At 40.3% G+C, this 72,089-nt stretch overlaps 3 protein-coding genes across 3 annotated transcripts; all 3 read left to right on the plus strand.

Annotated features, from left to right (window-relative positions):
* Positions 1 to 3,907: 3,907 nt before the first annotated feature.
* Positions 3,908 to 29,541, plus strand: LOC137274418 (ATP-dependent DNA helicase Q5-like). Its single transcript, XM_067807590.1, has 12 exons — positions 3,908 to 4,082; positions 7,002 to 7,660; positions 7,957 to 8,174; positions 8,638 to 8,800; positions 10,400 to 10,482; positions 11,046 to 11,267; positions 13,229 to 13,352; positions 17,594 to 17,698; positions 18,251 to 19,063; positions 20,476 to 20,709; positions 21,294 to 21,366; positions 26,334 to 29,541. Exons 1-12 carry the CDS (start codon positions 3,965 to 3,967, stop codon positions 26,420 to 26,422), a joined length of 2,901 nt encoding a protein of 966 aa, XP_067663691.1. The 5' UTR covers positions 3,908 to 3,964; the 3' UTR covers positions 26,423 to 29,541.
* Positions 29,542 to 46,988: 17,447 nt separating this feature from the next.
* On the plus strand, positions 46,989 to 47,513 carry LOC137272047 (uncharacterized PPE family protein PPE24-like). Its single transcript, XM_067804418.1, has one exon. The coding sequence runs from the start codon at positions 46,989 to 46,991 to the stop codon at positions 47,511 to 47,513; it is 525 nt and encodes a 174-aa protein (XP_067660519.1).
* A 10,413-nt stretch (positions 47,514 to 57,926) lies between these two features.
* LOC137272927 (uncharacterized) lies at positions 57,927 to 59,927 on the plus strand. The gene has a single exon (XM_067805350.1). The coding sequence runs from the start codon at positions 58,693 to 58,695 to the stop codon at positions 59,188 to 59,190; it is 498 nt and encodes a 165-aa protein (XP_067661451.1). The 5' UTR covers positions 57,927 to 58,692; the 3' UTR covers positions 59,191 to 59,927.
* Positions 59,928 to 72,089: the final 12,162 nt, after the last annotated feature.

Here is a 72,089-nt window from a genome sequence, read left to right on the forward strand (position 1 = left end):
AAATTACATGCAATAAAACCATTTGTTGGTTACACCTACTTGGGTTGTCAATCCAGATTTGAAGAGGTCATTATACGACGATGTCGTATTGGCCACACTAGGTACACGCATGAATATCTTTTGAAAGGTGAGGATCCTGCGTTCTGCATCCCTTGTGATGAAATCATCACGGTCAAGCATATCTTGCTTGACTGTGTTGAATATTCCATCACAAGGGACAATTATTTTAAATCAAGAACTATGAAGGACCTTTTTAGTAACGTACGTTCTCATTTAATTATTGCATTTTTAAAAGAATTGAATTTATTGACTGACATATAAATAAATAAATAAGTATTTTATGATTGAAAGTTGAATTAGCAGCTAAGATTGTTAGTGGCTGTATCCTCGAAGGGGGTTGAAGTACCGTAAAATTATTGTCCTCCTGAGAGGGTACGTAAGTCCCAAAACGGTTTAAGTCAGATTTAATCTTCCACTTCTTTAATCGTAGAATATGTGTCATTTTAATTTGTGGCTAATCTTGCATACAGTCGCCAACAGTTGAGGGGATGGTGTAAATCCAGCCAGGGACCATGCAGGTAGCAGAGGTACTGTAAGTCCCCATGGTCCCTGGTATGGTGATCTACCCTCTGTTGTTGGCGATCTATAGCCTGTTTTAATGTTGTACTGTCCAAATAGTGATACTATCATTTTTTAAAGTTTCTACGCTAGTTTAAATACTAACTGTGATAGTCTAGTGGTTTTACTGTCCTTCGTAGACAGGGTCTTCATAATATCGATATATATTCTTTTTTGTCATGTATGTTCTCGTCACGATATGGCTGCAATATTGCCGATGTGACGTTAAATATTAACTCACTCACTCATTGGCATGTCATCGTATCCCAATTGCGTAGATCGATGCTCATGATGTTGATCACTGGATTGTCTAGTCCAGACTCGATTGGTTACAGACCACCACCATATAGCTTGAGTATTGCTGGGCACAGCGTTAAGAAACAAACAAACCGAACCCTTCTGTTGTTTTATGGGCCATGCATTCAAATAATAAGGTCTTACCAGGCATGGACGTAGCTATCATTATTTACATAAGACCAGACTTACACGTGATTATTGCCTTAAAGTTGGACAAGCCCCCTACACTATCAATATATAAAACTTTGGAACCTATCGGACTAACACTAAAAAATAGGCTTGCTACGCGTCTAACGGGAACGGTTCATAACCTATCTCTTTAAGGCAGTCCAGTCACTGATGCAGGGATATTCTTCAGATAGTTCCGCTGTCCTAGAGACAAACTATGGAAAATCCCTGTCACTGATATCTGTATGCATGCATACACAGACTGAGTTTATATAACACACAGTGATAATTTGTTAATTTGATAATATTATGTTAAATCAACAAACAAGAGTTTAGTTATGTTTCACTTGGATCATACCACCAACATTCGTAACTGGATCGCTCTCTTGACCACATGGACTCTTTTCTGTTTTAAGAGGCATTTATTCCAAAAATGAATTCCTTCGTGTGTTAGACACAGGACCAATCATGCAACAGGGTTTAGTTAAAACCGACGCCACATACTTGTGGTTGGGTAGCCTGGTGATAAAAGCATTTGCTCATTGAAGGCCTGGGTTCAGTTCTCCAATACCAGATGCATATATACTCTTGTTATACGGGTCTCCAAATTAGAAGTCACTGTACTGTGCCAGGATAAACTCCTAGAAATACATGGGTTCGATTCCCCATATGCCTTTAATATGTGAACCCCATTTCTGGTGACCTCCCCTCCACCTCACTTACTTTTAACCGCAATGTGGTAAGCAGTTGAAAGGATACATTTTATGTCCGTTTCTTGAAATTGTTGCAAACGTTTGTGTCTTTATTTTCCAGTTTATTACACACACAAATAAAACAATAAAAATATTGCCCCTCTACTTATTTAACACAAGTGACACAGGAGTCAATGATAATTAGCGGTAATTTGATGAGTCAACAGCAGCGAGAGTGATGAAACTGCATCCTCGATATGTCAAGGGTCTACGTTCCGAAAAGTCTCCACTATACCCGACCGACCCGTAGATGCGTCCAGGGTATAGTGGAGACTTTTCGGAACGTATACCCTGGACATATCGAGTATGATGAAACTGATGATAATACACTTTCCCAAGTTAGAGAGGCTATGGAGTTGAATTTAAAGTTTTGTGACTTAACTTTATCCCCGTCTTTAAACATTTACGAACTGAGTGCAAGGGGCCAAAACCTGTTTACGGAGACGTCATATACTGCATAGTTTCGTCACACGAAAGGGGGCGGAGCAAGCATTATCCAGTGAGAATCAGTGGGGCGAAATCATGTAGCAGGTTACATGTGCACACCCAAGAGACCGCCGCAAAGCCGTGGTAAAACTGAGATTAAACTCAATGAAACAGAAATCAGACCTTTTGGAAACATATGATACTCGTTTTGCGTGATCTTTTTTTATATCGGCATTTACCACCATTGTGTACCGGAACAATTATTCATTTAAACGGTTTACATACGCGTCACAACTTCAAAATAAAATAAATTACACTAATTAACACCGTCTATTAAATCAATATTATTTTCTGACATATCCATGTTCAAAAAGTTATTGTGTTGTTACTGATATAACCTGTTTTTGTACATGTCTTCATGTGTTCTGAAAACTGTTGATGATTTTGCAACCACTGAGACGAAAACCGAAATGATTTAGGTGTTTTGCTTTATGATCCAACAAATTGTGGAATCCATTTACAGGTGCAAATACCTACCAGGGTATATATTAAAATTACAGCCAACCACTTTTTATAAGTGATAAGTGAGTGAGTGAGTTTACTTTTACATCAATATGGCAGCTATCTGTAAAAAAATCGAGTCTGGACCAGACAATCCAGTGATCAACAGCATCAGCATCGGTCTACGCAATTGAGATTCCTCTTATTTGCATTGGCTGCTGAAGATCAGTTCTAACCCGGATCTTCACTGGTGTTCATAAATAATGATATTTATTTGTGGTACTGAAGCGCTAAAGTTACCAATTCACGAGACCCGGAGCTAGGTCAGTCTAGGAGTTGGTTTGTGAGCACACTCCATAATGTAACAGTTTGTAATGAACTCTGTGCACAACTGCCTGGGAAATGCACTTTGTTTGGGAGATAACTCATTTGTTGAATAATACTATGCTCACCCTCCACGCTCATAGCCAATGTTACCGCACTAGGCATTAACTGAGAGGAATCAGCTATTATGAGGCTGTCCCTTTTAGGGAAGCAGGATTAGGGGTCCAGGGGATCGCAAATATATACAGATTATCTATAGCACGCTGATTCGGTATTAAGGCAGCACTTTTATTTTCTGTGTTTTTCATCGCTCGTCCAGAGCAGCAACACCTCACAAACCGATGTCCACCACATATAGATGAAATGGAATTTAATTCAATGACTGACGTACAGGGAGCCTATACATGTTGTAGAGTATCCCCGATATTGATTGTTGTTGCAGAAGATGGCGCGAAATGGCTGTTCCTCTTGGTCATTTCACGAAATGACCTATTTCACAACCTGACAGTGACATATATAGGAAAAAACCCAAACACCTGACGAGGACAGTGTGTTCTAACGTATTTACTACATCCATGGAAGCAATAAAATTAAAATACCCTGATATCACGAAGGCAGGAGGCAGCATGTCAAATAAAACAGCATGCAAATAATTATTTAAAGTATATAATCAAAGAGTAATAAATCATAAGAAAATTCATTCAGAACACTTAAAAATGAAACCGGAAATAGTTTTGAACATGAAGTTCTTTTCGCTTTTTTAACGGCGTACATGTGAGCATAGTCAAGGGGGAGATAATAAAGTAATTCTTGCGAGAAGAAGGCGGAGAAACGCCACATGTCAGTGGATTGTTTTGGTCAATGTTTCCTTCGGTAAAATGTCATCTAACTCCAAACTTCTGGAGGACAGAGTCTACGCAACGTTGAAAACTGTCTTCGGGCATGGCGAATTCAAAAGTCAGCTACAAAAACAGGCTATCCTTGGCATCGTAGGAGGTTTGTTAGACATGCTATCGCTCCTATTCCGGACCAGAGGTCTCATTTTCAGAGCAAAAACAAATAGAGCTGACTTTGCAATGAACAGGATTTACAGTGTGTGCGTGTATTTTGCACATATGCTATTGATGATTTTGTTGTTGTTTTGTGGATTTTATGTGCAATGTCAACGACCACTTTTCTAGTTTGTGTGCGTGAATGGTCTTGCATAGACAGATGAGTTTTCCTTGCTGTAGGCCTTACCATTACACGGATGTGGTGATGTGTTATCGTGCCACATTGATTTCAGTTACTATAGACTTAAGATGACATTTTCTGATAATACGTACGGACTACGAGACAGACATTTTCCATCTATACTTGAGAAAGTGGAATATTCAGGCACAGATCCACGTTTAATACAATGGAACTAAACGCTGTTATATACAAATGCTCTTGTCTGCTTTTATCATGTTTGTGATCAGACATTTAGAAATTGATAGCATTAACACCAGACTGTATGTTTCAAACGTCATATTTTCGAAGGGTATTGCATGTTCTTGCTCTAAAGAAATGTATTTTCCAACACAGTCATTGTAAGTCACTGGTTTGTTTTCAAGATACAGTAGCATTCTAGAACATGTATCAGTATAGACATGAGATGTCTTACAGTTATTCCATTCTATCACCCAGATACATTATCTTTTGTAGATAAATATTATTTCTGCTATTAGATAGGATAGTCTTATTTACGGGACTAAATGCCAGTCTACAGTTGTCAGTCATGGGGCTTACTTGAGAGTGGGGCCAAACAAAAATATTAAATGAATTGAATATTTTGAATCTGAAAGAGTTCCTTTCATCATGATAATGTGGAATGGAAAGTGAATAAGAATTACATTTGGGGAAAAAGAAGAAATATGATAGTTGTCATAAGGAAATTCTTTTCATAGTTCACATGTGTTAGATTGTCAGCAACCTGTGCATGTGTGTAATTTTATATATCTTTGGGGAAGCTTGGTGACAAGGTTAACAGTGTAGGTACATTTGCTGGAGGTGTGAAATGTTGCTCATATAGTCAATTATTTCTTCATCTGACCCACACTTTATTATTATAACTATCTAGTAATACGCCTTAGTTGAATCATGGAGCACCTGGAATATTGTTGACTACACTAAACAGATCAAACTCCTTGCATCAGGCTAGCTATTCTCGAAATGTTCAAAGCGTAACTAGCATTACAAACTTCTTATGCCCATTCTTAACACATTGGCTACAATCAAAGTTAAGAATTCTTAGGGCTATGATCGCTTTGAGAATAAGGTCCCTGGACATTAACGTGGAGGCTTGATCCTTGCTTTCATATTTGGAATGACTACACTGAGGATGGTCAGTTTGTAATTTGTGATGCAGAACTGTAACAATCCATGACTTTTTTTTCTGTACATGATGATTCTTTTTATGACAGTATAAGCATACTGGTGTAAGGATATACTTCAATACATGTAGTTTAATTCTGTGGCAATTCAAAACCAGAGCCTGCTGGTGAGGAGCACTTGGTAAACCTGTTTAGAGAAGAGGAAATGCTTTCTAATATTTGATGGTAGCTTTATAATGAACATGCTTATAACAAACTACTTTGTTTTGTCCCAATTGCTCTATTTTTAATTTAAGATTGGTAGAATGAATTACAGATATAGAACACTAAAATGAGAAGTTCCTATGGGTTTGTTGTCATGGTTACAGCTGTTGTATACAGTACTTGGCATAAATATTAAAATTGTTCTCAATCAGATGTTGGATTTACTGGTTTCATTATCTATGTCTTTATACTGCTAAAGAGATAGTTATTACCCATTGTTTTCTAGGAACTGTGTTCAGGCAATACGTATTCAATAGGGGTTGCCATGGTTACAGTAATTCACTTGGCTTATTATTTACTGATGGCCATAATATTGCTGTGTCACACCATTGACTGAACCAGCCACATCCAATTAGTTGTTTATTGTCATGATAATGATCATCATCATGATCAGGATAATATCTAGTTTCTTTACTTCCCTTACTGTCTCTGTGGTGTTAGCCAGGTGCCCAGAAAATGGAAAGTTGCTTGTAACTCCTAGATGGTATTTATTGTTACTGTGCTTGGTGAACTGTTCAGCACATGGTCAATATGTGAACTGGTAGATCAGTCCACCAGTATGTCATGTCTTTGCATGCATCAGTATGATACAAAATTTACTTTTACCATGGGACTAGTTAAAGAACTTATTCCTTGTTTAAATTAATGACGTCCCTAACTTATACATTTTGATGGTCAGATAACTATAATTAGTTTTCAGAGTTTTCAGATTAAGAATAGCTGTTAGGAACAGTTGTCTACTGCTAGCTTCTTGCAGCCCTGAAATATTTATATGGAAAAAAGTTTCCAGTCATTTTGATGTGAATATGTGTATCATGACCTATGTATCATTATACGTAGCACGTGATGACCTAAATGTATCTTACATTATCCTTTGTTTGTGAATGGTATCAATGTTAAACTGCAAAGTGGTCTAGGACTAAAACCTTGCATTAGTCTGTACTAGTAAGAACAGCACTTAGGTGTGGAAGCTCTTCACAGTATGAACCTCAGAGAACAATTATTGAATGAAATGTTAGAACCTGTTTTACTTCTGACTGTTATCTTTTCAACTTAAATGTTGATTGTCATTTTAAATATTTTTTGTCATTTACCGTTTCACAAAGCTCTCATAAGCCTAAGATCATGTAACTTTTCTCATTGCATTCGTACCTCCTATACTGCTAAGATAGGAAGTACGAATGCTTCAAGAAAAGTTACGAGATCCTAGGTTTATGAGTGAGTGTTTTGTTAAATAAGGCCCTGCTTCACTTCAGCTGTTCATCTTTCCAAATTTAATGTTAACTGTTATTTCCAGGTCGCAGCGATGCCTTTGTCTCCATGCCAACAGGAGCTGGGAAATCCCTCTGTTACCAGCTTCCTGCAGTTATCGCGGATGGGGTGTCACTGATTGTCTCCCCTTTGATAGCTCTCATGCAGGATCAGCTTGACCATCTGCAGTCACTCAAAGTCATGGCCAACACGCTCAATTCCAAAATGACCACGAAAGAACGCACCAGAGTGCTAGCTGACCTGCACTCAACAAGGCCAAAGATAAAACTGCTCTACATTACACCCGAACAGGCTGCAACAGATCACTTTAAATCTCTGGTTGAATCTCTGGCCAACCGCAATCTCATTGGCTATTTTGTTGTTGATGAAGCTCACTGTGTCTCGCAGTGGGGTCATGACTTTCGTCCAGACTACCTGAAGCTTGGAACTCTTCGCTACAAGATGCCCTCTGTGCCTTGTATTGCATTGACTGCTACAGCTACAGGTCAAGTTGTGGAGGACATCATGAAACAGCTGAAGATGAAAAAGAATGTGCAGAAGTTTAAGTCATGTAGTTTTAGGGAGAACCTGTTTTATGAGATATGTTTGAAAGAGATTTTACCAGATGCTTATGAAGATCTTGCTGTTTTTGTGAGGAAACACCTGGGATATGATCCAGACACTGAAGAGACAGTAGAAGACTGGGTAGGTTGACAGTGAAGGAGTTGTGAGTCAGATGGGTTAAGTACTGATTTGAACGATTTGCAGATTGATGCTCATGTTGTTAGTCACTGGATTGTCTGGTCCAGATTCTATTATTTACAGACCGCCGCCATATAGCTGGAATATTGCTGAGTGCGGCGTAAAAATAAACTCAGTCTCTCACTCACTCAAAACTGGGTATTAGACATAATTAGTAATAAACTTCTGCCATTTAGGTGAAATATTGATGGGTGTGACATTAATGAACAAAGAAATAAAGTGTCAAACTTTTGTTCCAGACTGACTTTGGATGTGGGATCGTCTACAGTCGTACGAGGAATGGATGTGAAGAGATTGCCTATCAGTTGTCTCGTAAGGGTATTCCAACCAAGGCATACCATGCGGGTCTGAAGCAGTCTGAGAGAGAGGCGGTGCAGACTGACTGGATGGAGGGCAGGGTGCCTGTTATTGTCGCCACCATCAGCTTCGGGATGGGTGTTGATAAGAGAAATGTCAGGTCGGTCTTAGGGACAGAGGGCAGTGGGGTAACCTAGTGGTTAGAAGGTGCTCCTTGGAAGAGGGTATTCCTGAGGTTGATAACTTGTGCCCAGTTCATTTATATTTTGAATAAAGTGAGTTTAAAGTTTAAAAGCATGGTTAAAGTGTTTTGCTTGTCCTGATTCTGATTGTTCATGGGTACAATTTGTAAAGACTGTTTTCTTATGTCCCCTGCTGTGATATTGCTGGAATACTGTAGCATAAAAGCACCATAGAACCTCACTCACTCTAGTTCACTGAATTGGGGATGAAGTCAGACTGGCATCCCATCAACATGCATTTAATCTGATGACAATGGGTGCACTAAAACTGTCATGATTCTTTGCAAGTATCATTGAATATGACCACAGTTTGAACTCTAGTACTTCTTATCAATTCTAAATGTTTCCTCAGTTATGTGTGAATGTGGTGTGTGAATTCAGGTTCGTTGCTCACTGGACGTTGCCCACCTCCATGGCTGGATACTACCAGGAATCTGGCCGTGCAGGCAGAGACGGCAAGCCGTCTGTGTGTCGACTGTATTACTCACGAGAAGAGAGGGATAGAGTAGCCTTCCTTATCAAGACAGATACTAACAGACCATCTGTAAGTTTGGGTTGGAATTAAAATTCATGATTCTGTTAGGTCCCAAGAACCTGTAAGAGGGGCAGCGAAAGATCAATGTTAGAATTGATCCTCAGTAACCCATGCTGGCAACTAACGCGATGGGCTGTTCAGGCTCGCTGACTTGGTTGTCACATGTCATGATATCCCAGTTGCATACATTGATGTTCATGTTGTTGATCACCGGTGTGTCATGTCCAGACTTGATATTTTCACATACCGCTGCCATATAGCTGGAATATCGCTGAGTGTGATATTAATCAACAGATAAACAACCCAAACAGTCATGTTGTTGATCACCGGTGTGTCATGTCCAGACTTGATATTTTCACATACCGCTGCCATATAGCTGGAATATCGCTGAGTGTGATATTAATCAACAGATAAACAACCCAAACAGTCATGTTGTTGATCACCGGTGTGTCATGTCCAGACTTGATATTTTCACATACCGCTGCCATATAGCTGGAATATCGCTGAGTGTGATATTAATCAACAGATAAACAACCCAAACAGTCATGTTGTTGATCACCGGTGTGTCATGTCCAGACTTGATTTTTTCACATACCGCTGCCATATAGCTGGAATATCGCTGAGTGTGATATTAATCAACAGATAAACAACCCAAACAGTCATGTTGTTGATCACCGGTGTGTCATGTCCAGACTTGATATTTTCACATACCGCTGCCATATAGCTGGAATATCGCTGAGTGTGATATTAATCAACAGATAAACAACCCAAACAGTCATGTTGTTGATCACCGGTGTGTCATGTCCAGACTTGATATTTTCACATACCGCTGCCATATAGCTGGAATATCGCTGAGTGTGATATTAATCAACAGATAAACAACCCAAACAGTCATGTTGTTGATCACCGGTGTGTCATGTCCAGACTTGATATTTTCACATACCGCTGCCATATAGCTGGAATATCGCTGAGTGTGATATTAATCAACAGATAAACAACCCAAACAGTCATGTTGTTGATCACCGGTGTGTCATGTCCAGACTTGATTTTTTCACATACCGCTGCCATATAGCTGGAATATCGCTGAGTGTGATATTAATCAACAGATAAACAACCCAAACAGTCATGTTGTTGATCACCGGTGTGTCATGTCCAGACTTGATATTTTCACATACCGCTGCCATATAGCTGGAATATCGCTGAGTGTGATATTAATCAACAGATAAACAACCCAAACAGTCATGTTGTTGATCACCGGTGTGTCATGTCCAGACTTGATTTTTTCACATACCGCTGCCATATAGCTGGAATATCGCTGAGTGTGATATTAATCAACAGATAAACAACCCAAACAGTCATGTTGTTGATCACCGGTGTGTCATGTCCAGACTTGATATTTTCACATACCGCTGCCATATAGCTGGAATATCGCTGAGTGTGATATTAATCAACAGATAAACAACCCAAACAGTCATGTTGACTCTTTGACTTTCATGTTGAGATGAGAACAGTGTTTAACATATGTTCCATGTTTTGTTGTATGTAATTAAAACCATGCATTGTTTAATTGAATTTCTAGTGTATCCTGAAACACTTTATTCACTTCAGAAAAAGAAAGACACAGCTATACTCCGAGCCAAGTCTGCCAATGCTGGGTTTGATGCACTTGTCAGGTTTGCTGAGGAACTGAAGTAAGTTATGGCTGTAATAAAGTTTATTAATGTACTATATATGTAATATATTTGTGTGCAAGTTTATTTGTTTGTCTATATTGATGTCTGCATTTCGGATATCTTTTTGATGACATTGACTCGTGTTGACATAGTCCAGTGGCTAAAGAGTTTGCTTGCCACACCAAAGGTCTGGGTTCTGTTGGCCGCATGGCTACTGCGTGTAGGGCCCTGCTATTGCTTCCCTCACATCAATGTTTTGAAATATATGCAGCATAAAAACGTATTCATTTTCTCACTTTCCGTGAATAATTGTCAGCATAATTTGTTGGAGAATAGAAATGATTATTGTAAATTGTGTCTGTAATAAGGTGTTGGTTTATTTGTCACAATTTGTATGTTCAGTGATTTTTTTTTATACATGTAAAATTAAATGTTTGCCTTCTTTGTAACAAATCTCAGATTAACTCTAATCCTATTTTACCCTGTAAATATTTGGATATTGCTAAGGAGATCCTGAAAAACATGAGTTGACCTTGTGTTCTTTTTCAAAACTTACTCTTCAACCTCCTTGACTGTTCCAGATGTAGACATGCAAGTATTGCAGCATACTTTGAAGATGAGAAACCCAAGTGTAATGGGTGCTGTGATGTGTGCAGTGACCCGAAGTTGGTAGAACTGACCATGCTCAATCTGCAGCGAGGGACTTACGCCAGTGTCAACAAGGTTGTGGGGAAAGGTGGCATCTACTTCATGGATGAAGACAACACTGATTTGTATGGAGGAGGCAGAAGAGGAGCCAAGAAGTAAGTTCATGGAAATGTGAAAATGACTCTCTGGAATCTGGGTGAATCAGATTTCTTGCAGCTTCTGATAACTGAGTTTGAATCCTTGTTCCCTATTGATATAACAAATACGGGCAGCAAAGTCTTGATTCATGCAATTTCCAAGTCTCATGCTGGGATTCAAACCATAGACCTTTTGATCTGCCTTGTCCGCATGACCAAAGAGGTTAATCCCATCAGAAAGCTGACAAGGAAAGGATGCCATATGTGGGATGACTCCACATTGTTTCCAAATACTTGAAGTCAAAGTAATCTTGTTGGAAGATATGTGAGAATGTGCTGGTAAATATACACTGGATAATCAAAAGAGTTACCTCCCTCTCCTAACAAAACACTCCAAAATGGATGTGGTGGTAATCGTATGATCAGGAGTATAATAATGTAAGTCACTGGAATGTTGAAGGTGAAACTCATTATCATCATCAGTATATGTAACATTCAATAATACATGTAACTCATTAACTCTCAAACACAATTCTTAAGTCACTGATACTTCCAAAACTCAACCACCTGTTCTCTTCACTCCCAAATCCACCTGACAGTGTTATTGACAAATTTAAAAAAAAATGTTTTAATTTTATTTGGGGTAATAAACCTGATAAGATAAAACGATCTCAAATCATTTGTGATAAAGCCGATGGGGGAATAAAATGCCCTAATATAAGAGAGACTATATACTCTCAGAAGCTAGGTATGTTACGACGAGCCTTTAGTACTAACGCTAAATGGACTCGCATGTTTTTCCTAAATACTCCCGGCGTCAAAAATAATAGTATATATGATATCTTGAGTAAACAACAATATGTACGCCTCGTTTCCAACATAAATAATCCGTTTTACAAAGATTTAATACAAGGATGGTGGTTGTTCATAGAGGGCCTGAACAAAACTACTTTAACTAATACTGACATTATGTCTGAACCTGTCTGGTTTAACGATATCATACATGTAGGAAATAACGCGATCTTTATAGAAAAATTGTACAAAGTAGGTGTAAAATATATAAACGATTTTATCGATGAAAAGGGACAATTTTACTCTTATGGAGACTTTTGTAAGCTAAACTCCATCTCCATAAACTACTTAGATTATATGGGCATTATACAATCTATTAAACAATACTGTAGGAAACAAAATATTACAAAAATACACAAAATTGCATATCCTTTACTACCATTTCATATTGCTCATTTATTAAAAACCCAGAAAGGCTCACAATACTTCTACAAAATTCTGATAAAAAAGTATCAATGCAAAAACCAAAATTTTGCCAAATGGGAACATATATTATCCCATAATATCAATGACAGAGAGCGCACAAGCTATAACTTGTTAGTTTTTCAATGCACTGATTCTACTAAGTTCCAATGGTTTCAGTATCAGATTTTACACAATATTCTACCTACAAATTCTCGCCTCTATAAAATGGGATACGTTGAAAGTGATTTATGCAGCTATTGTTCATCAGAAAAGGAATCTATAGTCCATTTGTTTTGGGAATGCCAATACATACATTCCCTTTGGAATGATTTGAAAAGGTGGCTGCTAACAGAAGCTCAGATAAATATAAATATATCAAAAGAAATGGTTTTCCTTGGCTATACCGAAAGAAATAATAACCCACTTAACATTATCACACTAATAACTAAGCACTGCATATTCACCAGGAGATTACAAAAGAAAGCGCCAAAATTCAAAGAAATCCAAAGGGAGCCAATAGATTATTATAGACTAACTAAATATGCAGCCTCCATAAATTCAAACATCGACAGATTTTATAAATATTGGTCGAGTTGTCATTTGCTTTTTAGTTAGTTCTCATGAATTGTAAATGAGTATGCGTGACTGTAAAAATGCAACAAAAATAAAGAAATTATAAAAAAAAATTAACTTTCTATGTTTCTTATGGTTTGTGTATTCAGAGAGTCGGATGATTATGCCCGTGGCTTCAGTGATGACGAAGGTCCTGATACAGAGGCACAGGAACTGAAAGAGAAGCAGCAGCGGACACGAATGATCATGAAGGAGTTTAAGAAGCGACGAGGGGTGAGAGGAAATCAGCGTGAATGAGAGTCTATTGTTGATCAAAATATAGACCCATGTTGCTGAGTATGACATGGTTGCCACTATAAATAACATAGTTAAAAACTGGTAAAACCATTGTTTCTTGGTTTATAGTTTATGTTTCTGCATGAATGGTGTTTTGTTTAAAGACACTGTATCACATGACACTTCCCTAAAAATGAAAGTATTTCTCATAATAATACTAACTTTCAGCATGCATTGATGCTCTGGTATAAATTGTTACAGACCACAAATGTTTGCTATTTCTTAGCTTAAATAACATTGTTTTAGAATATGAGTACCACTATTGCTCAGTTTAACAACATTCTAAATTGTCTAAATATCATTGACTAGTACGCGATCTCGCTAGTTACCATACAGTGGCATGTTATCGACTGTAGACCTTGCACAATAAACGTTATGACAACGTCTGCCGAGTTGTCTGGTATGTGACATGGTGTCAGAAGTCGGCAATTATAACTTTCATACTAACAGTTTGAAGTTTGACGACCCAGAAAAAGGAGTCAAAACGGCAAGTTTTTATGAACTGTTATGCTCATAATTCAGACTGGCACAGGGGCAGATAAATCACTTTTGCCATGTCAAACTGATGTTGAAATGGGCCTAAAATTTCCACTAGTGAAGACTGACAAATGCTTCAAAAGTTACACACTGCATTCACTTGAAGTTGAAGGTAAGGTTACCTTGCCTGTTGTGTACAAGGACAAACTGTGAATGTTCCATTTTATGTCATTCACCTGGATCAGAAACCACTATTGTCAGATGTCTGTGAAGAGCTAGGTTTGATTCAGAGAACCTATGTTGTCACTCAAGAGATTGACAAGTATCCCGAGTTGAAGTCTACCACAGGTACTCTTCCAGGAACCTATCACCTGAAGATTGGTCCTACTGTACCCCGTGTAGTACATGGACAGAGACAGTAACCAAAGGCCTTAGTGGAGAAAATCACGTCCAAGTTACATGAAATGGAAGCGAATGGACAAATAGCCAGAGTAACAGAGCCAACTGATTGGGTCAGCTCTATGGTCACAGTGGTCAAGGGTGACAAAGTGAGGATATGCCTTGACCCTAAGGACTTCAATGTGGCAATACGCAGAGAACACTATCCAATACCCACAGTAGAGGAAGTAGTGTCATCTTTTCCTGAAGCCAGGATGTTCTCTGTTCTTGATGCAAAGTCAGGATTTCTCCAGATTTGTCTTGACTATGAGTCCAGTCTCATAACCACATTCAACAGCCCTATCGGATGATTTAGATAGCTCAGATTGCCATTCGGAATCAAATCAGCACCTGAAATATTTCTGCATATTATGGATACTATGCTGGACGGAATTGCAGGCGCAAGGGCTATCATGGATGACATTTTGATTGGTGGAAAGACTGAGTCAGATCATGATTGGATCATGAAAGAAGTCGCCAATTGTGCAGCTGGCTTCAATCTGAAGATGAACTTTGAAAAGTGCCAAGCAAAACAGACCAGAGTGAAATATGCTGGTCATATTGCTATGCAAGATGGCTTGGAGCCTGATCCAAGTAAAGTGAGGGCTCTAAAAGAGATGTCTGTTCCAGAGTCAAAAGGTGACATGAGACGTTTCCTTGGAATGACTCAGTACCTGGGAAAGTTCCTGCCTAGTCTCAGCGATGAAGATGCACCGCTATGTGAGGTCATCAAGAATGAAGTTGACTTCTTTTGGTTGGTTTGGGAAAAGTCACAACAGAAATCCTTTGAAAAACTCAAAGAACAGTGTAGTTCAGCTCCAGTGTTAGCTAGATTTGACCACAAGAAACCAGTTGTGATCCAGTGTGATGCCAGTAGCTATGCGGTGGGAACAGTACTCCTGCAAGATGGGCATCCAGTAGCTTTCTCCTCAAGGGCACTCACCGACACAGAAAAACGCTATGCCCAAATTGAAAAGGAGATGCTTGCAATCGTTCACAGCTGCAGAAAATTCCATTACTACATCTTTGGCCGCCCAGTATCTGTAGAGACTGATCACAAGCCGCTACAGGCGATTTTCAGTAAGCCACTACTTGCTGCGCCAATGAGACTACAGTCCATGTTGCTGAAGCTGCAGTCTTATGATCTGAATGTAATCTATAGACCTGGAAACGAAATTCCTGTTGGTGACGCTTTGAGCCGCGCAAACCTACCAGACCAGGAAGTTGACATTCAGCCAATATTAGTCAATATGGTTGACTGCATTGCAGTTGCGCCGACAAGGTATCAACAGTTTCAGAAGTGTACAGCTGATGAGTCAAACGAACTTCACTCAATCATTCAGAAAGGTTGGCCAGACACTAGGTATGAAGTACCTCATTGCCTAAGAGAGTACAGGAACCAGAGAGATGAACTCTCCATATCGGACGGAATTGTATACAAAGGTATGCGCATTATTGTTCCTCCCAGCATGAGAGCTGATATGATGAAGCAAATCCATGTTTCCCACCTTGGCATCAACAAGTGCAAACAACGAGCTCGAGAAGCTTTGTTTTGGCCTGGAATGACTGCCCAAATAGAGAGTCTAGTCAAAGACTGTGTGAAGTGTAATGAGTTCCAGAACAAACAGAAGTCAGAGACATTGATGCCAAGTAAAACCCCGCCTATCCATGGTGTGAAATCGCAAGTGACATCTTTGACTTTGAAGGCAACCATACCTTCTTACAGTGGATTACTTCTCACGATTCATTGAAGTTGACAGACTTGCAGATATGAGCTGCAGAACTGCCACAGAAACTCTCAAAAGTCAGATCTGCAGACATGGAATTCCTGAGAAGTTGAGGTGTGATAATGGTCCTCAATTCTCCTCCAGAGAATTTGCTCAGTTTAGTGAAGACTATAATATTCAACACGTGACGTCTTCACCCAACTACCCCCAGTCAAATGGTGAAGATGAACGAGCGATCCAGACAGTGAAGAGACTTTGGAAGAAATCAAGTGATAAGCAACTTGTTCTCCTAGACTATCGCTTGACACCACTGGAGTCATGTGGACTCTCACCTGCTCAACTGTCTATGGGAAGACGACCCAGGAACAAGATACCTGTGTCCAGAGAACTACTGCTACCAAAAGCCTGTGACAGGGAGGATGTCACTCTTTGTCTGAACGGGGAGAAGGAGAGACAAAAGTGGTATCACAATCAGAAGGCAAGTTTTGATCTCAAAGCTCTCTCTCCATTGATACCGTTAGAATGGCTCCTCTACCAGGTACCAACAAGTGGCTTCCAGCTAAAGTTGTTGCTCATCATGCCTCTCCACGATCGTAGAGCACAACAACCGGAAGTACAGAAGAAACAGGAGTCATCTGAGACCCTCAACTGAGACAGCTCATACACAGGGCACCAAGATCTGTAGACCCCCTCACTCAAGAGCTCCTACCTCCACCCAGTGCTCGGAGAGACTTTAATGTACATGTGTCTCCTGCAAAGAATCCTGTGACAACACAGACATGTCGGACTGATGTGTCAGATCAGACATATATTAAAACCCCACTCAAGTCCCCAGAGACTGTGCCAGTAGTAGTCACTAGGAGTGGTAGAGTCAGCAAACCGCCAAATTGTTTGGTCTTGTGAATTCTTTGATTGACTGACTCATTGTTGTAACTTCTTGTTAAAGTAACATTTACAGTTGAGAAACTGATTTTTTAATTTGTGTATGCCATAGGTGTCAAAGGAAAGTGACTCTTATATAGCATCTCAGGAAAGACTCTAAATGCCTAAGTTTATTTTGAGTATTCCAGTCAGAGTTTAATGATGTTTTAGACATTTGCATGCAAGTTATGCTCTTAAGTTATGATGTCTATACGCTTTATCAGCTCCAAAGATGTAATGTATGTTATTGACTAGTACGCGATCTCACCAGTTACCTTACAGTGCCATGTTATCAACTGTAGACCTTGCACAATAAACGTAATGACAACATCTGCCGAGTTGTCTGGTATGTGACAGAGTGTAAATAACATTGTTGCAGAGTGTAAATAATATTGTTGCAAAGTATAATTAATATTGTTGCACAGTATAAATAATATTTCTGCACAGTATGGTAATGTTGTGGCTGAATTTGAATACTGTTGTTAAGCATTAATACTATTACAACATATGATGAATGTTGTTGATGCTAAATTTGCATACTCTTTGTTCACATCATGAGCTTCATTGATGTGACTGATGGCAAGAATGCATAAAATATTGCTTTTCTTAAAACAGGATGGTGAGCCAAGCAATCGTCCAGAGAATGATTTCATAGCCCCAACACTTGACTGTCCGCTCAGAGATGCATCAAGTCAAAAGATTCCTAAACTCACAGTGAAGGTTGGTTCAACTCAGCACCAAACATTAGTCAAAACGAAAGACTTGGTTTGTAAAGTATTCCCTGTTTATGGTAGATGTTTTGTAATAGTATTTGAATCTTGGAACAACCTTCTTAGTGTATTATGTTGAACTTTGTGATAAGGACAAAGATCATTGACTTTCCATACTGTTCATTTCAAGTAATAGTTAATTGATTTACATAAAACGTCTAATACTTTCTGTTGAGAATTAAGTGTTACCATATTAATATTTCACTTGTCAGAGGGGTACTTAGGGGTACATAAGTTATGACAAGGGGATGATGAAGATTTTAAGGAGGGGTCACCCATTTGTTCTGGGGAGGTAGAGGTGTCATCAGTTTTGTGCATATATACTGGGAGGTGTACTGAGAGGGAGTGTCAGCAATTTATATTGTTAATGTTAAAAAATATTGAAAATTATGCTTGAAAAATATGACAAGTACCAGAATCTTTTCTTTACTGAGAAAGTGTAATCCTTAAGGTAACAAATGTTACTTTGTTTATTTTATTTTTAATTTCAATATTCTTTCAGATTCGAGAACACTGCTTCCAGATGTTGGAAAGTGCTTTGTATGAAAACTATATTAATTATTATGAAAATGATGATGATCAGATCAGTGCAAGGGACTATGTGCCACGTTGTTGTGCCCTTGACCTCGAATTCCAAACATTCCAATCCAATAAAATAGCAAATGTGTACAAGGCAGGGGTTATGAGAGTGGTGTCTGAAATTAAGAAATGTACAAAAGACAAGAAAATCCACTTTTCTCTGGAATCTAATTCTAAGTCAAGTACAAGTGGCAAGCCTGGATCTCCAGCCAGTAGTCCAGGTGCTGACACAACAAACCCATCTCTCCCCTCAGGAACAAAGGTGCATAAAAACATTGACACTGGAGCTTCACGTCTTAGTGCTTCATCTGCATTTGTAACTGCATCCTCGTTACTTGCATCACGTGAACGCAATTCCGATTCTGTGCCTTCGTCAACATGTAGCCTTCCATCGGAGCATCTCATCGGAGAAAATGTAGTAGACAGTACACAGGATCCTGAGCTTCAGAAGAACATTCGAAAAAATTTGACTTACAAGAAACTATTTTCGAATCAGGAAAGTTGTTCGTCAGGTTCTGATGAAAGTGAAGCAAAATTTGACATTGTTTGTTCCACAACTGCCATGAGGGACAAAGTGGTGCCTAAAATTACATACTTTTTTGAAAGTCAATCATTTAAGAGTAAACAGGATGAAAGTGTCAGCAGTCTTAGTGACAGTTGGACAGTGTCAAGTGTCCTGGACACTGTGGGAGGTGTGAAAAAGTCTGAAATTAGCAACAAGAAGCGACATAAAGAGGTATGTTGTCAGGGTTACAGTTTGTATTATATAGCTACTGTTTCAGTGATGAATTTGGCACAGGTTTTACAGTATGTCCTATTTACTGAGATGATGATAAGGTATATGAAACTGTTCAGGAATAGAAATTACATGGAAATTTGATCTTACATCCTCACTTCAGAGTGACCTTGCTATGGTAATATTTTAACACGAACGTATGGGTGAGAATTGGTCTTCTGGAAACTGTTGGAAAAGATGACGAGCAGGATCGGATGGTCATACTCATTGCCTTTTTAGATGGACGTCATCATAACCCATGATGCTCAAACAACAAACAATAAGACCTACAGACCCATGCCAACTATTTTTGGACACTTGATGTAATTCTTATAGATGTAAATGTGACTTAGTTTAGCATAAATACATTTCATTGATTTAATTTACATAAGGTCAGAGTCGAATTTTGTACATTTGTGAGGATCATCTTACCTACGATCATATAATTTCTGTTTAATTTTCCGTCACTTATCTATTGAATGGCAATAAGTTAATCAACATATGTACAGTGCCATGAACTTTAACATAGTGACCTCTGGAACTGAGCATTGTGGAAACATACGTAAGTTGGTAAAGGTGTTGTCATTAGTTAAATATTGGTCGGAAAATTGATCTGAAATTATGTGCACAGAGCAGAGATGATTTCACACTGGCCTGTCAAATTGTACAAAGATCCATCTTGAACTCACTTCATGAAAATTATTTATGCTACTCTGAAATAACGTGCAAGTCTAAGGAAATTACATCAAGTGTCCAAGTATAACTGTCATGAGTCTGTCTATCATGAAAACCCCTTTAAGGGGTTTGATGGATAGTTTCGGAAGTGATAAACTCCTTATAAACTTAATAATGCAGCAGTGAACATCCATATTTCATTCTTTAACGTTAAGATAATTGATACAGTAGTAAGGTCCATGCATTTCCTGTTTTATGGGTAATGGAAATAGAGATTACTGCATGATCACAACATCATAGAACCAGAGACCATGTAATAGACTATTGTCTAATGTATATGATGCTTGTTCCTGTGTCTCCTGTTGTACATTGCCATGATTTATGCATAGTGTAATAGTAATGAGAGACTTTCTCTGACTTCATGTCACTTCCTCTGATGTAGTAGAGATGGTGGGTTAGCTTAGTGGCTAAGTGTTTGCTCGTCATGGCAAAAACACCTGGGTTCAATTCCCCATATTGGTACGACGTGTTAAGCCCATTTCTGGTGTCCCCTGCCATGATATTGCTGGAATATTGCCAGAAACAGCATAAAACCATACTCACTCACTCACTCACTCACTCACTTTCAGGATTATCCGTAAAACAACATTGACTCCATTTTGTCTCTCTTAGAACATGACTGATTTCTTCTTTCTAAGGAGAAGCCTGACAAGACTGAGAAATACAGCCCGCCAGCAAAGAAAGTGAAACCCAGCCATGAAGTAGCTAGTCCCAACTCCCCAACAGAGATGAAGTCGTACCCGATGAAGGATGGAGATCAGACAAACCAGCCTTTACGTATACAGAAGAGTTCCACTGAGTTGAAGGGGGTAGCAGACCTTGTTGTCAAGTACCTCACTCCTCATTACAAGGATGGAAGGTTCGCCACGAAGGTCAGTGCTAACTGTGTCCATTTGGGCTGCATGAATTTCTGCTAGGGGTGAATAGGATACAAATGATGAGTAGGATAGTGAATATGAATATTTATAGGGCATGCAATAACAAGCCAGCAGTTGACATATTATTCATCATGTTCAGTGAAGTAAAAAATTATATTTTTTGACATGTTTTGTCCACGTTGTGCATGTTAATTTGTCATGAAAATAAACAGTGATGACAACATTACTGTCAGATTAGACAATGAGATTGTTGACTATTATCCTGTCTAGAAGATCAGGTCTGTTGTTTCTCCAGACATGTGCTAGTTTAGGACAATAGAAATGTTACCTTAGACAAATTCCCATCAAGACTGTTTATTGTATTTCGGCAGAACACACTAAATGCAAACACGTCCCATTCCAAAGGGAGATTACTCTTCCAACACTAACATTTGGTCATATCAAAAACTGCATCATTCTAAGGAAGGATACACATGGATGAACAACTTCTTCATTATTCTTTATTAATGTTGGAGCAACTCTTTAGTGTAGGTTCTAACACTGATATCAAGCATTCACACTTAATGTTTGTATTTCAGGAGTTGTTCAAGACAGTGGCCAGGTGTATCTCTCATAAAGTAGTAGAAACAACAAAGGGACTTCCTACTACTGGTGAGATACTAAATGTGTGCTGTTGTGGATCATTTAGATCTACCGTGTCCGTTTAGAGAGAGAAGTACTCACTATCCATTGCTTAGAGGTTAGATCATGCTTAGTACGAGCTGACTACAACTGACATGGTTGCCAAATATAATGAGTGAACACTTTAACCACTAGGCCTCTGCAAACTTAGTTTCGTATGAGTGTAGGATCCAGGTGTTGCTTGCTTGTCAATTACAGTAGGTATTGGCCTTCTAATGATCAGTTTCATAGTGTTGCTGTGAAACCTAACCATGTTGTTGTTCAATGAGCCTCATATAGGAGTTAGACCCGTGAAGGTCAAGGGTAGAATAGACCTTCAGTAACCCATGCTTACTATAAAGGGTGACAATGCTTGTCGAAAGAGGCAACCATCGGGATCGGGTGGTCAGGCTCGCTGACTCAATTGACACATGTCATCTCTTCCCAGTTGCACAGATTGATGCTCATGTTGTTGATCACTGGACTGTCTGGTCCAGAATGGATTATTTACAGACCGCCGCCATAAAGCTGGAATATTGCTGAGTGCGGCTTAAGACTCAACTCACTCATGTAGGAGTTACTCTAATGCTTTAAGTAACTTACATGGATAATTTTAATGATGACCAGACCATTTGCTTTCTGTAGTGGGTCATAAATTATGTCAGCCAACATCAAGGATCCATTCTACTATTCTAGAATAATGTATTGAAAGGAACAGCTGAAACTTCATCTGTTGATAGTGCTTGACAGGTGACTTCTTTGAAGGAGCACCTTATGCTGATACAATATGTCAGCGTAGTCTAGTACCTTCATTGTAGTGCATTGTTTTTTCAACAGTGATTATTGAAAAGAATTACTGAATCAAAACAGGGTTTTTTTTGTCTTGTGTATTTTAACACTCACCCTCTAAAGGCAGTGGGTACTGGCATGGTCATGGGGAGTGTAGGTCTTGTCATGGGAGAACATTGGTTCCCTGAGCATCGAGGGGTAAAGGTGTCCTGTGTCACAGGGATTGAGTGTGAGAGGGAGGAATGGTGTTGTGTGTCACAGGGTTTGATACATTCCCAAAGTGCTGGAGGAATAGGTGCCTTGTGTCACAGGGTTTGATACATTCCCAGAGTGTCAGAGAGGAATAGGTGCCCTGTGTCACAGGGTTTGACACTTTCCCAGAGTGTCAGAGAGGAATAGGTGCCCTGTGTCACAGGGTTTGGTACATTCCCAGAGTGTCAGAGAGTAATAGGTGCCCTGTGTCACAGGGTTTGACACGTTCCCAGAGTGTCAGAGAGTAATAGTTGCCCTGTGTCACAGGGTTTGATACGTTCCCAGAGGACCAGAGAGGAATAGGTGCCCTGTGTCACAGGGATTGATATGTTCCCAGAGGGCCAGAGAGGAATGTGTTCCCACAGAGCCAGGGAATGGAACTTTTGCTTATGCATTGAAGGTGTGGATTGATTCTTATGCCCTGATGGTGTGGATTGATGCTTATGCCGTGATGGTGTGGATTGATTCTTATGCCCTGATGGTGTGGATTGATGCTTATGCCTTGATGGTGTGGACTGATGCTTATGCCCTGATGGTGTGGATTGATGCTTATGCCCTGATGGTGTGGATTGATGCTTATGCCTTGATGGTGTGGACTGATGCTTATGCCCTGATGGTGTGGACTGATGCTTATGCCGTGATGGTGTGGATTGATTCTTATGCCCTGATGGTGTGGATTGATGCTTATGCCTTGATGGTGTGGACTGATGCTTATGCCCAGATGGTGTGGATTGATGCTTATAGTATTCCCGGAAATTATTGAGAATCATGTTGCGTCATGTAACTCATCACGTTTATTAACTTCTGGCGTTTTACTTACATAAACATGTTAAAACATCATCCTTTTACAGTCTCAGTCTTGTTTTAGTACTTTGTTAGACCTCCTCGCTCAGCAATGCATGCCTGAATACGCCTAGGCACACTACCCATCAAAGTTTGTAGGTAATCGTGTGACAGGGTATCCCAATATTGGACCACCTCGGCCTTCATATCTTCAATATTTCTCAGTCCCTTTTGGTTTATTCTGTCCTTCATGACTCCCCACACATTCTCAATTGGGTTTAGGTCTGGGCTGTAACTGGGCCAGTCTAAAACTTGAACATTTTCGCCCGACAACCACTGTTTTGTGTAGCGCGCAATGTGTTTTGGGTCATTATTATGCTGGAAAATCCAATCATCTTCATACAATGTTTGTGCTGTCGGAAGAAGGTGACCATTTAGAATGTCAACGTATCTTTCTTTTGTCAAGTTTCCCGTGAAAACACACAATGGCGTCACTCCGCGAGCCGATATGCCACCCCACATGTGAAACTTCGGGCTATGTTTTGGTCGCTGGTAGATAGGTTTGATAGTATCTTTGGTCCAAATTTTCTCACAATTAGGGAAAAGCCAAACAGAACTTTCATCCGAAAAGAAAACATTATCCCAATCTTGATTTTCAAGAGCCCGACACCAGTTTAAACGTTTTTCCTTTTGTGCATCTTTCATCAACGGCGAGGGAATTCCACGTTTTTTCACCCAATTAAGTCTCCGTAATTCCTGCCTAACTGTTTCATTGCATACCTGAGGACTTCCTCTGCTAATCATTTCATTTCTGATGTTCTCAACACTTTTCAATTTGCCCCTACTCACAATCTGCCCTAGTCTTCGGCGATCCACAACACTGAATTTCCTAGGTCGACCTCCCCCTGCTTTGTGCTCTATCCCGGTTCCTGTTTGAATATTCTTCAAAGTTCTGTATACTGTAGACAGAGGAATACCATGTCTACAAGCTAACACTTAGCATCAGCCTCACCCCTTTCAAAATCATCTAGAATGAGCTTTCTTTTCTCTCTTGCTGTAAATTCTGCCATGTCAACACAGGAAGTGGTCTGCTCAGACAAGGGAGATAACTCTTGACGTAATGAGCTGCCTTCTAAGCCTTCAAGAGTTATCTCCCTTATTTAGTATGCTTAGTGCATAGTGAAAGCCCTTTTTCCAATCTTAGCATCATTAGGAAAAAAACAAAGATTTTCTCAATAATTTCTGGGAACACTGTATGCCCTGATGGTGTGGATTGATGCTTATGCCCTGATGGTGTGGATTGATGCTTATGCCCTGATGGTGTGGATTGATGCTTATGCCCTGATGGTGTGGACTGATGCTTATGCCCTGATGGTGTGGACTGATGCTTATGCCCTGATGGTGTGGATTGATTCTTATGCCCTGATGGTGTGGACTGATGCTTATGCCCTGATGGTGTGGACTGATGCTTATGCCCTGATGGATCATATTTTCCTGTGACCGACAAACACTGAAAAGTGTACCTCCCACTAATTGGGCACCAGTTCCATCTCTGGAAGAATGACGTTCCAACTCTGCAACATGCATTACACAAGTGTGTTTTCATCAGCTTGAGTCTCTGTCAGAACACTTCCCCCATTTCCTTGAGCTTCCAGAATCTCCAATGTCATGATGACCACACCTATAAGCATGTCCTATGAAGCAAACAATTCCTCGTTTTGAAATACTTCATAAACCCACTAGACCATCTGTTTATGATCTAAATTTTCCAAATGTTCGTGTTTATCCATGAGTGTTGGCTTAATCACTATTTCCCTTCAAAGTTTGTGTTTCCTGGTTTGGAAGCCTTTTATCCCTTTGTGATTAAGAGGATCATTATTTAATTATGATGAAGTGTTGAGGTGTGTGTGATCTCTCCACTTACACCTACACAAATGCACTGTTTACACTCTCTCAACCTTAGAAATAAGGCCATTGTGGTGCCTCCAAGTTATGTATGTTGCCTCAAAAATACACTTTGTATTGCTTTGTTCAGAATCATAAAGCATGATTAACATCAATTATGGATAGTCCATTAATTGGAAATATATTTTCATTTTAATTTTAGAATTTAAAGTAATTAATCTAATCTGTGTAAGATCAAAAAGTTAAATCAGTAATAATAAATATGCATTTCCTTCCTATTAATTTAATTAAGAAGATTTAACTTTTATTTAACTTATGTTTCTGTAGTTTGCTTAAGGCTTAAATGATCAGAAAACTTGTTGGAGAAAGCAGTGTTAGATTGTTTTAGCACACCTGAGCATCTGTTGTGTTGTGTTATCTGGTATTCCTTTTTTTTTCGCTCAGTATATTATGACAGCCTTACGTGTTATGATTGTTGTAAGAAATTAATATTAACAGAGACTACTAAAGACACATATTCTTCAGTATTTCCCTGTTGGTTTAAGCAGTATAATATTTGCAGTATTTTCTAGCTTTTTTCTGCAATGTAGATGAGTGGGGTGAGGATAGTGTCCAATAAGATACAGCCATACTGAAGTTGTGTCACAATGCAGACCACTGTGATGCCATCTCCTACCATTATGTCACAATCAAATGACACCACTAATTTCTCTGCCATCTAAGCTGTATGTACGCTCTATACACTCAACCTGCAGTACACTCTTCATGCTTGTCATTGTCTTTGACAAACTGAAAATTTGGATACAAATGTAGTCTCCAGTTTGTTTGTTAATCTTTTAACTTAGTTAATGAAATGTAAAAACTCCTGGCCTAGTATAAGAGTTTTTGACTTTGATGGTGATATATTTTGTAAAATGTTATAGGCGGTTGTGCAGCTTAGATGTTAGGGCATTCTTTCAGTTCACCTCAATATGGGCACAATGTGTTACACCCATCTCTAGTGTACCCCAACATGATATTGCTAGCCAAGATAGCGAGTGGTTATAGTATTTGATTGTCACAATGAAGGTTCAGGTTCGATTCCCCACATGGGTACAATGTTTGAAGCCCATTTCTACTGTCCCTGCCTTGATGTTGCAATATTGTTAAAAACAGCATAATCCATTTTCAGACAATCAGTCAAGACGGTCAGTCAGTTTGTTCGTTTATTGTTGTTTTCTTATGTGCAGGTAAAGAAGAAACAAAGCGTCTCGTCCGAGAGTTTATGGAAGAACATCGGAAGGTGACGTCCATGAAGGACCTGACTGGATGGCTGTGACCGGAGGCCTCCTTTGTCAGCTTCTACTTTATGCACATTGTTAATAGCATTTCAGTAATTGCATTTACAGTCATATAACGACCATCGCATGCTTTGTTATCTTGGTGTTGTCAGTTTGTGATGTACAGCAGACTGTTATCTGTAGACATGAGGTCTTTGTGTCACCTTTGATATGTCCTCTGTGCTTGTGTCACAATATGTTCACATTGACTTTGCTTTCATAATAATTGGGGTAACTGTGTGAGGCTTTACAAGCATGTTTTCTAAACCTTTTTTGTTTACTGAATATTAGGGCCTGTTCTTGTGTTCTTGCCATGATATTGCTGGAATATTGCTCACAGTGGCATTAAGTCATGCTCTCTCAATTATGCACAGTAGAATTGCACACCTCCAGAACAGCCTTCTGGTTAACAGCATATTGTGTTCATTGTTTAGTTTTCAGTCAGGGAATAGAAAAAAACAAAATATTGATGGATTTGTTTCAAGGCATTACAATGGACTTGAGTTACCTGACAATGCTGTCATCATCTTATGTACACATGTGGATTATGGGTGCGCTGCAAGCCATTGATTGCTAAGAATAAACAAAGTACTGCTTGACAAGTATTAGATGAGCCAGTGCAGTGAATGCATTTGTGACAAACAGGCGGGGCAAGTAATCTAGGGGCGAATACACTTGGTTGCTATAGGTATATTGGCAATTGAGCATGTGCAATGTATACTGACTGTGGCATGAAATCAATACTGCTACTGTTTAACACATGTCTCGTAGAGCGATTCATTTCAGCAAAACACCATCATGACACGATTCGCACAAGGAAATTGAACTTTTCAAGATTTAGACAACAACCTGTTTCCCTTTTGTTTCAAATGGAATGTTCTGGAGGACATTATTTTGGAGAATGTAACAAGAGGTTTGATGACAAAGATGATTGGTGTGAAGATCAGCGTCTGAAAATTTACACTCTTTAAGGTAAATCGGTCTAAATTGGTTTCAGCAATTGGCTGTTTGCAATGCATCCTAAATCTACACAATTCTTAAGCAATAAATATATAGGTAAACTTCTACTTGAAAATCAGGTCACTTCTTTATGAAGTGAAGGAATTCTTTGAAGGAATGGCCTTAAATTGGTTCTTGTGTATTATCAAAGGCCCTCAACTGGATGCTTGGTTAGGTGTTGTCTTCAGCAGCCAGTGCTGGTTGTAACTGGAAATGTTTGGGTGGTTTGGCTTGCTGACTTGTTGAATTGTTTGTTGAACTGTTGCTCACAATATCAATCACTTGATTATTGGGTCTGTACTTTACAGTCAGCCATCGTCAGTGTATGAAACAAGGCTGAGAGACAGGCAAGATTTCAGGTCTAGATTTACAGCCATCCAGCCTGATTATCTGATACGTTTTTATACATCTGAGAAAATTCACCATGTCTTGGTGTCTGTTCTGGTTAACACTATTTTGGTCTGGTAACATATTGAAGTTACCAACCTCTATGTCTGGCTTGGTGTTTGGCTTATTTCAACCATCATGCCTCTGTTAAGAGTGACAACATGGGTAGTGAGACATAATCACTTGGCTAATGTTGTGTCATTTCAATCCAGTAAAGTGTGCTCATGATGTCAGTCGCAGGTTTATCTGATAGCTACAAATATTGGCATTTTGTAAACAAATTCAACTATGAAGAATTCGGATTTATTAATCCAAATTATGCTTTGTACGTGGTATAATAGAACAAGGTAAAGACCCCAGTTTCTTAATGATAGATCTATGTTCTGTCAGTTCAAGTGCACTAAGTATACTATCTTAATAAAGCAGTAAATCTGTATATATATATTATCAATTGTTATTGATGTACACAGTACAAATAATTTTGAGTAGGTCATGTGTGTGTGTATTTTTATTACTGCTGTATTGTATGCTTACCACATTAACACATGGAACGGAGCATTGTAAGAGTTTCAATTATGCAGTTTGTTATGATGTTTAACATTTACTGTTGATGAAGAAATACTCAGCATGTATTCAATGGTGGAAATGCAACTAGCTGTGCTGGAGGATGTCACTGATGTGCTGGCAATAGCACATTCATCATACTGATGTTCACTGGTATCCACAGCCATGTGTGACCCTGTTGGGCGGAGTTGCCTCCCTTTTTGCCTGCCAGGAACCTATGAGCATGGGTTCCAGTCCGAGCTGGCTCAGATTACGTTTCTGAGTTTTTCAGCTTCTGGGTTTTACAAAAGAGATAGAGTCTGAGACCTGTATCACTTTGATCTTTCCACCATGTTGTGATATGACTGGAACACATTTCAGAACAGCATTAATGCCCAGCTCACTCACATGTTATCTTATACAGTGGGGTAGACTAGTAGTTCAGTTCCCCATGAGTTTCCTTTCTTGATAAATTCTGAAATTGACTGCGCTATTGATTATGAAACAAATGCAAAAGATGATGGATTGATATGTGTTGTGTGACCCTGAAATGCGCTCACAACATAAATACATATTGTAATCCTCCAGTATGTTACATCTGTGATTGTTCTTAGTTTTCATATGGTACCAATATTCATTTAAATATGGCAAGGAATGTGTACCAGCTGCATTTGAGAAGGCTGAAATATTATATTTGTTTGTTTATGACTAGCTGGCAGAAAATGTCTTGAATGGTGTACATATTTAATCAGTTCTTTTTAATATTGACTGCTTATGAGATATCTTTGTAAAATCTCTTACCTTTCATTTCTGGTGACAAACGATCGCAGATTTGACTCTTTAATGTAGACATATGCACAATAGTCTAGGATGTTAAGAATCAGATATTTATTACCTCAACTGACCAGACCTCCAGTGAGCGAGCTTATGTCATAGCCTATTGGTCTGTTTACTGTCATAGCAGCCATGTTTGAATGGCTATGGCCACTCTGCTTGCCATTTTTCTGTAAAATCCAATGAATTTTGGCTCTTGTTTGTTTAGGGGTTCATCGTAGTTGTTCTGTATTTTTCATGTTGACTTCATTTGAACTATTGTATATTGACAACTGCACTTTAACTCCAAAAATTGTCTGAAAATGCATTTCTTCTAAAAGTGCTTGCCAAATAAATCTGAAACATTTTACCCCCATTTTCTAATCTGGTTTTTATTATGGCTACCAGGGACGTATTGTCAGTACTCTGTCACCTTGGTTCAGAATGAAACTAAATTTATGATTAGTTAAGTGTATATTGACATCTAACTCTTGTGTTCTACTACTTGCAATATGTATGGTTATACGTTTGATCATGCCCATTAAATCTCCCAAGATGCACATTTAACTTTGCCAGTTTCTCTAAAATTGCTCAGCTTTTGGATCTGTACATTTTTAACTGTTGACTTCATATCCAGTGAGCTACAGTACCTTTTCACTGTTTATTATGATTTACTGGAAGCAGTGGGTGTTCTTGTAGTATTTAAACCGTTTCCTGCTATGGTGAACATCTCCGAATCTTCAGTTCAGTCAGTGTTAGCTGTTTTAGTTTGATTTTTAAGGAAGTAGTTTATGCATTTTCAGTGATTTGGGGTCAGTAGTTTAAGAGTTTGCTGGAATGTTGCTGAGTTGGCATAAAGCTAAACTTACTCCATCACTAGTACAGACGAAATATCTCGATAAGCAGTGGAGAAAAAGTGCTCACTTATTTCCATAAGTTCAAAGAACACCTGTCAGCTGGAATGTGTGTCATTTGAGGTGGCAGTAGGTAAGTCTCATATGGTTACAATCAGAGTGGATTAAAACAATATGAAGATGAATGTTTTGATATAGAGAATACAAATGTGAAGTAGTGGCTGAGTATATACCTGTAGTTCCACATTTGTTTTCTGAAAAGCATGTTGATAGTAGTTAGGTTAACATATCTAACAAAAGCTTCTGTTGATAAACCACTTGCTACTGGTCTATTTTGCATGTTTGTAAATCACTGTATCAGAATTTACAAATTGTGTAAAATGTATTTGATACCTTGCAGACATTTTTCAAACCAAAGAATATGATTTTCCTACGTGCAATATGTCTTTAATTTTGGAGTTGAGATGCTTTTAGGTGCATTCTATTCTAATTCTTGATACAATTATGCTTTCAGTTTGCAATTTTTAACAGACTTATTACTCTACATTAGTTTATTCCTCTACACCTTCCACAATCAATACCAGGATTGTGAGAATGGAGTTTGAATCCAGGTTTGGGATAAATGATAACCAGTGATCTATCAGCCTCATGAATTTCATCAATGTTGTAAATATCTGTCTGTGACCTGCGCTACTTTGAGCTTCTTCATGTAAGGATGGGTAGCTTAGTGGTTAAGCATTCTCTTGTTGTACCAAACACCTGAGTTTGATTCCCCATGTGTGAAGCCTGTTTCTGGGGTCCACTACCGTGATATTGCTGGAATACTGCTAAAGAGCAGCCAAAATCACACTCATGCAAACGGGGCATTGGATGGGCCTAATGGTTCAAGCATTTGCTGATTCCGTGGACAGCCTTGATTTGATTCTCGACATTGATAGGATTTGTAAGGTCCATTTCTGGCATGATCTTAGAAATATTGCAGGAATAAACAGGATTTAAAACATACTCATCATGTAATCGTGAAACAGTGTTAATTGACTCACCATTGTCAAGGTTGAAGTGGGGATTTTGTGTGTGATAGAGCTATGTGTTTCGTAACAGTTAATATTTAACAACTGGCAATGGAGTAACATAAAGTAGGCAGTCTGTGAAGTTAATAATGACCACATTTATGTATAAGAATTGACTTTGATATAGTTTTGTGTTTATGGAAATAAAAGCATTAAAGCATGTTTGCGCCATCTGCCTCATGGGTAACACAGTCTACATTATCTAAATATATCAACACTGATGCCACAACATTTACAAGTTAGTCCCATAAGCAAAACCATCATGAAGTTATGAAGTCTGAGAAAGCGTCCAAATGAAAAGTTACACGTTCGTAGGGAAGTACAGATACAACACCAAACAGCAAAAGAAATGCAAGTTTTGAGAAAATGAAATCTCATAAAAGTAAGCATTCATATTTGTCTAGTATTTAAAAACTTGACAAGGAATGTGCATTTCTTTTGTTGTTCAGTAGAGTACTTTTATGGGTGTATATATTGATCTTTGATTGGCATTCTAGAAGTTGATCAGATGAAGAATGAGGACATTTGTATTTATATACAACTTCTTTCACAGAATAAAGAAGGTGTATATCCATAAAATTGTCCTCATTCTTTACGTAATGATGTCAGTTCTTGCAGATAGATATGTTAAAATATGTAACTTCACAGACTAAGCAAAATCGATGACATCATGCAGCACAAGAATTCATGTTCCACATGTCATTCCAATGTTACTTTTGTGTGCATGGGTAGGTAAGTGCAAGCTACCATAAATAGCCAATGGAAGCACAGCAGTTTGTACAGTCACAATTCACAGCAGTTGTAGGCGTAATTCCTCATCATTGAAAGTGTTCTTGTCATTTGACAGTTGGTGCTGATGCTTGACTATTCTTAAATGAGCAGATTCGGGTGTTCAAGGGGTTCAAACCCCCTTCTATAATCAAATGACTCATGACCACAGTGGAGATGGTAGAGTGGGGGGTTGGGGTTTCGGGTGTCAGTGGATTTAATCCTGTGAACCCCCCTTTCATAATTCCTGGATCTGCCCATGGCTTACCAAGACAATCTGACCCATTTGTGGCAACCTGTATATATATCATCTAAACCAATGAAAAGGTTAGTGACTTTCCTGTATCATTAACCTTCCAATTGTGTGGGGGTCGCTAAGGATTGTTTTGTTGACAGTTTAGTAGAATACCATCATTTAACACTGTAAAAAAGAACAAATGTTTCTGTCATGTTTGACTCAAAATTGACAGCAGTAACTGTTTTTATAGAAAACAGAAGTGATCTGACAGGATATTCTCTTTTCTTCCTTGACAGAATATCTAGGAATGCTACTGGACACATTGAATGCATCTCTTTAATACAGTGTTGTGAAAGCTTTTACATTTGATGAAAAGTGTATAGGTCATATGATGTTGAAAATTTGAAAATTATTTGTCTTCACACAAATGATAGGAAGTGATGCACTGATAATGCCAGGGAAGCATTTCCTTCTTTCAGTTACTTTGTTATGTATATACGTTTTTGTCTATTAGTCTAACAGGTCTATTAGTACATGATACACAACCTGCATTTGGCATGTTGCAATATTGTTGTAGTTAGTGTAAATACAAAGGTATACCGATATCTCAGTGGTTATTGAATTCCCCGAGGGTTTATATGTAAATATATCATTTTTAATGCAATTACACTTTAAAATAAATACTAGATGCACATTTAGTTTTGTGTTTGTTTTTCCAAGAAGCACTGAGACGTGTGTCAACCATAATGATATTGAAAAATGCTTGTGTAGCGGCCATTAAATTCCCGAGTCCCGTGCTGGGATTCGAACGACAGATCTTCTGATCCGAAGTCGGACGCCTTGTCCACATGACCAAAGAGGTTAACCCCGTCAGTAAGCTGACAAGGTAAGGATGTCATCTGTGGGATGAATCCACGCCCTGCTACACTTGATTCGCATTTGACAAAATACGGTTGAAGTGGGGTATTTAATTCTAGTCGTTACCTTAAAATTAGATGTCTGCACAGTCAAACAATAGGTGTGCTATTCAGGCAGGTTCATGTCCAACTGAATATAATTAAGACACCTCTAGCACTTATTTGACAGGAATCAAGGCGCCAGAAAAATGTTTCCGAAATTCGAATCGCATTCGGAGAGAATGTCTAAATACAAGCTTAGTAAGGCTACGACTCCCAAATGTTATCTGACGTTCCAGTGACCACGTCTTTTAAGCGATTCGGCGGTGTTCAGGGCTCACTTGCACAAAGTGATGTTAGCGCTACAATGATTGTAACTCCCAGCATAGGCTTAAGATAGTCGTAGCGCTGAGATCACTTTGTGCAAGTAGGCCCTGATGACGTGAGGGTTCGTTATAAGAGCAATCGGGACGTTCTGAATGTATTCGGGGTGTATTTGAGGAACCTTCCAGCTGTATTCCAACTTCGACCGACAGTTTCGGTGGAGGAACTATGGTGGCGAGGGCACAATATCCTGCACACAGAAATATGACTTCGGGGTTAGTGGAAAGTCGACAGCAAATCGACCAAATCCTTCAATGTTACCTTCTTTCGACCATCAACCGACAGAGAGTCAACACGACAAATCAACACCAAACACAGCTGGTGCCACAGTTGCCTTCCTTCAAAGTGAAAACGTCAATGTCTTCCCATCACCTTCTTCATCTCCGCAACAAAACCCGATAGAGTATCAGTGAGATGATCTCGATAGACTCGTCAACATCTACATACACAACAGACACGTGCACAACATGCCAGCGCGTTGCAGTGGAGGTGAATTCCACAGGAGAGTCTGTCCGTGCAAAAGAGGAGTAGATTAGTGATAACAACATGATGTTGTCACACCCGGGCCTAGACTTTCGATGCTTTCTTAACGCTATTATAGCCGTAAGTACCACACATTAATATTGAATTACGACTATCTTGAAACTCTATCTCTGGAGAAAATGTATCTCCAGGTACTGATCCGAACGCTATACACGAGGAAGTTCATGTCGTGTTACAAACGAATCAGTATTGCCATGTGTACAGGACATATGGCCATCGACACATTTAGTTTAAGTTTCAGTTTGAGTAAGTGAGTGAGTTTAGTTTTTCACTGCAAGGTGACTCTACTTGTCCTAAGAAGCGACTAACGGGATCGGGTAGTCAGGCTCGCTCACTTGGTTGGCACATGTCATCGTGTCTCAGTTGCTTACATTGAAGTTCATGCTGTTGATCCTTGGATTGTCTGTCCCAGGGTGGATTATTTACAGACCGCCACCATACAGCTGGAATATTGCTGAGTGTGGCGTGAAACTAAACTCACTCACTAACTGAAACCAGGCAAGATCCAAAACACAGCAATGTCACCCTCTCAGATATTTCACGATCAAGTAGTCTATCTGTGTTTGGCTTACTCAACGACATATGTTTTTTGTCACTCAGACCTGTGATTGATTCTCAGTTAGGTAGTCCAAGGGTTGATAGTTTGAGCAATCATTCCCACTGTCTGACTGGGTTCTTAGTCTCTTTTGAAACAGGCTTGGCATAAGAATGACAAGTATTTATGGAAAATTAGCTTCTTTATTGTACAATAGCAACGTTTCGGTATGGATGCTTTCACATGCTTGAAAACGGTATAAATATCTATAACTAACTGTCTCTATTGTACATTGAAGAAGTTGATGATCTGTAAAGACTTGTCACTCCTATCACTTACATCTTCTAGAATGCCCCTCCAACAGTTCGGCGTGGCATATTTGAGATCTAGTTGAGACCGTTTGATGCTTTTCACGTTATTGTAAACCACACTGCGTTCCTAACCCTATATCCGCATGGTGAGACATCACTTTACTGTTTGTTCCTAAATACACATCGGGATGGCCATATGTCAGAACTCGTTCTCGTTCTCGAGTTTGTCCCTGATATAAATACCTCCTTGATCTTAAGTCAGTCCCCGAGCAAAAGCATTGACATCTATGTTTGCTACACTTTACTTATGATACTTGAATAATGATAATGGTGTTAGATGAATATTTCATTTTTTTCAGTACAATCGTAAGACAATAGTTCAAGGGGTTTTACGTAATCTCAAGATTTTGTTTGCTTCTCCTTTTGTTTGCACGTCAAGTAATGCTCTGCATGTTAATTGGATGTTAAGTGGAAATCCAGATCTTGATCAAATATCCAGACCCATATTAATCTGTGAACCACGTAAACAAATACGTTGGAAGAACATCTCCCTGACGCATACCCAAGTCATTACCTTTAAACATAGCTATATATTTTTACGGAAACCGTTCGTACGTCTCAGACTTTAGCCATGTGTTTTGAATATCATGACGTTTACTGTGCCAGCTCTCTGATTATTAAGTACAAGGCAGAGTTGCTTGTGAAACATGTTCTCTGAAATCTTTCCACAGCTTCTTGAGAACTGCTTTCATCCGTTTCAACTTGACATATGTTAATTTCACTAATGCATGTATTTGTATGATCTAAAGTATAGCACCATGTGTACCTACAACGTGAAGCAATATAGCAATCAGCTTATAAACCCAGGCTACCAAAAACATCCTAAACATCCGGGGGTTCTTAAATGTGGGATGCTCAAAATCTCTTAAGTGTCTTAACATGAGTATTTTGTTTTTCCTTTACAGATATAGGAGGGATTACAGCGATTACCATATTGTATCGGCTAGGGCGATGAGGTTGACTAGTTCTCTAGCTCAACGGAAAAGGAAATGTTCAAACCACAAAACCGATCCAATATATTTTTCAAGTTTATTATTTGTCTCGGAGAAGGGATATTTTTAACATTGTTTCAAGACATGCACGTGCACGATCGAATGTTCTGCACATTTTTATAGGATAATCAGTGTGTCATTAAGACATTTTGACTTCTTCATGATATTTAGATAAAGACGAGTTACTTTTTGCTACTGAATACCATGGTTCTAACAGAAATAATATGTGATACAGTCAATCTGTCAAACCAATCATTTGACCATGCGACTAAATCGATTACCATTTTCACAAGATTGTAAATGGTGTAATATTGGTGATAATATTGTAAAAGCAACTTCAAAAATGATATCTTTTCTATGTAAACTCAAATATTTATTTACCGCGTCCCGTTCATAAGACTTCGTCTTGTATATGTGTGTGAAGTATGGGATGATGTGTTCAGTATTAAACAAATAAAACAGAACAAATAGAATTGAATGAATTGTAACAGCTTTATCTAAATATACTATATATCAAAATACAGAATAGTATGGTACCATCATATCTTAATTATTATGGTCCTAGGAAGGTAGGATCTTCCCTTCTCACGGTTACAATTTTCGCATAATTCGTATTTTCCATCCACAATTATATGTGGAATGAATTTCCAGTTGAAGTGAGAAAAAGCAAGTCATTGAATTTTTAAAAATCTAATATTGTTGTAACACACGAACACACACGCACGCACGCACGCACACACACACACACAAACGCTCCTTAATACATTGATTTTGGACCGAGAATTACTAATATCATCCTTACATAGCTATGTTACATGTGTAGTCAACTGAATTACAATCTGTTCCGTGCTTGGTACAGGTAAGGATAACCCAAGTTATTCTTGAGGAAATGTTTGTGGAAATTCTTGTCATTATTTATTTGACTGTCAGTTATATACTCAACAGAGAAGAACCTTGATGACTAGCTTACGCAGTGTTATCGATGTGTATAGAAACTCCGAGTTACTATTGCATGGCAATGCAGTTCTGACTGTTCATATAATTCAAAACATATTTAAAATTGTTCAAACATACATTAGTCAATCAAAAAGACTCTCTTAAGTATTGCAATTGTTCCACTCTTTCGCATCTTTTGTTCTTGCCTGTCCATCTTGTATAAGGAATGTAAATAACATTATGTAAATACTACGGAGAGTGTATTGTAAGTTGTAATCCCTTTTCCATGAATAAAATATGTTTAAAACAAACCGCTTAAGTTAAAAATGACACTTTATGAAATCTCTCCCGAGAAAGACTCGGCTTCAACAGCAGTACGAAGGGATACCGAAGTTTCTGATTTTCTTATACTGTTTTTTTTTCTCAGTTTTGAGGTATTGTGTTTAACTGTAACATTGTCCATAACGACGTTCCCTAGACATAAAACTTACATGTGGTTTAACGGGAACACTGCTCAAAGCCGAGTTCAACCTTAGTAACCCATTCACTGACTGCAGTTGGGGGTACCCTATTGGTTAATGCCTCCGCTCCTTAACCCGAAGACCCGGATTCGATTGCCCACATGGGTACAATGCGTGAAGCATCCCATTTGTGATGTCCCTCGCCGTGATATTGCTGGGATATTGCTAAAGACGGCTTGAAACTAAAATAACTTATGTGCCGCCGTTGTCCATATGTGATCTGTACCAACATGCACGTTGGTACGTCGTCACACATGACAGCAACTGCCACAACAGGCACGGAGACCCTACATAATGCAGGCAGATAGAGAAGGACACTTCTATCTGCACTTTCGTATACCTGGAAACCGAGGGGACATGAAATAGATATCAACAGGCCATTCTGTGGTTAAACTGCACTAAAACGAAACCAAAGCATAACGGCACTGCGCCAGAAAATGGAGATTTAAGGTCGATTAGGTTATGAACGCTCGATGACGTTATCACTGTCATAAACCAGGCGCTGTCCATAGGAAGAACTCCCAGCAGCGTCATCTGGAGAATGTTACCACTGCCTTAAGGGTATACCGAATTAGCCGATCGTTTCATACCTGAACTCTAAGATGTGTTTAATGACACTTTCTAATGCTTTCAAGTGAGGGATTTATAAGGATAGCGGAGATGGATGTAGCGATCATAATGTGGATGAAGGAGGTATACTTCAAAGTGATGCTGACCGTTACATGTATCATAAACTTGTATTAGTACCGAACGTTAAAGGAGATGCTTAAGTATCTACCAACTGTTTTCATGGCATGCTTCGTAAAGATTCAGTTCCAGGTTTATTTCAATAACATAAATATGAAAATAACAATGATAGTACTCTCAGGGAGTATTATTTTGGAAGTGGTGTTCACCGTTCACTCTGAGATGAAAACAGTCCAGGATGCCTTTGTACACAGGGATCTTTGCGTTTAGGTGATCGTTACTCTTACCTCATCATAGACTTTCGACTAAGGTTCGCAAAGGTTGCATTGTACACTCAGTTTAATCGTTGTTCACTAGCAATATTCCAGCTGTATGATGAAGGTCTGTAACTACTCATTTCTGGAACAAACCAGTGATTGATATTATGAACAACCATCCGCGTCATCTGAGTACGACGACATGGAATCAAACTGGTCAGTGTAACAAGCTATTTGTTGTATCTCACGACCACCAATGTTTGTAATGGGCTACTCTCTGACGTTCCAAGTCAAGATATTCAGAGAAGAGTTAACGTCAAGCTGAATATGCACAAACGGTGATGGTGTGTCTGTGTGTGAATAATTACTCTAATTACTCATTGTTTGGTGGATAGAGCGCATGCCGAGAGAATGGAACGTATGCGGGCCGAAGATACATGACCCTTGGGTAGTATACTGAATCTTACTGGTGTATGATTAACATTAAAAGCTGGAGGATGCATTTGAGTAGCATTATGAAACCGGTCTTCGTTCGAACTACTACAAACGGGCGCGCACACTCACACACACACACGCACGCACGCACGCACGCACGCACGCACGCACACATATACCAACGATGGCAGGTCGCGAATATCATATACCCTTTAACACCCTGGAGAAGACAGTCCAGGTTAAATTTTAAAACATGAAAAAGAGCATCTCTAAAGTCTAGCTGCATCGATAAGAAGTTGCCAGTCTTTGAGAGTAATAGTCAATACAACTGGAGAGGTCCCATTTCCATGTATTTTTAAATCCGTCTCCGACGTATTTGCCAAGCACCCTGGTGTGTTGATGTGAGCGTTCACTTTCAAGTAGCTTCCATCAGCAAAGATGACTTACACTTTGTCGTACACACTTCGTGTGTAAATGTACAGAGGCAGTTGAAACTGGCGCATGATTTCATTTTGTAAGAGATGTATGAAGCTGACACGTATGTGAGCTTTCGTTTGCTGGTTGGTTTGTTGTTTAACGCCGCACCCAGCAATATTCCAGCTACATGGCCCCGATCTATAAATACGTCTTGACCAGACAATCCAGTTATCAAACAGCATGAGCATTGGTCTACTCAACCGAGATACGAAGACGTGCCTGCAAAGCCTGTCCACCCGATCCCATTAGTCGCCTCTTTCAACATGAGGATCATTTGTAACCCTGATCTTCACGGGAAGTGAGAGATATTCGCGCATGTGCGTGCGTTCGTGAGCGTTTGTCTGTTTATACCGCTCCAGTCTTCCGTTCGTTTTGTCGTGTTAGTCAAATGCGACACTTCTCTACAACTTTATCCTGAATGCTACCACCCTAAACAGACGTAGTACACTGAATACGAACCGCCTTGTCCTTGATTATCCTCTCAATGTCGACAGCCAGGGAAGGTAACAATATGTGCAATATCTGTGGGTAGTTCGGTACCAGACTGTAGGAGATCAAACAATCGACCTTCCGCTCTCTGTCAGGCAGTCTATCGAACAGGCCAAGCTGGCGATCAGCATATGGTCGCAACTCTATTGAAGTAAGACAGGATGAGACATCGTCACATGTTAAGGCCTAAAGGTTAAACAACAAAGAACGTCAGCAGGTTCTTTATGGTTGCAGTTGGTTTGGTTATAATAACTTTTACAGGTGAAGATGACATGTGTGACCCCTCCCCTACCAATCCACCCCTACCCCCACTGCCACCCTCCCTCGCCAAAAAGCTGTATCTCTACTTTAAGTTTAAGTTAAGAAAAATGCCTCTTGCCAGAACATGTCTGTTATTTTTAAGGTAACACTTAAGGGTTATTTAAAATGTTGATAACATGCCATGGTTAGTGGCCCTAAAAAGGACATTTGAGGCTACAGCATGCCAATAACCTTGGTTCGTGTGGTCAGGTTCGCTGACTTTCTACATGTCATCGTTTCCCATTTGCGAAGATGGGTGTGTTCATGATATCAATCACTGGAGTGTATGTTAAGGGTATTGATGCTGACAGACCCGATCACAGTCAGTCAATCTCAGCGGCACATCATATAATCAATCTCAGCTCCCCGAGGATCATACACCTCTAGTCACTAGGCGCAAGGAGTTATTGAACGAACGAACGAACGAACGAACGAACGAACGAATATACTCCAATTTCCTACTTGTCTACTTTCCAACGGTTCTCTTCCATTCCTTACACCACATCGTCTACCCAACAAACACGGTTCCCTGCTCTTAATCAAGACAGATGCGCCTTTACCTTTCATTTTATCCCAAACATTCCTTCTGATCGTTGACGTCAAAGAGCAGTTGCCATGGGGAGTTTTGAAACACCATTTTTCGGACCACCTTTATCGCTGTTTTATACTGAACACATGTTTGGGGCTAAATATATGTTACCACGGATTGCAGTTTTATATTTCTGAGCACATTATCGCACATAATAAAAACGGACAACGCACAGTGTATCCTCAGTGTCCCTCAACGCTGCCTCATTCCGAGTAGAATTGCCCAACGTTTTCAGGTTATCCAACACGTTCTTCGGTCGATCTTTGGTCTGCGGTGTTGCACATGTAGGATCGATAAATGACAAATCAATTTCTTAAGTGTGTTGCGTGGGAAGATCAATAACACAGAAGATCTCCTTGCACACTGGAACCTTCTTCTAAATGTGACTTTGATAATTTTCTACTTGTTTTACCAGATAATGTCTTGCCTCGGTGACCTCAAAGGTTGGCGTCACCCGTTTCTGTAGTGAGTTTCAGTATTGTTGATAATTCGCCTCGGTCATTGGTGAAAACCAATCTTTTCTCATTGTATATTGATATATTTATATAATGCAATACTATGTCGGGGGAACCAACAAAGGGTCTTGAAATATCATGATAAACTGTTTTGCGTATCATTTTGCCGATGGGTGAATGTTGTTGTTTGAAGATAACCTAATTTAAAAGCTCTTAAGGGTACTAAATTCGTTACACGGTGTTTTGAAAGGGTGTACGAGACTTTGAGACCCATGGAAATACCGTATGTCCTTCGGCAGCGCAAAAGGAAATACGGAAATGACCAGGGTCTTGCTGTCCCGTACACCCTTTCAAAACACCGTGTAACTAATGATATATCTCGCCTGCCTGTATGTACTAGCAATACATCTTGTATATCCAGACTGTATACCCTGCAATGCATCGTGCTTACCTGTCCTGTTTCTATGCATGCTAACACGTCTTGAATATCTGTGTTGTCTGCACATCCAACCTATATATCCGGCTTGTCTGTCTTACCAGTATATCTTTATGCATATACCATCTGTCTGTTCTGTCTGTCTATCTGCCCTATACACCCGCCATGCGTCCCCACATACCCTCGTTTGTCCTTTCTGCTCTCTCAATCCGTATATCCTGCCATATATCCCACCTGTCTCTCGTGCGTGTATGACCAATCTGTATATCCTTTCATAATGCCCAGTACGTGACACCAATCGTAAACAGGAGGATCCTATTACTGCGAATAAAAATCCAGAGTATTACACGTGTAGTCATATTACAAGACAGAAGGAACTCGTCATCAAAACGTTGTTGAATGTATTGATGTTACACTCGGGAGATGACTGACACACCCCGGATGTTTTATCATTGTCAGGAACCCCACTGACTGGGTGCTGTTTACAGAGGATGCGGCAAAGGAGCACTCGATATTTACGTGCTTGCCTAACGCCTGATGGTTGAAAGGCTCTGAGTGGTCTTGACGCAATGCTTTTCAATATTAGGCGACTTTTCTTAACTCTCTGTTTTAACAAACGCTGGATTTCTAAAGCTTTCCGACAATGGTTTTCCGGTGTCTATTAAAAGAATGGAAGATGTAAGCAGTTGACATATGTCTCTGTCGGCATTTAGAAATTGCTGTCTCTTCACTGGCGTATACTCAGTACTGTCAGTTTCCGTGTCGCTATATATAGTATACTAATGGACAAAAGAACGGGAACGGCAGTGAAGGGATGTGTTTTCTTGCTTTGGTTTTCTGCATGTGTCCAGAAGATGACTAGATACTGGTAGACAACATGGCTAATACATATATTTCACCCAGCGGCTTATGTGCAACGAAACAGAATTTTTACGCGTCACAGTAGGAAACCTTTTCCCCAAAGAGGGTTTCGCCATCCCGTGATTAAGGGTATGTAAAAACTACAACACTGCAGGAATAGTTAGCTCTCTCATCTCAACGTTATACTATTGAAGGTATATAGATGTCATAACACTACAGGTATCGCTCCCTTGTAGCGCTACCAGAATACCGCTTTGCTGTCAGAGTAGCATACGTACCAATATTACTTTAAAGATTACTTTAACTGGTGTCTACTCGGACGTTACCGTAACAGCGAGGGTAGCGTTAAGTCTCTTACCCTTTTACACAGAAGAGAAGAAAGTACAATGACTGTGACAAATTCCTGAACTGAGGGGTGATGGTGTCAGTATAAGGACTCTCATCTTCAGAAGAAGGTTTTAGCTGTTACACAGTTGGGTTAACTCGTGTACTGCGCTGGTATATCGTTATCCTTCATATGTCCATAATTCGAGTTGAGTGAATATGGTTTCAAGTCGCTTTTAGCAATTTTTGTAGCAATATCATGTCGGGACACACCTGAAATGTGTTTCACACATTATATCCATAATGGGAATCGAACCCGAGTCTTCCGTGTCACGAGCGAACGCTTAACCTCTATGCTACCCCGACTCTGAAACCACCCGAAAAAGAAGGGTTTTAGCTTTAGCGTGTACATGAACTAATAATAACAGTACTTTTAGCTGCCTAATGTCCTCCGTCTTTCATCTAGTCATCAAAACCTGAAGCTTAAACGAACCTTTGCTCGCACTTAACAGGTTTCTCTTTTTATCTGGCTGATTCTGCTACAGCCCGCAATAAACGGCGATATGTGATTGTCCTGTATGTTAATACGGAACGCATAGAGAGGTAGTTAGAGTAGGTTGTTACTGCATATCCAACGTCATATGATCTGTGTACATTACGATGTGCGTTGACGTCAGAAGGGATTGGAATACACATGGATGCAGATTACACTACCGTAGAAACGAGACGGGATTAATATAAATGATTAGTGGCTGACCTTTAACGCTCTCCTCAACACGCCCCCGCCTCCTGCCGCGCCTTGTCGGAGCTGTATAGACACGAAAAGTGTTATTATTAACACATGCCTTTTTATCATTCCAGATTTCTTTCTAGGGTACGTCAGCACGGTTGGTGGATGTTTCCGAGTGGTATAACAGCACGGCTTTGAGTTGTTTGGCTTTTTGTTTAACACGGAACAATATTCAAGCTATATGACGGGGTTTGTTTACATCGAATCTGGACCAGACAAACCGGTGATAGTCATCATAACCATCGATCTACGCAATTTGGATATGATGACATGTATCAATCAAGTCAGCGAGCGCGACCACCTGATCTTGTTAGTCGCCTTTTACGATAAGTGTATGGATTGATGCAGATCAATTCTAACCCGGCTCATATCGGGTAAACGGTGTTAAATAAAATAATGTTTTACGTCTGGTTTCCTTCCTGGTTAGCATGATGGTGGGTCGGGGTATCAGTATTTAAAAAATTGCTGAAAACATTCATTTCAGTCGTCATGCACTGAGAATGTCATGCACTCATTTTGTCATGTCCTATATTTCTTGTGAAAGTGGAAGCTCGATCGGTTCTTGTCTACTTCCGTGTAAAAGGTAAAACGGTTTGTTATTACAGATGGACATTTACGATAAAACGTTTGCGACATTGTTCACGACTCCGTTCACGACTTTTGGCGCATCTTTGCCTGTGTGTACATGCCTCATAATACTCGAACTCTATGCCTACTTCTGAAGTTCAGTTTTCTGGAAGCTAGTTTATACTTCTGCTATTCTGGTAGTAATTCTGATTAGAATTCGATACTATTCCTGGAGTGTCAGTTGTAAATGTCAGAAATAATTATCAATTCAACCAGCACGGTGCGGTAGCTAAGTAGTGAAAACGCTCGCTGGTCACGTCGAAGGTCCGGGTTCGATTCCCCATATTGATATAATGTGAGAAGCCCATTTCTGGTGTCATCCGTCGTGATATTTCTGGAATATTGCTAAAAACGGCGTAACACAATACTCACTCACCCGGAAGAAAAGTTAGACCCAGACATACCCATTTCACCAGACATCCCTCCTGACAAGGGTTTGAGTGCATGTATACTCCGCTACAGTTCTGTAGAGTTCACGCCTCTGATGAAGCCTGCAGACAGATTCGCATCTTGAAAGTTCGTCAGTCTCTGGCTTGGTTGCAAGTTATCACGTCAGAATCATGCCTCAGACTCGATACATGGGCTATTTGAAAAATGCTATCTGTTAATTGAAGCACTGCAAGAGAATATGGAAATCATGCGCCCTCGGTTCAACAGGTTATTCAATTATGTAGCCGAAACAGACGTATAATTTGTACAGCTTCAAGCTCCATCTACATTACCGACATACTAACAGCTACGGTATCCCGATCTGTGCATACCTCAAGGCGCTGTTGCTCGTTGGAAAGGTTGAATGATGTTTACATGCAGCTTCAGGTCTGTGTCTTTGGGCTAGGTATCAGTAATCTGAATGCAAATTGGAAATATTCGACGCACAGGGAGTATGGTTTCTTTGTAGGACCTGTCACATCAAATGGCTGTTTGTGTCATAGTGAGTTGCTGAGGTCTCCTCCACATGCTCAAAATATCGACGTAGTTGCTAGGAATGTATAAATACTGGGCGTTACCATACGTGGTGACTTGGGTCTGAATGAGTGAGTGAGTGAGTGAGTTTAGTTTTACGCCGCACTCAGCAATATTCCAGCTATATGGCGGCGGTCTGTAAATAATCGAGTCTGGACCAGACAATCCAGTGATCAACAACATGAGCATCGATCTGCGCAATTGGGAACCGATTACATGTGTCAACCAAGTCAGCGAGTCCGACCACCCGATCACGTTAGTCGCCTCTTACGACAAGCTTTTATGGCAAGCATGGGTTGCTGAAGGCCTATTCTACCCCGGGACCTTCACGGGTCGGGTCTGAATGACCAAACTGAGGTTACCACGTGTCTATAGTACAATTGTTGTTAACTACATATACGTTAATGAAGTGTACATAACACACTTGATACGGATTGTATCAGTCGAAAGCATAAAACACTGCTACTATCTACACAATATTGCCTTGGTACAAACTACACTATACTGACTTGTTGCAATAACACCATATTGCATTGTTACAGGCAACACTATATTTGCATTGTCACAGTGAACACTATAATGCATTGTCACAAACTGCACTACATGTATATTGCACTGATACGGTCTACACTATACGGTATTGCAACAGTCTACAAAAACGTCAACTGTCTCTCTTAAGGTGCCATTGCAATTTTTCTACACAAAGTGACAATGTCACAGTCTATGCAAAATGGCATTGTTTCCGTCTACATAAAAACACTCTGTTGTCACAAACTGAACTATATTGGACTGTTACGGTCTACACTATACGGTATTGCAACAGTCTACAAAAACGTCAACTGTCTCTCTTAAGGTGCCATTGCAATTTTTCTACACAAAGTGACAATGTCACAGTCTATGCAAAATGGCATTGTTTCCGTCTACATAAAAACACTCTGTTGTCACAAACTGAACTATATTGGACTGTTACGGTCTACACTATACCGTATTGCAACAGTCTACACAAACGTCAACTGTCTTTAAGAAAGTGCCATTGCAATATTACTACACAAAATGACTGTGTCGCAGTCTGTCACAAAGTGACATTGGTAACTCGGGACACAATGAAATCGGCAAATTAACGAAACTGCGATGTATAGATCTGTGAGTGTCAAATGACTCAAGACAGCCAGACTACAGCGCCGACCAGCTGAGACTGTAAAACATATCCCTATTAACCAAACTGCCCGCATGTCAGGTATATGTACACGTCCTTTCCATAACCCAACTACAAAAAAAAGATATTTACAGTGTTTTAATGCTATCCCCCGTGATTCAAGAATTAGCTTTATCGAAAACATCACGTTTGCGTAGGAGGTGTGCTTGTATTTTTCTATTTTTGAAACACAAATCGCACGGGGACTTCTCGTTAAGCCTGTTGAAGTATTATCTTGCATTTCAACGGCTATCTGAATACTCCGATCCGGCGTCGAAAATCAACATCATTTAGCTGCTACAGTAACAGAATACGCCCAAAGAGGCAATTGTATCGTTTCAGATATGACCCCAAACAGTTTCCTCCTAAAATCTCTATGACTATTTATAATTCAACGAATTATTTTTATGCGCACATTTAAAAACATATGGCCCAAACTTCGAGTTTACTAGCCTTTTATTGCTCACGTATAGAGAGTTTGGTGATCATCCTGAGGTTGTTTACTAGTGAACCACCACCATGAACAATAACATTACAACACCACCAACTACATTGCTACACCACCATCAGCGACAAGACTACACCACCATCAATCCTAAGAACACACCTCCACGAACCATCAACCACAGGACTGCATTACCATCAACAACAGGACTACACCACCACTAACCACCAACCACAAGACTACACCTCCACTAACCATCAACCACAAGACTACACCACCACTAACCACCAACCACAAGACTACACCACCACTAACCACCAACCACAAGACTACACCACCACTAACCACCAACTACAAGACTACACCTCCACTAACCATCAACCACATGACTACACGACCACTAACCATCAACCACAAGACGTCACCACCGCTAACCACCAACCACAAGACTACACCTCCACTAACCACCAACCACAAGACTACACCTCCACCAACCACCAACTACAAGACTACACCACCACTAACCACCAACCACAAGACTACACCTCCACTAACCATCAACTACATGACTACACCACCACTAACCACCAACTACATGACTACACCTCCACTAACCACCAACCACAAGACTACACCACCACTAACCACCAACCACAAGACTACACCTCCACTAACCATCAACTACATGACTACACCTCCACTAACCACCAACCACAAGACTACACCACCACTAACCACCAACCACAAGACTACACCTCCACTAACCATCAACTACATGACTACACCTCCACTAACCACCAACCACAAGACTACACCACCACTAATCAGAGAGCAGCTCGTCGTTGGTGCGAGCCTATTGAGGGTGAAGGACAAAGATCGTGGACTCGATCACCCGATACCGCTAATTTAGCAATGAAGTCGTGTATTGCAGGTAAAAGAATAACCTATTTCATTGGAGAGGTTGTAGAACGAAATCGGAATATCTAGCGAGTACGAAAAGGTTTGGTTTTTTCGCCGATTAGGTGTTTTAAGTGAAATTTCTTCTCCGAGAGGCGATGATTTTCGCAGGCAGTTTTTGGCGTACAAATGAAAAAGTTCCCGAGTTCCAAGCAACGTTAATCGGTACATAGTGCGCCGATTTTGATAATGTTGGATTTATTCGAAAGAGAATTCATCTGGCTTTATTTCAGTAAGAATCGCGGCTGTATATTCCACAATTTCCCACCCATAATTCGTCCATAGTGGAGAGTAGGGTGTATGACAACTTTGTGCACGTTACATCCCTTTCCTTCTTTATATGTATATGGATATCAGTGTGTGCTTGTTGGACCCATGATACATTATGTTCAGCAATACAAGCCCCTTTGTCGCCAGTTACATTCCGTTTTGAACATGTGCTTATTGTAGGTTCGTTGTGAAGTTTTCCCTTACAACATAATTGCATCATAATGAACTAAACTGAGGATAGAAGTGACAAAGATTGGTTAATAATGAAGAAATACACGACCAGTTGGAGGTCTCCGAAATGGTCTCGGTGGGGTCTCGCAACCGTAATCCTAATTTCCGTCCACCCTTCACCCCTACCATCACCCTCATGTCCACCTCCTTTTCCCTACTACTAGCTGATTCCTCCTAACCATCTCCGAATTCCCAAATATTACAAAAAGATTAAGTATTATAATTATTATTGAAATAATATATTGAAGTTAAAATCCAGCACAGATATGCACCAAAATGATACCTTATCCATTGACGTCATCCGTTAAGTTGAATCCAGTATCCATGGTAACAGAGTTCTAATTTAACAGTTTCGCCATAAAACACTTTGTTTCTATTCAGACAAATTCTATGCCAACATCTCGTGTGACTTAAATCTGAACAGTTGACGTCACGTTTGTTATCTAACACAGTTGTTGCTCATTTCGACTGGGAACAGTTTTAACTGAGAGCTTAAATGGTTAAATTTGGGAACATGTTCGTTAGGAAAGGAATCCACAAAATATCTCAAGGTCATAAACATCTAAATTTCCGCTGATTGAGCAAATGGAAATGATTTCACGCCTCCTAAGCAGGTTATAAATCTAAAACACGTAACTGAGCAGTAGCGAATATGGACAATACATGTTTTTGTGGCAAAGTCTCTTTCCGAGATTGCTCAAGAGGCGCCATAATGATGTCATTAGGTATCACATTTGTTTGTTTCACGCTGATGTACTGGACTCTGTTCCATCTCATGCAATAAGGATGGTGCCTGTGATGTCACTTCCGGAACGATGGGACAAGGACATCACTATGACATCATACTATGACGGCGATGTAACGCTAGGGATTGTGGAGAACGGTGTCTACCATACGCTGAGTTATCGAGAAAGTTTAAGTGTTGATTAGTGAAAGAATAGGACCACTCTAGTTCTGTTTCATCTTTCCCGAAGACGCGATTGTTCACAATATGAACATGTACTCATTACTGCGTCGTGAGGCGACACACGATTAATCCCCCATACCACATACTTTCTATTACCAAAGTGAAACATATTCCGCCCATGTCTGCAATAATCATAACAGTGAGTGAGTGAGTTGGGTTTTACACGGATTTTATTAATATTCCTGCTATATCACAACTGGGGACGCCAGGAAAGGGTTTCACATCTTCTACCCACATGGGACATCGGACCTGTGCTATCAGCACGATGAGCAAACGCTTTAACCGCGAGGTTACCCCACGCTAATCATAATAATAATAATGTTAGAAAACCACACAAACACAGCACCATGAGTATCGATCAACGCAATGAGGATAAAGTGAAACACTATTAACCTGACAACAAAGTAGGTACCTGCTCGTCATGGGCACAAGTAGTGCGAAGGACCTACTTTCCCAGCAACCATCATGGTGAATTCACCACACGGTTCACGCTTTTAAGTGCACTTGGACTCCCAACACCAAAACAGAAATAGCTGACATTTAATATTGCCAGTACCCCATCACTTTCCTCCTCTCGCCTCATTTCACTTTCAGTTCCACCTTTCCCGGCCTATATTGAAAATATATTGGTTTCATTACGGAAGTGGAAGAAGGAGAGCCATCATGAAAAGCAGTTATACCATTGTCCACCATCAGTGCCATAAATATGTCGCAGGCTGCATACAAACAAGGGAAAATTGCATGATCTGTATGGCACGCTGAAACCAAAATGATATTGTCGCTCGAGTAAACCATCCACTGATGAATTAAGCATCTGCGTAATTACAGGGATCGCTTAAATCGCTTTAAGTACTGTCATCAGGCTTGTCTCTAAACAATTACAGAGCTCCACATCAGGTTGGTGTTGCACTGAGTAAGCTAATACCGACGTTGGCGTTACAGCATAGACACGCCGTGGACGGAATGAACGGCGTCGCTTTTACCTTCACAGTCCTTATGGTAACGTGTATGGGGAAAGCACAGGGACTTAAATAACTAGTCTTTGGGGACAAAATATATGTCTGATTCTGAAGTTGCACGCATGGGGAAACTAATATTACCTCAATGACACAGTTTTCAAGGACATTAGTTTTTGAATATATTGCGGGCATTAGATGCTGTCAAGGAGGTAGTAGCGACCAGTTTGTCGGCTGTGCGACGGATTCAACGTGGGAGCCTCCTACACGTGCATGGAGTGTATCTGTGAATCTTTACGTTTTTCAGGCAGGTCGATAAATCAATGAATTGTGAATGAATTTCATGTGGTGATGTATTTTCAAAGCATCCGTCATTATTGTATCAACATTGATTCAATCCCATATATCCCCCAGTTTCGAAAATTGTACATTGACAGTACAGTTCCCGTACTTTTTTTTTGAAGAGTATAGAACGAGTGAGTATATGTGTACGCTGCTTCACATCACAGGTTGTCGAATGTGTGCAAAACAGATGATTGTAGCTTGTGGTTTGTTTCTTAAATGGTCGTATCTGGATGAGGCAACCCGGTGTGCAACGCCATCACCATCGATCTGGGTACCTCCAGGTCTCACACCTCCAGAATCTGGAGAGAGTGCAACATTTTAGCTATATTCGAGCAATATCACGGGTGAGGACATCAGAAATTGGCTTCACAGCATCGATCTGGGTACCTCCAGGTCTCACACCTCCAGAATCTGGAGAGGGTGCAACATTTTAGCTATATTCGAGCAATATCACGGGTGAGGACATCAGAAATTGGCTTCACAGCATCGATCTGGGTACCTCCAGCTCTCACACCTCCAGAATCTGGAGAGAGTGCAACATTTTAGCTATATTCGAGCAATATCACGGGGGAGGACATCAGAAATTGGCTTCACACATGGTACCCAGGAGGGGAATCGAACCTGCATACTCGGCGAGAAGAGCGATAGCTTTCACATACTGCCCCGAAGGATGGACACAGAATTTCGATGTTATGTAATATCTCAAGGTGCATCGTTACATATGACAAACAAGGATGAAATTGGATAATTCATTTTCCATGTAATCTATTAAATATTGGACACGCTCTCTCGCTTCTGGGCTGCTTGCAGTATCTGCCGGTTTTAACTCTTAACTCAACTCTTGCAGCTCATTTTTGCAAGACCGTGTCTATATTTAGAGATAATGATTGTATTTAGATACATCTTTAAATTTAATGTCCATTTTTACAAAGTACAACTGTAATGTTCTTCCTGAAATGGAACAATTGTACGTAGCAAGATTTAAATAGACAATTAAATTCGGAAGTATAGGTAAGAACGTTACCATAGATTCATTTCCATTGGCAGTTTGAGCAGAAAATAAACGAAAGTGTTCTATTGATCACGACTTGTTTTGTTCTATTGTGATGCCCGGATAGGTATAGATGCGTATATGGCTGTCAAGCAACTCATGGATGTTGGTTTATCAGGAAAAGAATCACTATATTTGGTCAGCTATAAAACATTATTGCAATCATTTCTAGATCTACATCATAAAACACATAACACGCATTAAATGGAATGTGATTGCATGAAATAAGTCATGAAATTGGAATGGCTATAGACATTGAACAAATTCTGCGTATGAGGAAAACATGGGGCATTACACAGCTCTGTATCGTTACACGTCAGAAGCGATATCTGGCTAGCTATTCTCGAGACGTTCGTAGCCTTAAGCCCATTCTTAACACATTAGTTACGATGGAAGTTAATAATTCTTAGGGCTACGAATGTTTCGAGAATGAGGGCCCAGGATCGTTGAGATGTTGAAACAGAGATGGGACGGTGGGGTGGCCCAGTGGTTAAAACCTCCCCATGTCATACATAAAAACCCGGGTTCGATTCCTCACATGGGTACAATGTGTGAAACCCATTTCTAGCGTCCCCCGTCGTGATATTGCTGGCATAGTGCTAAAAGCGTCCAAAAACCAAAACCTCACTCACGATCTCTGTCACAACTCGTTCCAAAACGTATATGAAGGGGGAAAGCGAGATCGATACGTTTTCAAAAATTCGTTGTAAGATAAATATTATCTGACAGACACTCGTGTTCATCGCTGTGTAACAAATGTATTTGTGTCACGCACATTCTGTACCGAACCATCCCTATGAATAAAGACAATGACACCGATTAGTCATGATTGATGTAGCCACTGATATGACAGGTTTAAATGTCAATGACGATAAGGTGTCAGTACGTCCTGCACATAACACTTTTCGAACCAGTTGTTCTTATGCGTTTTAGAATCAAACACATAAATCATATTCATGCGGCAATGTATTCAGGAAATATAGTACTGTCGGGCACTAATCAACATAAACAATACTACAGTTCGACGGCACAGTGTGCATGCATATTTTAGTACGGAGATTGTCACGGGATGGTGTTTCTCATTTCACTAGAGAGCATGCTGTCGTTGTGAGAGAGTATGGTTTTACGCCGCTTTTAGCTGGAATCAACCAATATCACTGCGTGGACACAGAAATTGGCTTAACATAGTGTACCCCTGTGGGGAATCGAACCAGGGTCTACTGCGTAGCAAACGGGCGCTTTAACCATTAGGTTACCGCACCATTCCGTTTTACCAAACACGAGGCTTCATTAGTGAATTAGTGGGGTGGGGTGGATTAGCATAGTAGTTAAAGTGTCCGCTCGTCACGCTTATGGGCTGGGTTCGTTTTCGCAAATAGGTACAATATTGCTGACAGCAGTGTTAAACCAAATTCACTCTCTCTCACCCGCCCTCTAATTCTATCCAATTGTGCTCCTTCCCCTTATATCAAACATCTATTTAAATAACATTTATCTTATTTCATTTATGCACTTATATATCTGTACACCTTCTTATCTACCCTACCTGTCCATTCCCTTCATGTTACCTGAATAGAATATCTGGAACAATCTATCTAATAGTGTCGGTTAATCTATCTGCAGGAACGCCTATCCGCCCCATTACCTACCGCTATTAAGGACACGACTGGCGTCCGATGTACTAATGGATCTACAAGCCCTTTCATTGCCTCGCGGGATTGCGAGCAGAATATACTACTACTGCTGTGTTTTATTGTCGTAAAAACTGCAAATGGGGATCAGGTGGTCAACACTATTTGTAAAATAATTTCAGGGTTCGTTGGGGATGATTTTCCCCAGTGCGTAAAGTTTGCCTTTTTTATGATTATGTCTGTACACGTTCCCTGTAGAGATTCTGAGTAGGGAAACGGTCATCAGCAACTCAGGCTGGTTATGAGTGAGTGAGTGGGTCAGTTTTACGCCGTGTAGCAATATTCCACCAATACAACAGCGGAGGTCACAATAAATGGGCTTTACACATTGAACACACGTGGTGATTCGAACCCAGGTCTTCGCTGTATCGAACGAACGCTTTAACCTCTGGACCTCCTCCACGGCAACTTCGGGACTGGTCAGTCATCATGAGATCCCGATGACAGCTGATAATATCAATCACTGGATTGTGTGGTCAAACTCTATTATTTACAAGTTGCCGTCAAGCGGCTGGGGTATGTCTTGCAGGCTTTGTTTTGCAAACATCTTCCATTTGATCATCACACATCATCCGTAATACTACGGTAAGTAACGAGAAACTCCAACCATGTATCATCCGTTCTCATGAAGCGGAGCGCTGCAACAAACCCAGGTGAGTAGCTCCTAATTAACGGTAAATGTTCATACATGCAGGCGGCCATCAGATCAGAGTAAACAGAGTGAGCATATGTGCCAGATTGCCACGTGCTCCTCAACACCCTCCAGCCCCAGCTCATACACGCTCACGCGCGCGCATGAGAGAGAGAGAGAGAGAGAGAGAGAGAGAGAGAGAGAGAGAGAGAGAGAGAGGAGGCATACATTGAGGCGTACAAACACACAACCTCCCCCTCTCACTGATGCATTCTTCCCTACCCCACTACAGGGACAGCCCCTGTCTCCACCTGAATCGCCTACCTTAGCCCAATCAAGCCTAAATGACTGGCTGGTCGTAAACCGACTGTTTATTCTGCAAGCAGTGGACCTGTTAAAAGTACTCATTTTAAGCCAGAATGCTTTCGATTTTCAAGCGCGACATAACTGATAAAGTTAAACGCCCTCGTTGAACGTCCAGTAAAGTTCGCTCAAGAAATTCTGAATGGAATCCAACCTATGTCCCGAACTCAAGCGCCGTTTCATTCCCGTTAAGCGTTAGGATGCCAGCGATAAGCAGACCTCCTACATCAAACCTAACGTCATTGGAACAGTTGGCTAAGAGTTGACAAGTTCTTTCGTGACATAATTGTATTGACATACCCTCGGGGGAGATCGCCAATAACATCATTGACATGACTGGTCGTTTTGAGAGCGTTGTCTGCCTTTACCACACTCTCAGTGCCGACTTTGCACTGCCTGGCACTAATTGGCGACCCCTAGCCGCCGGTCAGACCGGCCGAGGGAGAGGCTAGAGAAGACTAAGAAGGGCAACAGTGGTATAGCCGGGAGATAACGGGATCAATAGCGAACCACAGAGAATTTAAACCAGAGACCATATACCGATATATGGTCTCTGGTTAAACCTAAAGGTCTTGTTTATATCCATCGCATGAGGACGTGAAATGCTTTTATTTGTAATGTTATACATGATATTGTTTGTATTTCAAATGAGTTCACGGCAGCATGACATTTTAAGCTATGGTCTGAATCGCATAATGGACTTTGACTTTGGCATATGAATGGATTTTGTTTACTAACCTGAAGCCATATACGGCAATATAGGGTGAATCGAAGGACGAGAGTTGCGCTTCTCGTTCCCAGATTTATTTACGTCAGCAAGTGAGCTCTGTGATAATGTGTGTGCACTGAAGTGTAACCTATGTGAAAAACTGTATATACTAATGACCTATGAAAAACTGTATGTGACCTGACAGACTAGAGCTGCTTAAGTGCGACCTATCTGACAAACTATTGGGTAACAAAGTGTGAAATGTGACAATCTAATGGTGAGAGAGGGAGAGAGGGGGGGGGGGGGAGAGAAATAAAGACAGAATGATAGACAGGGAGAGAGATAGAACGGGTGGGTGGTGTCTGTGTGTGCGCATCTCTGTATCAGTGCACTTGTAAGTGGGTCTATGTATGGTAGTGTACGTGTGCGTGTGTGTGGGCGCGCGTATGTGCATGTGTGTGTCCAAGAACTGTGATTAAGACAGCTACATTCACTACGAGTGCAATGTGGCATGAGTTACTTCCCTTGGGCTGCCATCCGCGGGCTGAGGCAGGAGTTCAGTGATACTGTCCACAGAAAACATGCTCGTTGCATTCTATCCATCACAAACACTCTATGGACGCTGACTACAGATTTCGACAACAGATTGATAACGCTCACTTCTCGTCTCACATATCATAGCAGCCTGCCATGTTGCATTCGATGTTTTGTTTGTTTTTAACGCAACACTCAGCAACATCTCTGCCATATGACGGTGGGCTGTAAATAATCGAATCTAGACCAGACAATCCAGTGATCAACAGCATGTTCTACGCAACTGGTATGTATCAACCAAGTCAGTGAGTGTGATCACCCGATCCTGAAAGTTGCCTCTTAATTCTAATTCTAACTCGGATCTTCAACGAGTCGATACTATGCCAAAGACGACGTGTGTCGGGTTTATAATATAGTAACTACCGCAAACAATTCACTTCCCTGCTGATTAAAGATCAAATCCGAAAAAGAATTATTTAATATTTTAACTTTTCCCAGTCCTGCACTAATACTTCACGGCTCACCAAGTATAACTTTCTCATCGCCATAGCGCCATTTACATCCCTCGTTATCGTCAAGGTTAATTTGCGAAATTGCGAATAGACGTAATGATCTGCGATTACTGGCCTGGTATGCCACGCCACTACGCATCTCATCGCATTTACAGGAATGCTGAACTTTCTTAAATACTTATAAAATCATGCTCTCCCTCACACGAGACGTGTAAACATTTCCCAACTGGACACTTAGCATTAAGAAGCCAGACATTTTCTTTTAAAGTCTACTAAACTTTCGTACTTAATAAAACATAAACAAATCGCTTAGGGAATCAATATCACGCATATCTCTTGTTTTGAATATTATAAAGAATATTGTCGCCGTGGGGGGAGGAATAAAAGCGACCGATCCTCTGGGGAGAGTCGGCATTTGGTACCCCTTGTAGTTATTTGCGATGCTACGACGAGACAATTCGACTTTGGGAGCGGCTTCGAATTGAAGCTTCTCATAGACGGAAGCCGTAGGTGTTAGACAGCGACCATTAGTTTTTGAAGGGCTGAGAGGGGGCGTATTTTTCTAAAAATATAACACAGTCCATATTTCACTGATATTTCTACATGTGATGCATTGTAAGAAACTTATGTGACTTTTTGTAGTTGCAGACTAAAGTAATAAACGCAGACTAAAGGAATGTGCAAATAAATTGAACACCTGTCCGTGATGGAATAAACAACTGAGCACTAATAAATGTACAAATGTGTTTAGATTGTAAATACATGCGTGACATGTTAAGGTGGAAGTGTTTATATTCTTAACGGAACAGTCGTTTTATTATTTATTTTATCCTATCTAAACACGATTGGGGTGTAAATTCGAAACATCTCTATGTAAAAATGTTGAGTTTGACCCTCAGTTTCTAATGTTACTAGAAATTGAAAGGTGAGAATGATAATTATTAACTGTAAGGCTGACTAAAAATATCAAATTTTCTCGGGGACGATTTTTTCAGAAGTGTCGAGGGCGATAGGACCATTTTTAAGTTTTGCTATAAAAATTGTAACGAGGGCGGAACACATTTTCATTTTTTCTCTGAGAAATTCAGCTTGGAAAGTGCATAATCACGTGCTAATGTGCGGTAGAGTCAGTCACCCTCCTTCTTACAGACACTCATTCTTATAGTGGACGAGGCAAAGTCAAAATGATTTTTTAAATGGCAATAAAAAGTGTTACGCTCACAGATAAAAGTGACGCGCCGAAGCCCGAGAAACATTTCGCCGTTTTATTTAGCCTAACTACGACAGACACCCAGTCTTATTATTTTATTTAATTAGATATATAATGCAGATGTGGGCAATGGGTGGAGGAGGGGTGGGTGAGGATGTAGGAATGTGGTAATGAATATTTAATCATCGTGAAATGAGCCAGAATCAGCCATCTAACCCACTCAGACACCGCGTGTTCCGATGTGCACTTTACTTAGAAATTGTAATCCCAAGAATGACATATGTTACATTTGAATTCTCTCTAAATGGCATTGTGCATTCATCGGGGATTTCTCACAGACGCTTGTTTCCAACCCAACGTGTGCAACATGCAATTTCGGGTGTACTTTAATTACATGTCACACAAGAAGATGTACTGCATTAAGGCCTGTGAAGCTGGAAATTACATAGTTGCTACTTGGTTGTAAGTTATTATTGTGCATGTTAGCATTATCTACAGCAGTGTATCGAAGTATTGCAGTTGTACACGCCAGATCTGTGCAGCTGATAGAAGCTGTGTAGGCAGTACGAATACTTAATTAGGCAAAAACAATTTGGTATCGAACTAGAAAGTTGTAAAAAACACATAAACTATCGCGAGCCATCAGAAGAAAGCTTCTGGCTTTGTGATAACTTACTCTGTAATATTACGTAGGCTTTGAACAAGCGAGAACAAATCAGGTGACGGCAATTTTGCAAATGAATGTGACAAGACAGTCTTCGTGTCCTCCCCGCTGTCCACACACGGAAGCACCTGGGAAACAGATTGCTGGATATTGACTATTGTCGATATAACCCAGCCGGCCGGGCTATGATCGCAGTTGACTACAGAACGCTCTCCACCGCTGTAGGCGCGCGTCTCTCGCTCTCCACGCGCGCCACGAGCAGACGAGAACTTCTGTCGAGATTCAGACGGAGCCTGGCGTATGTTTGGATGCAGAATAGAGTGATACCATCCGGCTTATTACTGCAGTGGCATTTTATTGGAGGTCTAGCTTCTCCGTGTAATGGTAAACCCAAATCTGGGATTTCATTGGCAAATCATAACCACCATTCGTTGACGCCTTTCAAGTTTGTGAATGGAAACAGGTAGAGTTGTATTGTAAGTACAAGGCCTGTCGCTGTTATCGAACGCCCAGCGAAGCTCTACAAGTGGTTACTTCTTTTGATTTGAGATATCACAGCGGACAGATTGGAGTCGTTTAGATTCATATGGAATTCTTTTGGGTGGTTACAAATATGAGTCTTGTTGCGTTGTTGTACCTGCTGAATACGCCGTTGTGTCAGTGAGGACCTCGAAGAAGACGCCGATTCTTAAATGGTACCTGAATGATCGGTTCGTGCTGTTAGGTGAAAGTTTATAGCACTGTTATTGGACTTATTTCATTAAAGGAGCAATGCTGATGTTGATTGGGTATGGAGGCCGGGGCTTCCGCGGAAAAGTTTGTGCGTGAATGGTGCCTTACTTCTCTATTGTGTTTGAACTGTGAACATGTATGTGAATACAAATGTAAACTACTCCAACGTCTAGCTGGATGTTTGGACAACACATCCACCTCGGTTGCACCTGTCTGGATACGAGCAGATCTCTATTCCAAATCTCGTCTGCTCTTGGAAGTCGGGAATGTCTGCCCCATCCAGCATACCCGGTCCACAAATTCTGCTCAACGTCTCCGACCTCCTCCTACCCCCCATCAACTACACCGACGTCACCGATCTCGCTCCATCGGCAAATGTTTCCAGTCTCGTGCAGGAGGGGGACAGAGTCAACACCTATACGGACAGCCGTCCCCCACGGGAATTTCCCCTGGCCTTGGTCATAGCAAGCCCGGTGGTAGCAGTGTTTATTCTGGTGTTTTTTTGTGTGTCTTACTACTGGCATGCGTCTTACCTAGACCGTCAAGCCAGAAAACTAGCCATAAGGATGGCAGCAGACGCCGAGTCCGGTCTCCGACCATCCCGACGGACACGGAGGGGTTTGGGCACAGACGGACGAAAGGGTCGATCTCGGAGACTGTCCAGCCCAACCCCTTCGGTGCCCAAACGAGTGTCATCTGCTGTAACTGATCAAGAAATATTGTCTCATTTTGCGGCCCGACGACACTCAACGTTTTTCATTTAACTAAGAATATTATTTTTCACGGATATATGTTTATTGTGTTTGTGACAGAGGTGGAAGTCTATTGTCACGTGTACAACAAAATGACTTTCCTTTGAACTGGAAACGGAAAAGTAATTCAAGCAGACGACAATAAAATCAGAAGAGGAACGGTGGAGGATTGTGCCCCATGCTGATCACAGGCATTGACTCATACTTAGGTAGTACAATTCCACGACAGGTGAGCAAACTGGTTCTATTGTGTAGACGGATACAACATTTACTTGCAGTCGTCACCGTATAACGGGTGCTCTATCCATTTGATCAGAATTCAAACGTTTCACAATACCCATACGCCTATACAAAATCAATGACGCGGAAGAGGTGGTTATGCCATGGATTTAATAGAGCAGGACATGTTTGAAGACATGTCTTACATGGATTTGAAGTGTCTCTTTCATTGAGAGAACCACCTAGAGGTATGTGACGTGCTCGATACGACTACTGTGATACGAATATCATTCTGAGCTGTAAGTACAGCCAAGGCCTTCTTTCCGCATTACCAACATACTCCATGACCGTGATAACATGTACCATGTACGTCTCCCATTGTAACAAAATATGCTTCATAAATTTTTTGAACCTGTTCATTTCAACTCGATGCTGTTGAGTTTTGTGATGAATTATGTACAATAAATAATATTTATGATGAAACGCACAAGAATATATTCAAATTGTTCAATAAATATGTTCTAATTTCACCGCCTTTTTGCGACATTCCATCTGCCGTTAGAAGGAATCTATGGAAAGAGTGACTGCCCCGAGGCATATGGCATTGATTAGAACAGCATTAAGATATGGATTGTATTAGGCGTTAGAAAACACATATGGATGCACGTCGCAGCTGGTATCTTGGTCGCATTCTCCGAACTATTTTGGGAAGGTTGTAGAGCGGACCCAATTCTTGAGGGTGAGCAGCACTTCCTAGGTCGTTTCTGCAACAACGATTCATAGTGACAAGTGATTGAAGAGGCAATTTAGCATGCATACACTGAGTCGATTGTTACACTACTCGGAGTTTTGACAGGAATACTGAGACTGTTAATGTCGTTTTTGCAAATTCACGTAAATGACGGGGACCTATGACTGTACCACCCGAAGTTGTGATATGGAGTACTATGGGAGTCAGCTTAATGTCGTTTAGTATAATGTAAAGTCGGTATATCATCGTTTAGTATTATGTAAAGTCAGTATAAGATAGTTTTATATCATGTAAAGTCCGCATGCCATTGTGTAGTATCATGTAAAGTCAGTATAAGATCGTTTAATATCATGTAAAGTCAGTATAACATCATTTGGTACAATGTAAGGTCAGTGTGACATCGTTTAGTATAATGTAAAGTTAGTGTAACATAGTTTAGTATTGTGTAAAGTCGGTATAAAATCGTTTAGTATCATATAAAATCATCATATCATCGTTGAATGTAAAGTGTCAGTATAATGTTTAGAATACGTAGTCAGTTTTACATCATTTAGTAATATGTAACGTCAGTATGGTAGCGTTTAGCATAAACTGTCAGTATAACATCGTTTAGAATATGTAAAGTCAGTTTTACATCATTGAGTAGTATGTAAACAGTGTTTAGAATTATGTTAAGTGAGAATGACGTTTAAGATACAATGTTAGTATAAGACCATCTACAGTACGTAGTCAGTATAACATCGTTTACTAAATGTATAAAGTATCCATTCAGACGCTTTTAGCTGAGACGGTGTTTCAAAATGAGCCTTGGCGTGGACCGCTTATGCTTTACGTTTATAACAAATACCCCACCTACCCTACAGTTCGAGAAGGTTGTGTGCCTTGATTAGTAAGAACGCCCAAACCAGCGCTCGCAAGAACGCGCCTCTCTACGTGCCAATCACCTCCACAAGAGCATATCTGCACTCAAGCTGCTGAAAAAAGATCAATTGATTGTGAGAGCTTTTAATAGAACACTTGTGTAAATGTTTAAACTAAACCAATCGAATGAATTTTTAAACATTTTTGCGAGGAAATTTACGTCTGAAGTAGTGAATGTGTCTGCCCGAGAGAGGTCCAGAGATAATGCTCTCACAGTTACCTTGTGATCTTAGAAAGGCAATACACGGCTGTGATGTAGTAGTAACGTTTGTTTGTGTAACATCGTAATCAGACGTATTCCAGCTATATGACGGCGGTCTGTAAACAATCGAGTCTGTACTAGACAATCCAGTGACTGACATTATGTGCACCGATCATGCGCAATTGGAATGCAATGGCGTGTCAGCCAAGTCAGCGAGCATCACCACCCGATCCTATTAGCCGCCTGTTACGTACTGGTAGCTGAGGTCAGTTCTAACCAAACCGGAAGCAACGGTTGGCATAGATCATGATAATGATTAATTTAATCAGGTTTGGATGATTACATGGGTAGTTAGTGCGTACGTGTTTTACCCAAGAGCCTTGTTTCTATTCCCCACATTGGCTAATGTGATTGATAACTCTCGTCCCTATCAGAACGAATCGGCTGCCGTCACTGACGTCGGCACAGGCATATAAATGTTCCACTGTCCAACATTAATAATGCGATTCGGTAAACATAATAAAAACAGCTGCTCATTGTATTTGTCTGGGTGGGGAATGGGGATGCTGGATCGGGATGAATCTCATTTATCTCCCCCTGTTTGTTGCAAGAACGGACCAATGACGGCCAGTTGCTTTCAGTGTGGGTAGTTGTCACTGTGCCCGGAAATATTATTGTTGAAATAGTAGAGAACTTGTTGTCTGGTTCAACGATTTACGTGTCACTGATGTAAAATTGGAGGAATGCTGATTGCGACGCTAAACAACATTCACACATGTAGCATATGTTATATTTGGGATTACACTTTCTTAGTAAAGTACATTTTCCAGTTCTAATCCCAAATATAACATGTTAAATTTGACCACTTTATAAATGACATTGTGTACATATATGTTCATCTTTCACTCACTGACAAACCGTCTCCAGGGTTGAGTAGGCAGCGTGTCTGCCAGGGGAGTGTGAAGTGGGTGGTTCTATCCTGGCAGCATTTGTTGATTCAGCAAGTACTTCAAACCTAATTCAAACCGACTTTCACTTCACCTCACCTTCACAAGATACTGAGGCATTCACGCTCACATAGTATCACCTTCCATCACCCCACCTTACCTAACCACTCTCATTCCCACATTCCTGTAACAACCAAGTGCTATCCATTAGGAGACTAACAGCCACTATTGATTGTCCTGCACGCTACCTGTCGTGGGTGACTGTTGTGTATATTTCCACTTACCACCACTGGTCATCATACCAATGAGAACATTTCCCGGGAAAAGTATATCAGGGCTGCACTAAAATTAGAACGCAATTTGCTCGCTGAATGACGTCTGAAGTTGTCGTTTGCTGTCATAGCAACGCGACGTATGAGCTGAAATGTATTAATATCCGTCTAATACCTAACTTATCATTGTACTTATCCTGCAATATTTCTTGGTAGCATTTCGAAGCTTTGTTGGGGAGTCCTCATCAATCCATCCATGACGTATGGATTTCAACTTCGATATGTCCTTATACATTAGTCACGTGAATGATAAAACAGTGGTAATGATAAAAGTTGTTTGACAAAAGAATCGGTACAAATTGTTGGATAAAGGAATTGGTAAGTGTAGAAGTTGTTGGACAAATGAATTTGTAATTGTACAAATTGTTGGATAAAGGAATTGAATCGGTAACTATACAAGCTGTTGGATATAGAAATTGTTAACTGTACAAGTTGTTGGATATAGAAATTGTTAACTGTATTAATTGTTAACTGAATTAATAACTATACAAGTTGTTGGATAAAGGAACTGGTGACTCTACACTTCGTTGGATACAGAAATTGTTAACTGTACAAGTTGTTGGATAAAGGAACTGCAAGTTGCAAGGAATACCGATAAAGTTATTTAATCTTAACCATACCGTTTACAATCTTCCAGAAGAACAACCCATGAATATTTTGTACTATCCTCAAAATTTTATGCAGACACCTCCAAAGGCAATAAGCATCAACGACTGCACTGAAAAGGTGGTGGTCTACACACAGTCGAATTTTGTACTTATTTTACAAGCTGACTGTTAAAGAAAGTACTTTTTGGTCGGTCGGTATCTTAGTTTTTACGACTCCTTTTAGCAGAGATAATTTCGGGGTCTCGTAGGACTTTCTGTACAAGGATGCTTATGTTTGAAGACACTGATTGATAAAGGAACATCAACAAAACACCAAACTAAACTTTTAATTCTTTGAAAAACAACGTATCGGGGTCATTTCAAACACCTTCATCAGGTGAAATAAAAGAAGAGTTATCCATAAAAGATCTTGGTCATTTATACAACTTTATGTCGCTAAAAGACATCACACAACTAAACACGCTGATTGATGACTTAAAATGCATTAACACCTGCGCCACCAAGTTTTAAAAACTAAGACGCTAAATCGTTAAGTCAGCTCTACCTTACGGTTTGTTGCACCTACATGTGCTGTTTATTATCGAAACTGTGACAACTCCACTCACTCACTCACTCATATTGTTATAGATGGAGCAAGAGAACCTTTAATTCAGCAGAACTTTCAACAGCTGTATACTGTTACTTTTGTTTCCGAAGAAATGCTGTTTACGTGATGACATGAATTTCTTACGTTAAAGATGTTCCCTACAAAGCCCCATCTGTTGCTGTGGATACACGGTTATGAGGTGATTGAGTAACACTAAGGTTGAAACATACAGATCAGAGATGTACTAATTGTTTCTGTGTGATACTGCTTTACTAGTAATGGTTAATGAGTACTGCCAGTCGATCTTCCTGCTACACTTCATGTCACAGGTCACATTGATTGAATGACACCTGCTGTTGTGGTCGTTTTGGATTTTGAAAAGATCATCTATGCATTTATGCAGTTGATGTTTAGTTTGAAATATAAACAAGCATATGTTTAAATCAAAACTTGGGTACATGTGTCTGGTGACTTTCTCTTTCACTCTGCAAATTGTTGCAATTGTGCATTATTTTTTATTTGTTTTCAAAACATGTACCAATTACGTATTTGCCCATCTACCAGAGTATCTGTATTCACGATTTCAGTTACAGACCTATACTTCCATATTCTTGAACGGAATGTACGTATCCTTGTCGAGTCAGTATGTTCACAAGCCTTGTAATATCTGCCCACTGCTGTTCACATCTACCAGTTCCTGCAGTATCTACCCAGCCTGAAAATATCAATCCACCACTGTACATATATACCCAACCGTGCACATATCTACCTATCTAAGCACATACGTACCAAGCCCAGTACATATTTACCCATCCCTGTACCCCCTGCTGTAACCGTCTGCCTTCTTTCTGTCTCTCTGTCACTGCTTCTGTAGCTTATAATGAAGAGATGTTCACTGAAATAATTGCCTGGGACACCACATTGATCCTGCTTGAAACAGCTGCAGTGATTCGATGTGTTGGCTCAGCTTCTACCGACTATCAAACTTCTAGATACCACTAAACGATAAACTTGGCACGATATACTCAGAGTACAAGCTGTGACATGTTTCAAAATACGCCTATGTTGAAAACCATGTTTTACCATATACCCGAGTTGCAGTTAATGATATTTTTTCGCCACACATCCGTTTCGCAAACTATGAGACGTCCCTACATATACCTAATATGGAAACCGTGATGTCAGTGTATCAGTGTAGAAGATAAGCTTTGGTAGATTATACCCCCAGAGTCTTCACGACATTTTCCATTGATATGAATCATTCAACGACTGCAATATTATTTTGATGCTGTAGTGACACTGATGCTATACTAGCAACATCGTTGTCATGCTACTGCAACATTGTTGTCATGCTACTCCAACATTGTTGTCATGCCACTGCCACACCGTTGTCATGCTACTGCAACACCATTGTAGTGCTACTGCAATACTGTTGTCATGCCCTTACAACATTGTCATGGTACTGGAACGCTGTTGTCACGCGACTGAAATAAAGTATTCATGAGCAGTCATGCTACCGCAAGATTATTGTCATGTCACCGCAACATTATTATCGTGCTACTGCAACACCGTTGTCATGTCCCTACAACATTATTGTCATGCTACTGCAACACTGTTCTCATGACAGTACAACACAGTTGTTATGGTACTGTAGCACTGTTCTCATGACACTACAGCACAGTTGTGGCACTGCAGCACTGTTCTCATGACAGTACAACACAGTTGTTATGGTACTGCAGCACTGTTCTCATGACACTACAACACAGTTGTAATGGTACTGCAGCACCGTTCTCTTGACACTACAACACAGTTGTAATGGTATTGTAGTACTGTTCTCATCACACTACAACACAGTTGTAATGGTACTGCAGCACCGTTCTCACGACACTACGACACATTTGTAATGGTACTGTAGCACTGTTCTCATGACACTATAGCACTTGTCATCACACTACAACACAGTTGTTATGGTACTTTAGCACTAGCCATGGCACCACAACAAGTTGTTGTGGTACTGTAGCACTGATCAAAAGGTTATCTGGCGTCTATCTTCTCGCCTGATTCTTTAAACAGTGTCTCCGTCATCCCGACAGGCAATTATGTATACCCGTGACAACCCGACCCAGGTATGCAATAGCGCCGACTCTACAGCAACTATACGGCTGTTGTTTGTTGAGGCAGAGACCAGTTACAACGATGGCACCATACTGGCAGGGTCTTGCAGATGGCATCTTATCAGGACAAGATCGTGAGCTGTTGCCTCTCGTAACGTTACACTGCATATATCAGAGAGCGATGCCTCGTGTAGCTAGTGAAAGTAGTTGACGATGGATCTGATCTGATAACACACGCAGTAAGGTCGAAATACAATTCGCTTGGGGACGTATCAAAATTGTGGATTAATGTGAGAACTTTAATGACAGAAATACTGGCAGCAAGAGTGAGTGAGTAATGGTTTTAAGTCGCTTTTAGCAATACAACATCACGGCGTGGGGACACCAGAAATGGGCTTCATGGTAGCAGAAACGTCATCTTTCATACTCGGTGTGGCCCACAAAGCAGTTAACTCAAGGTGAATCCGATTTTCCGTGCCAAGTCTATGCATCCAAACGATTGGATGCTTTTGAGATCCTCCCTTGTATTATCGATTTGTACGGATTAACGGTAGTATGTGGTGACAAAGAGCTTGACACGTGTTGCGCGGACACAATGCGACAGCATGGCGGACACACTAAAAGCTGTGAAACTAAAAGATCACAGCAATAGATAGATTTGATAGATTAATTTAGGTTCCGTGCAATTATGGTATTAAAAATCATAAAAAGGATACGTCGATATTTATGACTTTGTCCAAAAAGCAGTAAACTCAAGGTGAGGTGTCACTGGGACGAACAGCGCGTCTAAGATTATTGGATCCACACATCCACATGCTTGAGCGTGTGTCCCTGCGTTAGGGCGTTTGTGTGCGTGATTGCGTGCTGGTTTTAATACTGCTGGCAAATTGAGATACCATGTCACTTGCGTGACAAGAATACTTCAGTTACATATATTTTATTGACTACGAGAAAACCAGGTTTGGTTTTGTTCCAATAACAGCGAGCGTGAGGTAACGTAACAACTCTTTCAGCTTTCAACGTAATTTAGTGAGACGGTACTGGGGATCGAACCGTCAAACTTCCTTTATTGCATAGAAGTTCTATCCACTACACCACGGACGCAGTCTCGTTAACTCGATTCCCTTAGGTGTGTTTACGAATCACGCAAACGATAAATGTATTCACAGATTTACATGATGTAATGTGATAAAATCCACTTTGTCAGCAAGTATCAGATCATTCATCCCTCATGACAGAAGCTAATCCACATATTATGTGTTGTACTAATTCAGGTTAAAAGATATTCTTTGTGGAAAGAAAATATAACGCAATATACAGTTTCAGTATCATAGTCATTGTCGTCGTCATCATCATCATCATCATAATTACACACGCACACACACATATATATAACAAATACAATTTGTTGCGTTTCTTTTGCTGTTCAGTCTATAATCAATGTCACATGTTTCCCAACGATACACCATGTGTCTGTACCATCCAGTGACGTACAACAGGCCAGTATTTACCACATTAATACTTCATACTCATGTATACTCATTATTCCAACACAACCATCGATGTTCATCAGAATATGATGATCGTGCGGCTGACATTTACGTCATCGGTTGCCGATCTGGACCGCAATCAGCAAACGTTAGGTAAATATAGTACGGCTGTTTCGAGAATGCGATGCATACATCTGTCGCTTATCTTGGGGGCATCCTTCACTGAAGATAGCCTTTATCTCACAGCTCTCTGTTAAGAGGAGTCTGTTGTGTTGTCGAGATGTTGATATTGCTGTCTCAGGTCGCGGTAATACCGTACTTCCTTTTGGAGCTAACATTTCCGAGAATTATCACTGATGACCACAGCACCATCATTGTAACAATTATCGTCACCATCCTTTATGGCCAAAGAAACGTCTTTTAACAGGGATTGTCGTCATTATCGTTGTCGTCGATGGAACACTTGTTATACCAATGGTCTGCCGTACTTACAGTATCACCATTGTCATTGACACCTACAACAGCACCGTTAAGACATCATTGCTGTCATGCTCGCTGACAGCTACAACATGTACGTTATAACATTTTGTTAAAGCTGTCATTGACAAGGAAATTGTCAAAAACAATGTACTAGGACGGGAGCCACCCTGGGCAGGATACGCTCGCCTTTTCGCAAACACGTGGTATCATCAACATATCATAGTATTTCATAGACACATGTGATACTTCAGTCTGCATCTTACCATCAACTCTGTTTTCATCCTCCTTATGATTATAAAAATGGATATTATCATCGTTTAGGTTAGATCAGTGACCTATTTGTATCGGCACCATCTTTCTTGGATAACAGATGTATCTTGGACTAGTCAAGGACCCAACTGACAGGGCATGTGTGACAGGATGAGCTTCATGAGCACTACTCTGACAAGCTACGGTAAGTATGTATGAGGATGATATTGATAGCGATCGTGACGGTCGTGTTACTGTTGTTTTGCATTCACTTCGGCCGACGGCCAATTTCGAAACTATTGGAGAGTAAAAGGATGCAAGGTCGACAAACCAGAGGCCGAACAAATGGGCACCTCTTCTTCCTGGGAGTCAGAAAGACACACAAGCAATAGGGCGTGGTGGGCAAAATCAGTCTTAAACTGAAAACGACGGCGAGGTTGATGATGATGGTTAGACGACGATGGTGTAGACGACGATACTGATGACGCAAACTATTAGTACCATTTGATGAACAGAGCATTAACATCATCAATAAACATGACTCAGTAGTAACTGTTTAGAGGGAATTAACGGGATGTGGTGGTCAAGCGTGCTGTTTTGGCTGACACATGTCATGATATCTCTGTTGCGTTGATTGATGCTCATGATGTTTATCACTTGATTCTCTGGCCCAGACTCGATGATTTGCAGCCGCTGGAGTGCGGCGTGAAATAGAACTCACTTTTCATGTTGATTATTGTTACGACTGTAATCATTACAACGATACCTACAAAGACAACGACGACAACAATGCCGAACAGAGAAAGTAATATTGCATTCTGCCATCATGTTTCCACTATGCGTTGTCCAAACACCCAACAAGACCCGACCAGATATACAGACGGCACTTACGATGTTGATGTATGAGCTTTGTATCTTGTCCAGCACATATGTGAACAACTTAGGTTCTAGCCGAGAACATTTTATTGATCTGCTTCTCATCGGCAGAAAAACTCTCCGAGATCTGTCACAAAACACAATATAATAGTTCGTCAAAACCGTTCGCGGACTTTGAGACCAAAATAGACTTGCTGGATCCAGATTTAGACGCAAACAGGCAATCAAAACATCACTGTTTCCTAACGAGATTCAATACATCATGCCAGTCCTTAGAAATCATCCATTCACTAGCCAAGCGTGTATAGAAGAAATGAGAGTATCTCGCGAAGTCGACAGGCAATCGGCGCCGTACGTGCGTGGTATCGCAACCGTATGAAGCGTCTTACAATCATAAGCCAGATCGACGTCGTTCTCCTCAGAGCAGCCGAAGCTGATGACTGCCCTTTAAATCGAACCAAATGTATCTGTGCTTATCTCTCGGGCATGGTGGAAACGCCATATGAGTCAATTAGAAAACGAATCGCTATAGCCTCGCCCCAGGGTATAGCTGTTTGTGTGATACAAGGCTATATTTATTCCAAGAGCGTGTTTAATTAAGCGCTTTGCGGCGAATGTCACGAAAATAGGATACTCTTCAGGTTTTCAGAGAATATATGACACGGAGCTTCTCTATTAATTTGGGATCGATCCTGACGGAAGAGAAAAAGGAAGTTCCCTTGTTGATAGTTCACTAGTGGGTTGTCTGTACCGCAGACGACTGTTACTGAGATTTGTAATATTGAGTGATTCAAAAAGTTACATACGGATATATTTGACTGGCCTATTATGACGTTGTTAAGTACGAAAAGCCCTTCAACGAAGGGACGCAATCATGTTTGAGTTCCGCCACAGTGCTGACTTTGCTTTTATTGTAATTTGTGATGACGTAACTGGATTTGTTTCTTGTAGGTAGCTGTGACATATTCTAATCTCGAATCTGTGATGATCACATCCGCACCCGCTGGCAACGGTACCAGCTTTACTTCAGGAACTGGGGTGACGTACAATTGGACGTCACATTAGCGTAATAATATATTGACGTAATGATTGAAAGTGACGTCATTCATTCTTCACCCAATATTTCAAGTGATTTCGGCCAACTGATTATCGGGAAAATGCATTAATGTTAATCCCTCGCGAAGGCTGTTGACTTAAATATAAATGTACCCGTGACAGATAATCGATAAACTTTCGCGGCTGTTGGCCCATTCTCTTCGCTTGTATCAGACAGTGATCCGCCATGTTAGTTCAATAGGGTTGCCAAAGTGGTACAAGACAGGGACATTCATTTCAGTTATTCCAGTTGCACATACCTCCTATTGTCAAACCCAAAGTTGAGTTTAACAAGATCATACTTCCATGACGGGACAGTGTGTCAATTAAATCGGCATGGCTTTCTTGGAGATGAAATGGTGGTGGGTGGTTTAACACTAAAGCTGTTGGACTAACAGAATTATATGGGGTCGACACGATTCTAAAATTGTGACACCAAGCTCCTTACTATACTCCAGAAAATCAAATAGGTTCTTTACGTGACATAACCTAAAAGCTCCCCATTCTGCTTCTATTCTCGTGACGGCCACACATCGGAAATCAGTGCAAAGCACCAGGTGTTACTGTCCCTATCTGACATAAGGGTTCCAGAGGTAAGTTTGTTCCTCCTGGCACGGAGTATTACATCCCGTGTAAATCCAGCTCACTTCAGCTGACAATGAAACTCTGCTAATGAATCGCCTTTGATTATTTTTGTAGTGTTTTATATGACCCCGATTCAATCGCGGTTCTCAGAGCATTACCAACCATTTCTCACAGAAGAAAAAAAACACCAATGCATTCGACCTTGGAAGAATCGAGATTGCAAAACAGATTAAATATCGCGTGCTGACATCGTCACGGAAAATAGTCACACAGCATCCCGCCTCCTACAACAATCATTCAGACAAGGATGGGCGGAATCAATTTCTTAAAAAATATAATGCAAGGGATGTGTTGGTGGCAAAATATAAGATTAAAACAGTTTTCACTTTGCAGAAGTGTCACTCTGCCATGTGAACCTGCAGGCTACACATCTGTTTTACAGCATGTTCTTGGAACAGCACTACTGAATGCAGGAAACAGGGACATAAAGTGCACGAAATGTTACACCAGTATGCGAGGCATTAAAACACGTTACACATTGTAACACTATACTCCTTCTTGTAAGAAGCAACAAGGTAACATAAAGCACACTACAACTATCAATCCGTTATGAAAAATGAAAACAAGCAATGTACACAACAGTAGTAATGCACTCAGTAAGTCACAACAGTGAAAGATAATGCACAGCTGCAATACGTTCTGAAACATGGAAACAACATGTGCTTGCAATTCACCCGACGAAGGTCAAGGAATAGCCCAGAAACGTTGTGACATACAGTAAAGAAGATATTGTCATTACTAATATTTGCCTTGAGTACTTGAATACCAGCTTCTAAACGCTTCTCAAACACCTCAACAGTGTGCTCAACATATTCAACTTAGTAAACCATTCAACATGTTTCACATGTTTCACATGTTTCACATTACAACACTATCACACTGTAACGTTACAAAAGAATCAATAGAACATCAAGACTAATTCAAGCGTGAGATTAGTGTTGATGGAATAGTTACCGCTTTGAGTCTTTTTATGGAAGATGGGAAGTACACAGATGACGTATTTTAAGAATAACACCTTCTTATATTTTGTTTACATACAGATTCTTGCATCGATGTCAAATAAGAAAGAAGAAGTTAAAGGGACACACTTTTGTGGATAATGTGTTCTTCTTAAGTGCAGCGTCCCGTACAAATTTTTCTTCTCAAATTCTGGTCATTAATAGAGTAATTGCATTGGGAATATGTCCCGGTTGTATTCTACAGCGGAGACCCTATCTATGGTCTCTGGCTACAGTGAGTGAGTGAAAAACGTTACGCCACATTTTGCTGTACCACAGCTATAGAATTGAAGAAGTCAAGTTTATGGATCAGAAAACCGTAACGCCTTGGTCCTGAAGCTACCCTATCTCTGACTACTGTTTTACCTATCGTCATCAATATTCGGGTGTCAGCAGCC

This window comes from Haliotis asinina, chromosome 2, assembly GCF_037392515.1.
Source record: "Haliotis asinina isolate JCU_RB_2024 chromosome 2, JCU_Hal_asi_v2, whole genome shotgun sequence".
NCBI classification, from domain to species: domain Eukaryota; kingdom Metazoa; phylum Mollusca; class Gastropoda; order Lepetellida; family Haliotidae; genus Haliotis; species Haliotis asinina.

Coding starts and splice junctions, on each gene's coding strand:
- LOC137274418 (XM_067807590.1), top strand. CDS start 3,965: ATGTCATCTAACTCCAAACTTCTGGAGGACAGAGTCTACGCAACGTTG. Junction 4,083..7,001: donor TATCCTTGGCATCGTAGGAG/GTTTGTTAGACA, acceptor TGTTATTTCCAG/GTCGCAGCGATGCCTTTGTC. Junction 8,175..8,637: donor GTTGATAAGAGAAATGTCAG/GTCGGTCTTAGG, acceptor GTGTGAATTCAG/GTTCGTTGCTCACTGGACGT.
- LOC137272047 (XM_067804418.1), top strand. CDS start 46,989: ATGACTACACGACCACTAACCATCAACCACAAGACGTCACCACCGCTA.
- LOC137272927 (XM_067805350.1), top strand. CDS start 58,693: ATGTCTGCCCCATCCAGCATACCCGGTCCACAAATTCTGCTCAACGTC.